General features: G+C 37.0%; 1 protein-coding gene and 2 long non-coding RNA genes across 5 annotated transcripts; 2 read left to right on the top strand and 1 right to left on the bottom strand.

Annotated features, from left to right (window-relative positions):
* Window positions 1–39,921: 39,921 nt before the first annotated feature.
* LOC136266514 (uncharacterized) lies at window positions 39,922–42,111 on the bottom strand. Its single transcript, XR_010706144.1, has 3 exons — window positions 42,023–42,111; window positions 40,677–40,748; window positions 39,922–40,162 (listed from the first exon to the last, which is right to left on the bottom strand). It is a non-coding gene; the product is annotated as an uncharacterized lncRNA (long non-coding RNA).
* A 10,284-nt stretch (window positions 42,112–52,395) lies between these two features.
* On the top strand, window positions 52,396–61,405 carry LOC136267097 (laminin subunit beta-1-like). Of its 3 annotated transcripts, XM_066062160.1 has the most exons (22): window positions 52,435–52,538; window positions 52,671–53,182; window positions 53,295–53,522; window positions 53,577–53,697; window positions 53,751–53,909; window positions 53,956–54,120; window positions 54,173–54,279; window positions 54,329–54,538; window positions 54,593–54,730; window positions 54,787–55,032; window positions 55,087–55,261; window positions 55,313–55,459; window positions 55,522–55,686; window positions 55,776–55,882; window positions 55,932–56,138; window positions 56,187–56,342; window positions 56,391–56,639; window positions 56,687–56,855; window positions 56,910–57,065; window positions 59,859–59,999; window positions 60,781–60,912; window positions 61,023–61,404. In XM_066062160.1, exons 2-22 carry the CDS (start codon window positions 52,814–52,816, stop codon window positions 61,286–61,288), a joined length of 3,813 nt encoding a protein of 1,270 aa, XP_065918232.1. In that variant the 5' UTR covers window positions 52,435–52,538; window positions 52,671–52,813; the 3' UTR covers window positions 61,289–61,404. The 3 variants fall into 3 exon arrangements, 2 of the variants coding, with proteins under 2 accessions (XP_065918231.1, XP_065918232.1); XR_010706520.1 differs by having other exon boundaries at window positions 52,396–53,182; window positions 59,859–59,995; window positions 61,023–61,163; XM_066062159.1 differs by having other exon boundaries at window positions 52,396–53,182; window positions 61,023–61,405.
* A 7,415-nt stretch (window positions 61,406–68,820) lies between these two features.
* Window positions 68,821–69,414, top strand: LOC136267802 (uncharacterized). The gene is made up of 2 exons (XR_010706761.1): window positions 68,821–68,933; window positions 69,120–69,414. It is a non-coding gene; the product is annotated as an uncharacterized lncRNA (long non-coding RNA).
* The last annotated feature ends 2,675 nt before the right edge of the window (window positions 69,415–72,089 follow it).

The raw sequence follows: 72,089 nt of genomic DNA, 5'->3' as shown, positions 1-72,089 counted from the left end.
CTAGCTGAACTCTCTACGGGTGACTTGTTTCTAGCTGATCTCTCTACAGGGTGACTTGTTTCTAGCTGAACTATCTACGGGGTGATTTGTTTGTAGCTGAACTCTCTACAAAGTGACTTCTTCTAGCTGATCTATCTACAGGATGACTTGTTTCTAACTGAACTCTCTACAGTGTGATCTGTTCATAGCGGAACTTTTTACTGGGTGATTTGTTTGCAGCTAAACTCTTTGCATGATTGTTTCTTTGTAACTGAACACTCTACAATGTGACTTCTTCTAGCTGATCTCTCTACAGGATGACTTGTTTCTAACTGAACTCTCTATAGTGTGATCTGTTTATAGCGGAACTTTCTGAGTACTGGGTGATTTGTTTGCATCTAAACTCTTTGCATGATTGTTTCTTTGTAACTGAACTCTCTACAAGGTAACTTCTTCTAGCTGATCTCTCTACAGGGCAATTTGTTTGTAGCTGAATTCTCTACAGGGTGATTTATTTCAGCTGAACTCTCTACATGATGGCTTCTTTGTAGCTGAACTCTCTATTAGGTACCTTCTTCTAGCTGATCTGACTACAGGGTGACTTGTTTGTAGCTGAATTCCCTACAGAATAACTTGCAATGTAATATAACTGAGTAAATTATACATGCAGCTGAATGCTTTATTAGGGTGACTGTTCTATTAGAGTATCTCGATCTCGCATTTGCTGCACATAGTTTCCTTTCGAATCATAACTCAGTGATTTGTAATCCGATTCTTCTGTACTACTGCAAGAACTTTCCATGATGATTATTCCAGCTACATACTGATTTTCAGCTCGTTGCTCTAAGCGGTTTGCCTGGTAGACACGAAAACTAATAGTTTTTTTATTCATAAAAATCGATCGCGTAATTTTGACACAGGTTGGGTTTTGTGTCATATCTCCATGGTTTTTATCGCGATTCCTTTCAAACCACAAAAAGGCACTCCTACGATGGTTGCTCCATCTACATATCAATTTGCAACTGATTCCTCCAAGGGGTTTACCCTGTAGGCGTGACAGACCTTCGACCTTATTTTACGCAAATAATCGGTCATAACTCCGTGAATGTTCATCGGATTCCTACCACAGTTGGTACACAGATCCGCCTTAATGAGCCCTTTAAGTGTGCCAAATTGCAGCCCGATCCGAGCACGCATTCATGTTTTATGGCGGATTTTGCGAAGTGTGCGAAATGAAGAAGAAGTAGAAGAAGAAGAAGAAAACGAAGAAATTAAAACGAAATTTTGTTCGCTCGTATCTCGGAAATGGCTGGAGCGATTTTCTTCAAATTTGGTATGTAGACTCCCCTAACTGGGCGGCACGTCTCTAGCAAATTTGGTGCCAATCGGATAAGGGATCACAGAGCTACATAGGTGTGAAAATTGCGTTTTCTTTCTTCCTGTTAATATACTCACGGTGTGGCGCGCCGGCTTCTTGGGCCGCACGATACACTATCGTGTGTCTTGATCTGCTTTTCAGATGGAAAAACCACAGCAAAAGTAAAAGTATTAAAATTCGTACAATAATCTACATATTTGCAAGTACACAAAATTGTATATTTTGAACTAACTATCCTTCAGTACTACAAGGTTTACATCAGGAGGTAACACTTGTTTACCAAGCCATTGCTCAGCCTTTATGATAACCAACTCTAACTCCTCCATCATTGAAGAATATTTCTTCAGGAATTCAATTACAATCAATGTGGCCCAAATGTTGGTTACTGTAGTAAGGAAATTGGGACAACATTTCTTAAATGCCTTAACTGACGTGGACACACTGAGCCATAAATCATTGGCCTGTTGTATATAAACAAGCAATAAAGCTGGTGTCTGACTGTTTTGTAGGGGATTGAGCTGGTGCAGATGAAGCAGATGACTGCATGGTGGCACTTTTAACTTTGTCCATAGGAGATCGAGAAGACATCACAGTTATTTACAAGTGAATACATATGATTTTTCACACATTGTTGTGAAAGCTGACCACTTCTGTTATGAGATGCCACTGGATTTCTTGAAGAGTAACTTCTTTCCAATCCAAGACTATTCTGAAATCTGTTAATTTATATATTTTGTGCACTGGTAGTTAATAATATGTAGCTCTGCATGCTTCCTGATACTGGCTTGTTCTGGGCTTCATTTACTGCAACATAAGAAATATACCTGGACACTACACTTGCATCACAGCTCAATGCTATATGATTTGTTTGTGTTTAATCTGATGTGGCTTTCCATCATCCTGCCACTCCTGGATCATCCTCTTTGCTGCTAGCTGGTGAGTTACTGATATACCGTCCTCTTCTGTTTGTCTTGCTGGTAGCTCAAATGGTATGTCAAATTTAAACTCATTCCCGACAATGTCACCAGTATTGCATTTCACTTCATCTGTTTTGATCAGATTTCTCCATCAGTAGACCATAAATGACAGTCTCATCACCATTGTAGATCCTGGGAATCTTATCTGTTACTACCTTCTCCTCATACTAGGAAGATCATGCATGACAGTGACATTATTAGGTGATGGTTGTAGAGCCTTCATGAGACTGTGAATTACTTAAGATTGAAAACAAGCTTTTCACTATCATTTAAGCAGCAATTATTAACTGTTGGTTTTTATGTAGCTATACAACAGAAAGCCAAATAGCAAACAGCATGTTTATTATTTAGTGGTTCATGCAATATGAATATAGGCATTTTATTTATAACAGTAACAGGTTTGCATTGGTATAAGGCACCAACTGATGCTTGTGATATGTTTTAACTGCTTTTCATGGAAGTGGATACAGCATGCATATGAGTGCATGCACTAGTCAATTGAACTACACAACATCCAGTAATCTATACTGGCAGCCCTAAAACAATTGGAGGGAGGGTGCTTAAAGTATCACTTTAAATCTAATTATAAGAATGATAATCATCTTCATGCTATATACAATGGTCTTGCAATTTGTTATGATATATTCTCAATAATTTAGTGTCTTGTACAAGACTTTATACTTGATCCTATACTACTGTACAGAAAGGGTAATTATTTTTTAGTTAATAACCAGATACTGCATGCCTGGAGTTACTGTAATTACAGGAAACGTTTTCAGGCACATCCCTTTGTAAACTTATTTGGTCAATAGGCACTACTTTTATACATGTGACACACCCTTACTAATATAAATAGTTCTATAGTAGTTTGATTCAGTGATGAGTCAGTTCAAAAACTGTACGCTACTCACAAAGTCATTTTGTGTCAAGTGGTCTGATTCATGCATAACATACAGGATAGCTATAGTGTGATGAAAATACATAACTGCAACTGTGAATAAAGGATACATGTGCTAACAATTCACAAGTGCACATTTGACTGCATACATTCATTGTCAGCAATAAATTCAGCTGATCCATTTCCAGCATGAGCAATTCCTCTCACCAGAACAGTTGATGCTCCTGATGCAATACAAAATGTGAAGTTACCAACTTGCTAATACAGAAGTAACTATGACAATACATTAACTATCTCTGAAAATGATAATCGTAAAACCATAGAATAAAGCCACGCAAAAGTACATACCCCCAAAAGTAAATACAATTTTACATAAACAGATGACCTCCAGGTATGTGTGAATTTCTCCTCACTTTACTGAACACACTATTAGTGTTGTTAACAGAACCATCTGTTAAAATGAACACCTGCAGTGGAAGACCTGAAGAATGTGTGGGTTGTTTAAAAATGTATTGCAATGGAGCAAGAAGCTGTGTACCATCTAATTAATCAGCTCTCATTACCTTTGCAAATTCACCGACCTTCTTCACTGTTTCTTGGTTGTGAGGTTGGAAAGAATGACTCATATGTATACCTTGAGCCAAAGCTGATAATGTTGAAGTAGCAGCCTTCTGGAATAATCTTCAGAAACAGAATGAGTGTTCCAGGGACAGATCTAGGATTTATAAAAGGGGGGGGGGGGGGGGCTAACTCAAGGTACTAATCTCTTAGGTAGAGATGTGTGAAGCACACTTCCCAGCATGCTTTGAGGGGGCCTGAGGACATGCCCCCCCCCCCAGGAGAACTTTGAAAAATAGATGCTAAAATACTGCAATTTGGAGACATTTCCACATAAAATTCATAATATTTTTTACCTGTAGATATTTTATATACTGCCTTTAGATTTTAGGTATGGCTCTCTGAAGCATTTTGCTAATGGAAAAGTTTGGGTAGGTACAGACAACCAAGTACATGATGCACCCCTCTCACAATTGCACAACACTGAATAGGTGCATGTTAGAATAATAATGTTGAAAGTGGAAAATTTTGAAATTTGAACAATACAAGATTGAATCTGAGAGCATTTTCAGTGAAAATTGTGTACCTGAATTAAGTATTGCCTTACATATCAGGGACGGATCCAGGAGCTGGCAAGGGGAGGGGCACAAACAGGCTAAGTTGTAGGTGGTTGGGGAGAGCTAGATTCTCTTGTTAGTTGCTGAAATTTTAAAGCAGCAAATGAGCACCTCTTAGTAGTGTCTCACTGTTATTTTTTGCCATTTGGCGTTTGCAGATGGTTGTGAAGTCTTAAAAGTTGATTTAAAGACCCTGAATGTCTTATACAACAGCAACACGATAATTATTTTTAGAGGCGCTTAGTACGCACGAAGGTGCTGTGTGACTGTTTCACAGTTAGTTTGACTTAGGTTTCCTTTGTTTTCAATCGAATTTGTAATAAATGTTAGTAAAATGTGCATATTTTCATGAGTTGTATAAAATGATCTTGTCCTGACATAAAGTTTAGTATTTTAATTAGAACTAGCTAGCTAGCTATAGTTGGCTCCTCCATAAGTTGGGGGGGGGGGGGGGGCATTTGCCCTAAATGCCCCATCCTGGATCCGCCATTGCATATAAACTGCACAAGTAGATGAATGAAGCCCTTTAAACAGACCAATGCACTTCATTGTATATATAGGTGCAGGCAGATTTGGAAAAATTCCTTAACAGAACCAAAGACATATTTCCAGTGAATGTTCTATTAGAGTAGTTAGCTGACTGCTCTATTAGAGTATCTCGATCTTGTAAACCTCTAATACAGATCCGGGTCCTTGTTGCATAAACTTTAGCATAAATCCACTGTTAATACCTTGGAAAGATGTCTATAAGGTAGTTTTATGAATATTTGTATTATTAGTATCATATAATTATGCTTAGACAAATTTCATTATAATACTCAGCATATTGATCAACTAAAGCCTAAATATGAAGGGGGGGGGGGGGGGGGGGGGGGGCTTCAGCCCCCAAAGCCCCCCCCCCCCCCCCCCCTGGATCCGCCCCTGTGTTCTGCTACACTCTTGATGTAAGGACCATCCGTACTACCACTGTATACACTGTGAAAAAGGTGGGATATAAGATGGTATTTCCAGTGGCTTATTGAATACAAATAAGCCTTAATATAAATACTCATTTTATACTTTAGTATAATGCATACTATACTATACCGTGTATGGTTTCAGTTTATTTACCACATTACCTGAAATAGCTTATATCTAATATAATGCCCACATTATACCATCACAAAATAATATTATGTCGTTTCAGTATGTTTAACACATTAACTAAAGCCTTACGTAAGATTGTTAATATAACACAGGTTATACCAAGCTTTTTTTGCATTCAGTAAGCCACGGGAAATACCATCTAATATTCCTCCTTTTCACAGTGATACGATCCACTACTCACAAGTTACTTTTATACTTAAGAAGTTCAGCATAACTACATTGCTCTTCATTTCTTTTGTCTTACTCCCTTCTATCGGTGCTTCTACAATAGCCATTGGCTTATGAGGAATTGAGGATTTTTGTATGCAATTAATATTGTGACATCTCCTCTTATAGGACCCTTCTCTGCTACATGAACATTCATACTATCTGCAACGTGCTCTGTCTTTAGCTGATGAGTTGGTGAAGATACTTCTGCAACTCTACTAGCTCTTTCTATTGTCATCTTAAACTGGAATACTCCAGCAACAGATGCATGTTTTACAGTTGGGGCAGGTGATAATAAAGAAATTAGACACTTAATGAATTAATAGATCAGCTGATCCTCGGACAACACTTGCAAGAAAAGAGTGAGATACCCTAATAAAGCAGGTAACTACTCTAATAAAACAGTCACTTTTACATTTCTTTTAAATACTGCAAATATAGCCATTTGCAATAACATAGTGAATACTCTCTCAGAACTTCTACAGATCCCACGAATAACATCCACATCTGTTGTATATACTTCAAACTCCACTGTGTAAAATTTACTGCCGAAGGTTGTCTTTTAATTCTCTCTTTGGCCTGATCCACCCTAAGGATCCATAGTGATCCAGTGCTTAATATTATGTATCTGTCACCATATTGGGTAACTTAGCTGATGCAGTGGCGGATTTAGGGGAATTTCAAGGTTTCCACGGAAATCCCTTTGAAAAATGATTGCGTAACAATTAAATGTTTTAACTATTGCGGCGTGCGCCTCGATCGAGATACTCTAATAGAGCAGTCACAGTAGCTATTAAAGCAGTGTGTAGCAAGTTATTTAAGGTATTTTATGTACTATCAATAGGCTATGACCTTTTTTTTTCCCTCACCTTACGACTGAAACCAGACAATGTAGTGCAAACTTTTGCGTATCTCATGTCAGTATATATCTCCACCTTCTAAACTGGAAATCCCCTTTATAAATTCCTAGATCCGCCACTGTGATGGTATTATAATTTGTCCTGCTAACAATCAGAAATCTGTTACTGTTCAATTGACTACTGTTTAATCACCTTACTCATCATGTACCAGGGGCGGATCCAGGGGGGGGGGGGGGGGGGGCTTTGGGGGCTGAAGCCCCCCCTTCATATTTAGGCTTTACTTGATCAATATGCTGAGTATTATAATGAAATTTTGTCTTAGCATAATTAGCGCCAATTTCTACCAATTTTAACAAACTCTAGCTATCTATTGTAATTATAAGTAACTAACAGTTGTAATTATTAGTTATTGCTCTGTATTGTATGTATGTTTCTTTGGCAGTGGGTATCTATTACCCACTGACCTTTAATGCAGTCCTGAACTGCATTAAAAAGTATTAAAATAAATAAATAAATAAATAAATATGATCACTAATAATACAAATACTCATAAAACCACCTTATAAACATCTTTCCAAGGTATTATCAGTGGATTTATACTAAAGTTTATGCAACAAGGACCCGGATCAGCACAGGGGCGGATCTAGGATTTATAAAAGGGGGGCTAACTCAAGGTACTAATCTCTTAGGTAGAGGTGTGCGAAGCACACTTCCCAGCATGCAAAGCATGCTGGAACTAGGGGGGTCTGGGGGCATGCCCCCCAGGAAAATTTTGAAAAATAGATGCTAAAATACTGCAATTTGGAGACATTTCCACATAAAATTCATACCTGTAGATATTTTATATACTGCCTTTAGATTATAGGTATGGCTCTCTGAAGCATTTTGCTAATGGAAAAGTTTGGGTAGGTACAGACAACCAAGTACATGATGCACCCCTTTCACAATAGCAAAACACTGAATAGGTTCATGTTAGAATAAGAATGTTGAAAGTGGAAAATTTTGAAATTTGAACAATACAAGATTGAATCTGAGAGCATTTTCAATGGAAATTGTGTACCTGAATTAAGTATTGCCATACATATTAACTACACAAGTAGATGCATGAATGAAGTCCTTTAAACAGACCAATGCACTTCATTGTATGTATAAGTGCAGGCAGATTTGGAAAAATTCCATAACAGAACCAACTACATGTTTCCAGTGAATGTTCTATTAGAATAGTTAGCTGACTGCTCTATTAGAGTATCTCGATCTTGTACACCTCCACTGTTGATCCGGGTCCTTGATGCATAAACTTTAGCATAAATCTACTGATGATACCTTGAAAAGATGTTTATAAGGTAGTTTTATGAGTATTTGTATTATTAGTGATCATATAATTATGCTAAAACAAAATTTCATTATAATACTCAGCATATTGATCAAGTAAAGCCTAAATATGAAGGGGAGGGCTTCAGCCCCCAAAGCCCCCCCTAGATCCGCCCCTGCAGCATTGGAGGTGTACAAGATCGAGATACTCTAATAGAGCAGTCAGCTAACTACTCTAATAGAACATTCACTAGAAACATGTAGTTGGTTCTTTTATGGAATTTTTCCAAATCTGCCTGCACCTATACATACAATGAAGTACATTGGTCTGTTTAAAGGGCTTCATTCATCTACTTGTGTAGTTAATATGTATGGCAATACTTAATTCAGGTACACAATTTCCATTGAAAATGCTCTCAGATTCAATCTTGTATTGTTCAAATTTCAAAATTTTCCACTTTCAACATTCTTATTCTAACATGCACCTATTCAGTGTTGTGCAATTGTGAGAGGGGTGCATCATGTACTTGGTTGTCTGTACCTACCCAAACTTTTCCATTAGCAAAATGCTTCAGAGAGCCATACCTATAATCTAAAGGCAGTATATAAAATATCTACAGGTATGAATTTTATGTGGAAATGTCTCCAAATTGCAGTATTTTAGCATCTAATTTTCAAAATTCTCCTGGGGGGCATGCCCCCAGACCACCCTAGTTCCAGCATGCTTCTCATGCTGGGAAGTGTGCTTCACACACCTCTACCCAAGAGATTAGTACCTTGAGTTAGCCCCCCCCCCCCCCCCCTTTTATAAATCCTAGATCCGCCCCTGTGTACGTACTTGCAGTGTCAGTTAACAGGTCTGGTATGTTATGTGGACATTGTCAACAAGGTCTCAGTTCTGCAGTAAGTGCGAGATCGAGATACTCTAATAGAGCAGTCATCCTAATAGAGCAGTCACTCTGAAGAGAATTCAAGAGATCAGCTAGAAACAAGTAGCCTGTATAGAGATCAGCTACAAACAAGTCACCCTGTAGAGAGATCAGCTACAAACAATTCACCATGTAGAGAGATCAGTTAGAAGAAGTTACCTTGTAGGGAGTTCATGCAACTATGGAAAGAGATAGTTCAGCTATAAGAAATCACCTTGTAGAGTTCAGCTACAAAGAAGCCACCATGTAGAGAGTTCAGCTACAAACAAATCGCCCTGTAGAGAGATCAATAGAAGAAGTTACCTTGCAGAGAGCTCAGCTACAAAGAAACCATCATGTAGAGAGTTCAGCTACAAACAAATCTCCCTGTAGAGAAATCAGCTAGAAGAAGTTTCCTTGTAGAGAGTTCAGCTACAAAGAAACTATCATGTAGAGAGTTCAGCTGCAAACAAATCACCTGTAGAGAGTTCAGCTACAAACAAATCTCCCTGTAGAGAGATCGGCTAGAAGAAGTTTCTTTGTAGAGTTCAGCTACAAACAAATCACTCTGTAGAAAGATCAGCTAGAAGAAGTCACCTTGTAGAGAGTTCAGTTACAAAGAAACCATCATGTAGAGAGTTCAGCTGCAAACAAATCACCTGTAGAGAGTTCAGCTACAAACAAATCTCCCTGTAGAGAGATCAGCTAGAAGAAGTTTCCTTGTAGAGAGTTCAGCTACAAACAAATCACCCTGTAGAAAGATCAGCTAGAAGAAGTCACCTTGTAGAGAGTTCAGTTACAAAGAAACCTTGTAGAGAGTTCAGCTACAAAGAAACCATTCTGTAAAGGGCTCAGCTGCAAACAAATCACCTGTACAGAATTCAGCTACAAATAAATCACCTGTACAGAATTCAGCTACAAACAAATCACCTGTACAGAATTCAGCTACAAACAAATCACCCTGTAGAAAGATCAGCCAGAAGAATTTACCTTGTAGAGAGTTCAGTTACAAAGAAACTACCATGTAGAGAATTCAGCTACAAACTAGTGACCCTGTAAGGACATCAGCTAGAAGAAGTTACCTTGTAGAGAGTTCAGCTACAAAGAAACCATTCTGTAAAGAGCTCAGCTGCTAAAAAATCACCTAAACAGAATTCAGCTACAAATAAATCGCCCTGTAGAGAGATCAGCTAGAAGAAGTTATCTTGTGGATAGTTCAGCCACAAACAAATCACCCTGTAGAGAGATCAGCTGGAAGAAGTTAACTTGTAGATAGTTCAGCTACAAACAAATCACCCTGTAAAAAGATCAGCTAGAAGAAGTCATCTTGTAGAGAGTTCAGTTACAAAGAAACCACCATGTAGAGAGTTCAGCTGCAAACAAATCACCCTGTAAAAAAATCAGCTACAAACAAATCACCCTGTAGTAAGATCAGCTAGAAGAAGTCACCTTGTAGAGAGTTCAGCTACAAAGAAACCACCATGTAGAGAGTTCAGCTAGAAGAAGTTACCTTGTAGAGAATTCAGCTACAAAGAAACCATCATGTAAAGAGATCAGCTGCAAACAAATCACCTGTACTACAGGTGATTTGTTTGCAGCTGATCTCTTTACAGAATGGTTTCTTCGTAGCTGAACTCTCTACAAGGTAACTTCTTCTAACTGATCTCTCTACAGGGAGATTTGTTTGTAGCTGAACTCTCTACAGGTGATTTGTTTGCAGTTGAACTCTCTACATGATGGTTTCTTTGTAGCTGAATTCTCTACAAGGTAACTTCTTCTAGCTGAACTCTCTACATGGTGGTTTCTTTGTAGCTGAACTCTCTACAAGGTGACTTCTTCTAGCTGATCTTTCTACAGGGTGATTTGTTTGTAGCTGAACTATCTACAAGGTAATTTCTTCTAGCTGATCCCTCTACAGGGTGATTTATTTGTAGCTGAATTCTGTACCTACCTTGTAGAGCTACAAAGAAATCATCATGCAGAGAGTTCAGCTACAAACAAATCGCCTGTAGAGTGTTCAGCTACAAACAAATCTCCCTGTAGGGAGATCAGCTAGAGGAAATCACCTTGTAGAGTGTTCAGCTACAAAGAGACCACCATGTAGAGAGTTCAGCTTCAAAGAAATCACCCTGTAGAAAATTCAGCCACAAACAAATTGCCCTGTAGAAAGATCAGTTAGAAGAAGTTACCTTGTAGAGAGTTTAGCTACAAAGAAACCATTTTGTAAAGAACTCAGCTGAAAATAAATCACCTGTACAGAATTCAGCTACAAGCAAATCACCCTGTAGAGAGATCTAGAAGAAGTTACCTTGTAGAGAGTTCAGCTACAAAGAAACCATTCTGTAAAGAGCTCAGCTGCAAACAAATCACCATGTAAAAAATCAGCTACAAACAAATTACCCTGTAGTAAGATCAGCTAGAAGAAGTCACCTTGTAGAGAGTTCAGCTACAAAGAAACCACCATGTAGAGAGTTCAGCTAGAAGAAGTTTCCTTGTAGAGAGTTCAGCTACAAAGATAACATCATGTAGAGAGTTCAGCTACAAACAAATCTCCCTATAGAGAGATCAGCTAGAAGAAATCACCTCGTAGAGAGTTCAGCTAGAAGAAGTTACCTTGTAGATAGTTCAGCTACAAATAAATCACCCTGTAGAGAGATCAGCTAGAAGAAGTTACCTTGTAGATCGTTCAGCTACAAACAATTAACCCTGTAGAGAGAGCAGCTAGAAGAAGTCACCTTGTAGAGTGTTCAGTTACAAAGAAACCACCATGGAGAGTTCTGTAATAAATATATGTATTATATATATATATAATTTGTACATTTACTGATAAAATCAGAAATATTTAAAGTACATCTGCGTCATCTGTTCTTCTTCCTGTGGTAAAGAAAAAAAGATAGGTTAAAAAAGTCCCAAAGCTGGCCATGGCCTGCTTTGGGGTATACAAATACAAACAGAAATGAAATCTAATCCAAAACAGCCAAGCTGTAAAAAAAGAATGCGACACTCAGAAAGGCTATGGTGAAAAAAGATGTGAAATCCAAGGTGGCAGCCAAGAAATGGCTGTGATGGTAGGTCATAAAAATTTATAATGACAATTCAGGTGAATTTTGTGCCAAGACTAAGCGGCACCAAATTCACCTGAATTGTCATTATTAATTTTTTTACCATTAACCTACCATCACAGCCATTTCTTGGCCGCCACCTTGGATTTCACATCTTTTTTCACCGTAGCCTTTCTGAGGGCTGCACTCTTTTTTTTTACAGCTTGGCTGTTTTGGATTAGATATATTTTTGTTAGCACTATACCACTGATTTCATTAACTTCAGCACTAAATGATGTGATTCAGTGCTTTATTCACTTTCTGTATCTTGAGAACGGGTTGTTAAAATGTAACAAGATGAAGTTTTACTGAGGGAGGAGGAGAAATCTAAATACAAAAGAATTTTAATATTTAAAACAGTGTTATCATTCAGGAGTTAATGGGAAGGTGTGTTGTGGTGTGCACTCCAGGAAATAATTGATAGTAATGACAAATAGCCTACTACTATGCAATTGTCATCAACGGTAAGAGTTAATACTATTAGCAAGGATTCCTTCACACAATCATTTCCTTGCATGCGTAGGAATTTATGAACGTACCTTTCTATATGTTCTCTGAATGTGATCTGCAACAGATATGAAACTAACAAGTTTGTGTCCTAACTAAGGTTTCAGATGTAAACTTTGTACATAGTTTCTATCACCTGTATGGTCAGGTTATGCTGCCTGTTCTCTGCATTTCATTAATACCATATTTGATAGTGCGTTATCAGACTGGGAATTCAAGTTGTATAAGAACCAACAGGATATTTTCTGCAAATCTGTGATAATTATGTGTATTTTCTTGTGGAATGGCTTCTGTAGACTCTGTCATATTGTACACCTGACGATATGTGACTGGATCTACAAGAACCCTACATGTTAGTGTATTTTTTGAATTACATTTTCTTTATCTGGAAAGCCAAAGGAATGGTCTACCAAAGTTTCAATTCTAGAAGCCAAAAACTTACAAAGTTACCTGACAATATGTGACTGGATCTACAAGAACCCTACATGTTAGTGCATTTTTTGAATTATATTTTCTTTATCTGAAAAGCCAAAGGAATGGTCTACCAAAGTTTCAACTCTAGAAGCCAAAAACATACAAAGTTACCTGACAATATGTGACCAGATCTACAAGAACCCTACATGTTAGTGCATTTTTTGAATTACATTTTCTTTATCTGGAAAGCCAAAGGAATGGTCAACCAAAGATTCAACTCTAGAAGCCAAGAACTTACAAAGTTACAACACTACAAAGTGGTAACATCAGAAAATTGATTTGTACAGTGACAATACAGAAAATAAACTACAGGCACTTTATTAAATGGTCATAACTTACAAATGCAGTCCTCTACTGAGATACAACTTATGCCAACAGGTTCTCCATGAACAGGCAAATCATTGTTGGGTAAGTTTTATCTCCCAGATCCTTCCTACAACCAAGGCAAAGGTAAAAACATGAGAAAAAACAGTAGTGAACCGCTCATCTAATACGAGGCAGACTCACACTCATATCTTCCGTCTCCTTGGGAGTACTGACATGAAACAAAGATTTTCGAACTTCTCTTGTTTGGGGATCACAATACTGTCAAGGTTTTTGTCATTAGCACCTTCTTTCATTGTACGCTCAACAAGTTACAGAATTTTTCAGTAATTATGTAAACATTTTACCCTTTGTATTTATTGCATTCAATTAGATTGTGCTAACATGTGGGATTCTTGCAGATCTGGTCACACATTCTGTAGCTTTTAACTTTAACTGGCTGAGCAGAAACCTCATGCATTCTTCAAGTTCCATTTTAGTACTTCTCTGTTATTTATAGTAACAGAGTAGTGGCCTTCAGCTATTTATGTTGAACAGTCAGAGTTACACCACCAGACATTTGGAGCAGCAAGAAATTTGATTTGTACAGCAAATAAATTACAGGCACTTAATTAATCAATCATAACTCACAACTGAAACCAGCCATGAGGATGGGACTTTGTGCTCAATTAGTGTTTATTATGATCTGGCTAATCCATTAATGTATGGTGCTTTCCCTACATTCCTCTAAGTGCACAAGAAGAAGGCCATTACAACAAAGAAATGGCTATAGTAACCTTAATTTCTACTGCTTTGTAAATAGGTGCCCATTACCCATGTGCCATTTACTGTTTCAATATGAAACAAAGATTTTCTCACTCTTCATGAACAGACAAATTTGATGTTGTGTAGGTTTCGTTGATTTGAACTTTGTTTCACTACATACTGAAAAGTTTCACTACATACTGAAAAGTTTCACTACATACTGAAAAGTTTCACTACATACTGAAAAGTTTCACTACATACTGAAGCAATTAAAATGTGCACATTTTTTATGTGGCAATGTATTTTTACTCAATAGCAAAATAAAATTTTGAGAAAACGACGAGTTTTCACCCAGAAAGTCGCAATTCATAGTATGTACACAGCTCCAAATACTATCTACTGTACCCTGACAACTCATCTTAGCTGCCACATTACATCATTTACTGATGCAGTTTTAAAGACAAAGTAATCTTTCCTTAGCTTTTAAACCAGACATACACCCACTGAGTCCACGCCTGAATTCCTGAAATCGTTTTCACAGAATCGTGTGACTGTGTACCTATTTGTCTGTTTGTCTATATGTGTTTGTCCATGTGAGTCAATCCATTTAGTGGGACAAACCAGCATATGTGATAATTAAACACTAAATGAAGCTTGTATTAAACGTCTGCACAAGTAAACTCTTCTCTGAGGTGGTTTCTTTTCAGTGGTTTGAAATACAGGTGTAGCAACCCTCTACAGACTTTGTGAACAACCTTCTCATTGGGCTCTTCAGGCATTTAACAACTAAAAGCACCATAGCAAGCCTTGTAGGGCTTGCATCTCTTTGAGTTGAAAAGGGACATTTTCCTTCCATAAATGAATGAAAATGAAGGAAGAAACAAGCATATTCGTGTGTATATACAGTGTTTTTCATAAGCACAATTTGGGAAAGTACCTTGGTTTACAGAGAAATAATGAATGGGTTGCTCAATTTGTCTAACTTGTTCTAAAAGGTTTTTTTACATATGTAGATGTTTAGCTGACCTGTGGCTACATGTAGGTATAGATTTACATTATAAATTAATCTGTGAATATCATATAACACGATAGCACTATATATTAGGGATCATGAAGGTTTTGGCCTTTACTGGCTAATTATATCACCCTACAACCAGCCTCACAATACCTTCATGGTGCCTTGGCATTATTGGTTAGGTATACCCAAGCCCAAAAGTGCCTTCAGTACAACCTGAAATGCTTCCAAAAAGTTGCTATAATTTTTTTTTTTACTTAGTGGAATTTTCTACTGACTGACTACCTGACTGATTGCCTGACTGACTGAAGCCTTCAGACAAGCATAACTCAATAACAGCCAAGGCTGCAAGCTTGATTTTTTCACTGTTCGGCATTGCTTCAGCCTGACATGTACCTTTTTGGCATACTGCAGTATGTACAAAGTACGCATCATGGACTTACCTGTGTCCTCCTTTGTGTCCCATTCATCTTTGCTGACAGAGCAAAGCGTCTATTTGTGGTAGCACCTCATGATGGCTTCCCTACGTTTGACAGGAATTGTCCAAGATTTTCATTGTGATTGGGTTGATTGCGGAGGTCCTTTCATTTGTAATGCTGCGTAATGGGCTGAACATAGCTGAAAATGAAGCATAATGGTAACTTTGATATTTCAGTAATTAATAGTTGAGGCGCATGTTCAAATGAGCACAATAAGCCTGTCACCATTCTTTCTGTTCTAATGCGGTGTGCATGCATGAGTTCACCAGTCATAACAATGTTTCAAAAATGTAAACAAACAAGTAATAGGAACAATTAAGAATCATAGAAATAAAAGTAAGTCACCTACACCTGAGTTCAGTCTATTCACAACTGAATTAGGGATTAAATAAATATTCACTAGTATATCTTCAGCTGTATAGGTGACCTCTCTTGTTTCACTGCAGGACAGTAATATCCTGTTGATATTTCAATAATGGAAGAACATGATATACATTCAATAAAGCAAATTCAGTGATGGCTGATGAAGAATATTACTACATACATATGTATATATGCATATAGAGAATTGTATAGTTTGTATTGCAAGCAAATTCCTTCAGATATGCATATCTAATGGAATAAAATCTGTTACACAGTGCTTAGTGTTTTCATTATTGTTCACCACAAAAACCATACAAATTCTTCCTAGTATTCAGGTGGAAGTGTATAGGAAACCCATCTAATGGGAAGCCATATGAAAAGAAGCGATGTCACCACAGAAAAAATTGGTACACTGCTTGTCAAAGTGTGGCTTTGTTGTAAGAAGAAATTTGTGGGTAATAGTACAAAAGACGTTCGCAAAAGTAAGTAGAGTAGTGTAAGAACTTGGTATAAGAAGATTCATGTCTTTTGCACCTGGGTGCTAGCTAGCAACCTATACTATTATATGACAGACCTGTAGGTGTTTCCTACATCACAATTTGATACCAAGTAGTTATTTTGAAGGTGCATCCAACCTGTGGTGTACGTAACTCAGCAAGTAAAGATCCCACTTCTCTGAACTTGTAGCTATGCATACAAAGCACATTACTTCTTCAATTACAATCTGACTTTTGTGTAACCTCTAGAGTTTGTGTGCTAGAACTGCATTTTAAAAGGTATGTGTTTTTGGAATTTCCAATGGTTTTCAGTATACTGCCACCTTAATCATCAACATATAGCCTTATTTTTGTGCATCATTGAGTGGTCAAGTACCTGTGATATGTTTTGCATAATGGATTTCTATTAGGGCAGTCACTCCATAGTAGTAATACCATGCTACCTTTGTGTACAATTTATGAAATGACGACTGTGTTTCTATTTACCTTTGTAAAATTGATACTTCCCCTTTACTGCACTATTGAATAAGGGGTGGAAGTTCACAACATTTAGGAGGAAATTAAATCTGGTCTTTGTAAACAGTGGTTATAACAAAAGGAAACCAAGAGGAAACTTTGATAAAGACAGTGCTTTAGTGCGTGGATGTAGTCCAGTAGTCATAATTTTTCTTGATAGCTTCATCCCTCGTATTCTTAGGTACTCTAGAATGCATAAGTTTTACAGGATAACTTGTTTGGGTGTACATATGCATAAAGAGAAGAACATATATAAAACATGCCTTCTCGAAGATACATACAGCTACCTATCAATACTTTGCCACTCTGATTTGCAACCTTACATAGTATTGTACTGGCAGAAGGTTGTCACATAGATTTGGATCCTCAGTGAACAATTATGCATATACATATATGTACCTGCAAATCTGTCCTTGGTACAGTGACTATACGGTATATAAAAGTCATGAATTTGTACTGTTGCTAGCAAATGCATTTGCTTTTATTGTGTTACTTGGTTTATAAAAGGTTTTGCAATTAGAGTATGTGAAAGGTTGTAGTTTTCTTTTGATTGATGTCAGCAGATGTAATCACAGCTATTTTGTAAATACTTTTGGGTGATTACATCTATTCTTCAAGGAAGCTATAGTACTTTTCAAATTGTATATATGTGCACATATGATTATCATTAAATGCTTCATAATTTCTATGCAATCACTTTAAGCTTGATACGAATCAATTTTCATTAACATATGCATCTTTAAAAATACGATTGCATTGCAGTTACAATGGCAGACATTCACAACATGTGTACACAATTATGTATCTATTTAAAGTGTACATTTTTTTATTGATACTATTCTTATAGTTTATATCAGTATCAAAAATAATGTTGCTAAAGACCAGGATACAATATTTACAATCACACAAACTTGATTGAAAGCCTTTTGTTTGAAGTAGTTACTTCTAATCAATCTGTATCCTATGATTCCAATAGTGAAGTAGTATCTTATAGTACACATGATACATCATCCTGTATCCATTTGCTGATAATCTTACGTACCAACGGTTGCTTTGCTGTCTGGATTGGATTTTATCCTTCACATTAGCCAAAAAATAGTAGTGATTATAGTTTCTCAATCTGCTGAGAAGTTACAGATGAATTACACTGCTCTCCCTTGTTACTGCACCTCTTGAACAACTTAATCTTTCACTGCACCTCCCCCATTACTCTGGCTTGGGTGACTGGTTGTACCAGCACTCGCCATGGGCTTTTTGCCTGCATATAGGCATAGCACACATTAGTGTCACATGTCTCAAACCACAGGTGAGTGAGTGTACTTACCTAACCACAGGTGAGTATATATATACTATCTATTAAAATTTTATTCCCCAGCCATTCTTTATGTACTATAATCACAATAAGCTGCAAGTACAGTGGGTTATAAATTTTCTGAGTAATTTCAATGTGGTGTTCTATATCTCTATGTAGGTGACCATTATGTCTATTTTTCACTGTATACTTCTAATCTGCTTGTACTTACATCACTCTATTTGCTTGTCTTGTAGCAACCTCTTTGGAGCTTTGATCTATGTTTTCATTGACGTAATTGCTAAATGTGATAGTGCTAGTGTGCAGGAATGGGCATATACACGAGGAATACACATGCAATGCTACTACAGAAGGTAAAAGTACATGTATACATATATAGTATGATTACATTGCATTTGGGAGATGCTGTAAGACAGTACAACCATTGAGATAATATGGAACATGAGTGACAACAAATGCAAAGATCATGAACTGATTTTGGTGCTACAGGAACTTTTCTTCCTGTGGAAATGCATTCATCGGCTATATATGTGCTGTTCAGTCATACAGATTTGTACATAGAAACAGTTTGTTTAAGATATGCAACTATGCAGTGTTCCTGATTTCATATGTACTCTCCAGTATGCTTCTGTTGTAGACAATGCACTTTGGCAGGTGTTAAATGTTTTTATTATATAAATATGTACGTATGTATATATGTACTTTCCTATTAATTTTGCATTAGTAAAGAAGCCATTGTTTTCAGTTTAACTGTTCAAATTACAAGCATCGACGTATCAGTTTTCATACATGCTTTTGTCTAAATTTGATAACCATCAACCTTCACTACCGCTGCATTACTCTTCACTACTCTCCACCATTTAGTGTTGTATGAAATTTATCATTGTGTATAAAACAAGCTTTCATATTGTGCATATGGATTACCGGTTGTGGAGTAATAGAAAAAATGATGCTCTATGTATACCGTGCACTTGCTCATTCTTCCACACTTGCTCATTCTTCCATACTCAATTTTTTTTTGTGACTTGCTTGCATGTCATAAATCATAAATACATCATAAATAGTGGGTTATGTAATTTCCCATTATTTATGTAGTAAGTGGATTTGACAGAAAAGTTTTTGTACATAAATACTTATGCATGTACGTAGCTACAAGTTATGTCTTTATGGAGTAAATGAATATTCAGATATGTTTTAAAAACCCATTGACAGCCAAATTCTCAGGGATCATTGACCGAATTGCCAAATCATATCATATTAACCATCCAATACACAGAACTAGTTAGTAACCATATAGCTACTCTATAAACTAAGGAGTTCGACTATGTTATTTTTGTTTACATACATTAACCACAGAAAGTTATCACACAGCAAAGGCTAAACTTTGGTAAAGACCAACCCTAACAAACAGCATAATCCTTCACAAAGATGTCTTACACTCCAAAGAACTACTCTATACAATTTACTTACGATGTGATCCATTCCTTAGCTAGTTTCTTCATGATATGTTTCATTTTTGCTGTAATAATATTTGTGTCCACTATGCCATGTCTGGGATAAAGCAGCCAACTGTCAACTCTACTTGTCTCTATTGCACTTTATTTATTATCAGATAATACTTTTCAATTAGAAGAACAACTATAACTCACCTATTGTGAAAAGGAAACACTTTGCACTATTACATAATGAACACACACTAGTCACCGAAGGACTGGTTTTTTCAGAAAAAGGGCCTCTATAAGCATGTCTGCTTTAGTACTAGTGCATCTTGTTATGAAATGTATGATACAGGTTAGCTATAGAGAGATGAAATTAATTTTTATTCTATAGTGAATTATGATGCCATTCTGCCATATGGCAGCAGTGGTCATTAATGGTAGGTTAGGGGTGCACTGGTACCACTTTTTACCAACCAATCCGACACAAATAAATCTTTAGTGGAAAATTGGCTGACACCTGGCCAATACCAATACTTTGCCATAGTGCCATGTGCAGTGTGGCAACAAGAATTATGCTTGGAACACCTTCTCTAGAGACGCTACGTTCTTGACGCTTTCACACTTGTTCATCAACGCACGCATGAGGCATGGCACTAAATGGAGCTTAAAAGATTTCTGCTTAAAACACCTTCCCTAGGGAACTTATGGTTCTACACGCTTTTACAGTTTCTTTATCAGACATTAGGGCTTGTGTCCACATCGTGTCTTTAAAAGTTATTGTAGGGATTAGAGGTTTGATCGAAGAAAATATGCGTATGAACAAACCAGGATTAGATAATGTCAGTGCTAGATGGACTGTACAAACGTGGGTAAGTTGACTGGTATGAGGTGACGCTAGGTGTAACACACTTGACAAATAAAGCGAAATATGTCTAAATACGCGCTTAATACTGGCCGCAAGAAGACTACTGCTACTACTATGAAAAAATGATTTTTTTTTTTATTACGTGATGCAATACAAACCTATTGAGAGATGTTGCGTAATCCAGGGCTAATATTGCGAAACCGTCCCTACACGTAAATAACTCACAGTAGTGGCCGCGCGTCTTTTAATTGGGCGTGCGCTTTGTAGTTTCTTGGCCGTGCGCCTCACTACCGTGAGTCTTGATTCATTACTCACTTGCAGGGCCGCCCACGGGGGGGGGGGGGGGCAACTGGGGCATTTTGCCCCGGGCCCCAGCCTGAAAGGGGCCCCAGGAGGCCCCATGAAGGGCCCCCTGAATACCTGTTTAAAAGATCGATATACTCTAGAGCAGTCAGATCTAAATACTCTAATAGAGCAGTCACAGTATTCTTCAGAGGAGCAGTGTAGCAAGCTTATAGATAAGGAGATATGGTTGGTGATGGGTAGTTATTGTCATTGCCAGCAGGTTGTGACCTTTTTTTTTTTTTTTGGTCTTCACCTTACAACTTGGGTCAAGGGCCCCACTTTAACTCTTTGCCCTGGGCCCCTTAATTTCTCTGGGCGGCCCTGCTCACTTGTGCCTCTACTGTTAGCTAGTTGTATTTCTGTATATGTTTGGGTTCATTTCCACAATATTAATCACTAGAAAATGGCAGCTGGAGTTTCTAACGTAGACAAGGATGCTAGTTAACAATGAGGTGGAAGATCTGATCAACATTACAGTGTTGGAAATTTCTCATAGTACACCATGAAGAGTGGTTTGGGGTGTGTCATTTTGCTACCAGGCTGTAACTAAAAGTGCTCCTTCACAGCAATCCAATATCACCGCTGTATTAAAATTTATGCTGCACTCATTGTTATTCTTAATTTTTCGTTACAAACTTTGTGCTATTGTGCAGCCTGTATCAAAGTTATGTCCCCCTAAATCATACTTTAAAAAGAAATAATCTAACACTATATACATTTAACATGTCTTTTTTTTTTAATTATTCATGTTCTTTTAAGTAACTTTCAGTGAAGCGAGAGATAGCTAAAGTAGTTGCTACGCATATGTACTATACAGCCAATGCAATTCAGAAAAATGATACTTTTAAAAACCTACGTATATTAACAATAAAGTTAGTGACATTCACACAAACACCATCAATAAAAATTAATGATAATGAATGAGATATTCAGTGAATTCTCTTATGACTGCAAGAATTTCACCTTAGCCATATCACTTGAACATCACATGTAGAATTATTTGTTCAAGTAGCACAATAACTTTTCAGAAGATTGAAAGCTTTTTACCAATACTGACTTAATTTGCCAATGTTTTGAGTAAAATCCAATTCAGACAGCAAAGCAGCAGCCAGTGTGTAAGATCATCATCAGATGGATACAGGATTATGTATCTGTACAATATGGTACCCCACTTCCCTATTTAGCTCAGGATAAAAACTGAAATATCATGTGGTCATGAAGTATAGTATGCCTCACATTGTTACATTGTTTAGCAAAAACAAAAATATATTTTATAAAATGTAACAAATGTTTTACATTTAGCATGTACATAGTTTATTGTGTGTAACTACATATATATGTACATACGTGTGTAGGTACATGGCCAATATAATTGTAGGAAGTTGTATGTACATTTAAGTGCTAAAGCTACATAAATTATCAGAGAACTTTTTGAAATGTAACCCTGAACACCACAACATAGATCGAGTGTGCTTGTAACATGATTAAACTATGATAGTAGAATTATCAAGTTCATTATTAAACATAATTATATGATTACAGTATTTTACATCACAACTAGACTGTAAGGAAGTATCATAAGTGCCAGAAAAATTACAGGAATGCGGATATAATTTTAAAGACAAATTACAATTTACTAAGCACACTGAGAAAGGAAACACTGGCCACAGGTATCTAAACGTTTGTTCTGCAACAAATTTTGTAAAACCTTTCAACAGACCAGACTTACCAGACCACACTTCAGATTACACTACCAGAATTGTCATAATAATGCATGAACACATTGACAAGCAGCCAAGACAAGAAATCCTAATACAGTAAAGTCTACTTACAATGTGTGGTACCATGCAACCGTGCATCATGTTCCATGCAGCCATGTTGTGTTTGCCATGCATCCATGTCACATCAGGCAATATGCCATGTGTGTGTTGTAAACTACTTGTGGTAGCACTGCAAAACTGGCCACGCATGTTCCTAAGACCAGAGTCATGTTGTCCAGATGATATAATGCTATAAGTACAGATATATGTTCACCCAACCTGTTGTTATTTGTTTTTAAAGCTATACACTTTGTCACTCCCTTCCTTCATCCAGCCAGGCATGGCTGCCATACTGTGGAGGATACTTCAAATCATCAAACTGTTTTCTTTTTTGTTGCATACTATTTACTGTGTTATTGTTTAGTTATACTATATAACTATTGAATTAAGCAAAAGCCAACTGCTACACTTGAAAGAAGATACCATAAAGTGGAATTTTTTGAGGACATTTTTCATGGATTGCTAACAATCCAAAATTTTGAAGGGGAGAAATTTTCACTTCTTCAGGATCTTTTATGCATTTATAATACTCAAACAATGTCATTTTGATCAAGCTGTAAATTTTGAGGAGGAAACTTTTTTTTGTGGATAGCAGCCAATCTGCAAAAATCGTGAAAATTCCCCCTCTGAAAAAACTTGCTATACGGTATTTCATTTGACCTATGCTCTTTAATCCAGTGCAGCTCTCATGGCTACAGCACCTCATGGTAGTAAGGGCTATTGTTGAAAAGACTTCTGGCATCAATTCAGGTTGCTGGAAAGTGTATAGCTATTTGAGTTGTTAGTGTGCCTAGACAATTTTATGGCATGGCCAAGACATTGCTGCTACCAGTCATATTGTAGACTAGTGTTGGTTTTAAGCTGGCCTGCATTGAGAAAATTCAGCCCTAATGGTTTAACCATACGTACATAAGTAGCTAACACTGTTCTTCACTAGAGTAGTGCATCACAGGCTTAGTAATCACACCATGGCATGCATGGGGCCATAGCATTCCTGTGCATGACTTTAGGTACATCCATGCTTGGCTTTAGCTTTATCCATGCATGCAGAAAAACTTGTGGCACCAAACACAAAAATTACTGTGAAGTTATAAATGAACTGTACTGTGTGTAGTGAACATTATGCTACATACATTGACTTGTATGTACTTATTAGGCATTTAAGAGCAAAGCATCATTGGCACTTGTTTGCTGTTGTGTATAGATCATACTTCATAAACACATGATTACATTTGATCATTAACGTGATAATGCATATGTCACGATTCTCCTATATTGTGTATCAAACAGTTGCATTAATGCTAGCAAGAGTAAATTTACTCTTAAATAAGGAGATATACCCCACTAGTTATGAACCCTCATAACACAAAAATATTTTATTCAAATACGTACATATATGGAAATCATTGCAATTGCTCATGTTAGATATCTGTTTATTCTTGTGAATCCTTTGTGAGTCCTCCTTAGGAATTATTTGTGAAAATTGTTATGCTGTATTTCCTTTAAAAACTACTGTTGCTAGGATATTAGCCTTCCATTGATGATTATTGTATAATACCTCCAAACATTTGTAGTATATAAATAGCTGATCAATCCTTGTTTCATCAGATAAGTTGTTCAAGTATTACCTACTAAGTGTGTGGATAGCAACTAACTTTTATTACTGAAACATGTTCCTCCTGAATTTATTTATTGTTCTTCTTTTCAGCTGCTTGGTGCAGAGTTCTGACCCTTGTGATAACAGTAGTGATTCTATACTTAATACTGCTCAGTATAGAACAGTTGATCAGAACAAAACAGTCATAGTATACTGTGCAGCTAATGCAATACAGACAATTGCTCAGCATTTGAACAATTTAACTCTTTCAGTTGCTGCAGAAAATCCAGTTACTAGTGTTATACTAAACACAATATTTCAACAGTTTTCTAGCGAATGCAAGGATTTCACTTTAGCCATGTCACTAAAGCATCAGCTGCAGAATTATTTGTTCACACAGAACAATTCAGATCTAACCAATCACACTAGCCAACTATCTTCAATACTGATCTACCTACAGACAATAGCTAACAGTCTGGATGACATACACTCCAGACAGCAAAGCAGCTATTGTGTAAGATTATCAACACATGGTTACAGGATGATGTATCATGTACTATATGACACTACTTCACTATTGACTGAAATAGAAACTCAAGGTAGAAGTTGGGTTCACAATGAAAACTACAAGAAAGAAGCTGGCTCCTGCATTTGTAAAGTACTATACCCTACCTGGGTTGCAGAGTAGCTACTGAAACATTTTTATAATATTTTCAATGCAATGCAGCACAGTTACATATTCTTTGTTAAATTGTCACTTTAATTAGAGTTTTAAGTATTAATATTTTATTTTTGATATATGCACTTACATGCTTGTATATTCATATCCATGTCTTGTAGTACTTTCAACTAACATTTTATTTATTAAACTTTCTTTAATGCCTACAATGGCTATACATATAGACAATTAATTCTTCTGTGCAAGTCACTAACTAATGGTAGTTATACAGTATCATAAAGTACTACCTCCTACAGTATGGTACACTGTATTGCTGCACTTTATTGTAGGAATCCCCCCAAAGTGATGCAAGCCCCCCAAACTGCCACCCATAAAAACCATCATAAAATATTTTACACAATGAGAAGCACCTTTATAGAAGAGTCAAATATGTGTCACACGTGAGACATCCATCCTCACATGTCTTCTGTAATGTACATGCACTTAAAGTTAACCAATGCTACAGTAAGATTGGTTCTCATATTTTGCTGCCAAGTGTTACCAGAACGTTTTAGTAGTGTCAGTACTATAGCTGTTGCAGCTTTTGTTCTGAGTTCTGACTGGGAGCATACATCACGTTTCAATATCTCAGACTTAGTATGCATTCATACCTTACCCTTACAGCACAGATACATGCAGCCAGTAGTAAAAAGTGTTCACTTTATTAACCTGTTAACATGCTACCTTCATGACACATCACGGCACATTATGGCCTGCCCTACACAAACCACCCTTCCACTGCACCGAGCTCTAAACACATTACTTCACATGATAACTACACAGAAACATCACTTCACATACATGTATACACATACATACATACAACTCTTTGGGGGAAGTAGGGCAACTGAGGTGAGGCGCATTTGCTTGAAGGGGAATCATGTGTTATCACTGTTCCATCCAGTTGTGCCATGCTTAATGCTATCTTTGATGATGTAACTTACAAGACATTAATAACGTCCAACAGTACATACACCTAACAGTGCCTACGCCCAGCAGTACTTACGCCCAACAGTGCCCATGCCCAATTGTATCTTCACCCAATAGTGCCTACACCCAACAGTACTCACAGCGCACAGTATCTACACCCAACATAACAACACTCTAGGATTACCAACATTCAGTGACAGCCCACATTACAAACATCTAGTCGCAACAAACATTAAGGCGCAACAAACATTACAACATTTAGTCGCAACAAACATTACGAACATTCAGTCGCAATAAACATTGCAAACATTCAGTTGCAACAAACGTTACGCACATTGCAACAAATAACCACATGTAATTGCAACACATAACCACATTCAGTCGCAACAAATATCGCACATATAATCGCAACACATAAGCACATATAATCACAACACATAACACATTAGCTACAACAAACATAGGCATATTTAGTCGCAACAAATGTAACCAGTTTGAATATAGCATTTATTGGTAAGTCACATTAGTGATAACACACGCATCTTTGGACTGAATTACTTTTAACTAACTATAAGTTCAGCAATTTGCACCCAATTTCCCCCAAAATAGTTGTTAACAGTGATATAAAACATACACATGATGATGTATATTTTTGCAGAACTTGTGTGGTATCTATTTGTCATAATTGAATTAATGTTCCAGTACTATTACCGTATACATACAATATCAAAACTCACAATGAATACAACATCATGAGTGACAAAATCCAATTCTTCCATTGACTGTAACTCTGATTTACTATAGCACTCATTACTGTTACATTATGACTATGTAATACTGCCACAGATGGTAATTAACCCTTAATGACATCAGAATCTATGAATGATGTAATGTATATAGTAGTAGTAAAATCAATATGTATCTGTATATTTTTATCTAAACCAAAACAGCCAAGCTGTAAAAACCGCCGAAAGATTGCAGCCCCCCAAAAGGCCAGGATGAAAAAAGATGTGAAATCCAAGGTGGCGGCCAAGAAATGGCTGTGATGGTAGGTTATTGGCAAAAATTTTAATTACGACAATTCAGGTGAATTTGCGTTGCCTCCTCCACTAGGATTCGGCACCAAATTCACCTGAATTGTCGTAATTAAAATTTTTGCCATTAACCTACCATCACAGCCATTTCTTGGCCGCCACCTTGGATTTCACATCTTTTTTCATCCTGGCACTTTTGGGGGGCCGCACTCTTTTTTTACAACTTGGCTGTTTTGGTTTAGATAATAATTCCATAGGTGATTGTGGAGCTGAAGCAATTGCTATGAACATTGGTAATAGCAAGAAACTTCAGTTGCTTACACTTTGTGATGATAATACAATAAATGAAGAGTCAGCTGCGAAGATAGTTAAGAATTTACACTGTAACAGCACTATTACCGGATTAAAACTTCCTATTGGTGTATGTAATAGCTAGCTACAATGTTAGGGTCCGCAACGCGAAAAATCGATATCCTCCAATCAACTACCTAACTATTGTCATGTGTTAGGCTAAGTGTAACTTGAATAACACCAGCGTGGCAGCCAAGTTTGTCACTTTCTTCTGGTAGAAAACGATACAAATGTCTTAAAATCACGTGCCCGGCTATGATTTTTTGTTGCAGCAGTTTGTAGGGCGGATTCTAGACTATATCAAAACTTTCATAGTTAAGGCGTTTCGGTTAAACGATTACATTTCGCCTAAAAGTCCTTTTGTTAAAAGCAAAAATGCTACTCGGTGAATACATGTCGAGTTAGCTAGAACGTTTCATTCAAACCCATATATTTGGCTAAGATAACAGGAATTCGCACCACGTTTAAACAAAAGGCATTTCAATTGCAGGGATCCCAGCAGTTGCTGCAGCTACTAAGTATTTTGCTACTTAAATGCCTGTCATTCACTGAGATCTTGGCGACCTGCATTTCGTTTAGTCAAAGGAAATCCTATTCGCTGAGATCATGGCGACCTGCATTTCTTTTATTCAAAGGAAATGCTATTCGCTGAGATCATGGCGACCTTTATTTCTTACAAATCTCCTTTAAACTAAACTATTTGCTATAATATTTTGTTTGTTATATATATTCCCTTTGTAGGGTCCGTTCTTCGTATGCCACGATATTCACTCTCAACATTTTTCAAGTAGTCTATCATCAACTCAAAGTATTGGTGGTTTGATTTTATTGGTCAGTTTCCGGCAAGGCTTCCGGTGGCAGCACGATCTGTGCAGCTTTTTGGCGACAGACAAAACGTTTCTTGCTCTGGAGCACAGGACAAGCAGAGCAGCAACTGCGCCGGCCGTGGATCAGCAATGACCAGTACTAGGTAAAGTACCTGCATGCGGAGTATGGTTATAATTGAAGCTTGTTAGCCATCTGGCTGAGCCATCTATATGCTGAAATTCGGCCAAAATGACGCGACTTTTGCAAACAAATACCAGAATGGTTGATACATCAGTGAGACAGTCTCCAACAGCAATGATACGAAGCTTATAAATACCTAACAATATGGCTATCTCGCCCAGTAAACGCATAGAGCAATCCAATGCATGAAACAGGCACTCACGTGATCGAAATTCAAATCGCGGGAATACCCATGAAACCACTTTCATTTCTGAATAGGAACCATGCAGTATGCTCCTTTTGTAAATATTTGTGTTAATTGTTCACTCAGGCGTGGTCTGGGCCAGTGAAGGTGTGTTTTATGCTGTGATGGCATCATAGGAAGAGTCTCAGACTACTGGGCTAATCGAGATGTTGAACCTAATGCACACAAACTGATTGTCACTTGATTCCAAGTGATTTTAATGTCATCGGAATAGATTATGGTTGTATTTTCCGAGATTTGAATGTCGATCACGTGAGTGCTTATTTCATGCATTGGATTGCTCTATGCGTTTACTGGGCGAGATAGCCGTATTGTTAGGTGTTTATAAGCTTCGTATCCTTGCTGTTGGAGACTGTCTCGCTGATTTATCAACCATTCTGGTATTTGTTTGCAAAAGTCGCGTCATTTTGGCCGAATTTCAGCATATAGATGGCTCAGCCAGATGGCTAACAAGCTTCAATTATAACCATACTCCGCATGCAGGTACTTTACCTAGTACTGGTCATTTCTGACCCACGGCGCAGTTGCTGCTCTGCTTGTCCTGTGCTCCAGAGCAAGAAACATTTTGTCTGTCGCCAAAAAGCTGCACAGATCGTGCTGCCACCGGAAACTGACCAATAAAATCAAACCACCAATACTTTGAGTTGATGATAGACTACTTGAACAATGCTGAGAGTGAATATCGTGGCATACGAAGAACTCTACAAACTGCTGCAACAAAAAATCACGTGATTTTAAGACATTTGTATCGTTTTCTACCAGAAGAAAGTGACAAACGTGGCTGCCACGCTGGTGTTATTCAAGTTACACTTAACCTAACACATGAAAATAGTTAGGTAGTTGATTGGAAGATATCGATTTTTCTCGTTGCGGACCCTAACATTGTGCAAAGCATAGGCGGCGGAAAGGGGGGGAGGCTAGGGGGCTGAAACCCCCCTCGGTCTGCTGAGGGGAGCTTAGCTCCCCCTCAGAATGATATCACGCCTAAATTATCCTTGGACTGGGGCTGAAAACCGCCGTAAATATCGAGATACTCTAATAGAGCAGTCACTTCAATAAACCAGTCACAGTCTTAGAGCAGTGTGCAGCGAGCTATAAGGATTTTATGTAGTTTATCAGCTATAAATGCGTAGCTCAGGTGAGGTGGGGAGCTATTGTCAGCTGGTTGTGGCTCTTTTATTTTTTGGTCTCACCTTACCAAACCAGAGACAATGTAGATCATTTCCATAAGTCTGGGTTAGCCCAGCCCCTCCTCATATCATCTACTTCCTCCGCCCCTGGTGCAAAGAGAAGTTGAAAGTTTTAATGATGGATTAAATCTAATGCTAAAAAATTAAAAGTTTACTGCATTCCATGAATTGTCCATAATCATGCGTGCATGCCTTGTATTTACTGAATATTCAATTAAATGAATAATCAAATAGCTTATAATTTATTTGTAAATATTTTTGCTGAAAATTTGTTTGCTAGTTATATCATTTATTGCTGATGAATTGTACCCTGTGTGTGTGTGGAGGGGATGGTTGGTTTTTAAATTGTACTCAGTACTCACAGTGGCCACTGAGCAATAAAAGGCTATTAGCCTGATGACAATCACAAGGTTGGATTTTAATTGTGTACCAAACTGAGGTTGTTACTGGATGCATCAACCTGGAAAGTTTGCAAGCCTCTTAGAGCATTATTTTGGGAATCAGGAGGCATATATAGTTAGCTTTCAGGATTTCCTGGGCGTGCACAAGGTCTGACTGTCCTTATGCAAACTATTTAACAATTGAGAAACACAAACCCATTTCTGTGGACTCTTTATTACAGGCTTGCTTTTAAAAGCTGTTTAAAAATGCATGTATCACTGCAGCTTATTAGCTATTGCTGCATGAATAATATAGAATAAACAATGACGGACTGACTTATAACCTCCAGCCCCAATATCATACTTATTTTTCACTCTTCTGTCTTTTCTACTTCCACACAGTGCTTTAATTAGGCACACTTCATAACAACTCCAGCCAAGGACAGATTTAGAGGGGTTCTTGGCACCCCCCCCCCCCCCACCAATTTTTTTTTCTATGTGCAAGCTACTGAAGCTAGGAAGCTTCTAGAAGTTGCAGTACATGCATCTTATACGTTTGCATGGGCAATGAAAAGGTGGAAAGAGAAAGGTGAATGGCTAATCATAGAATTACTGAGAGGGGTTTCAAATTATACTTTTGGTGTAAGACATAACCTAAAAGCTGCTAAAAATCTAATAGAACAGTCAACTACTCTAATAAAACATCTATCATGAAATTATAATGATTTTCAAAAAGTTACCAGTTAGTCACACACTGGCAACTTCTTGAAAAACACTATCTTCTTGATCGACCTGTGCACTGCTATTTTACCATTGCTCCAAACATCCTGACATATACTAATCACTTTCTGAGAACAGCTGTCAAATTGTGTAATATCATAATAGTGAGTATTTTCACTTTTTCAGTTGTTGCTACAAACTTGCTTGGGTTGAGATGTTTAAGTAAAACAATGAATTTCTTAGCATGCATAAAGTTAACAAGGGTTTAGCATCTGAGAACTGTTTGCTTTTGCATTATCAGTACTAAAGTTTCATGCTACATTCATCTGATGAATCTCCCTATATTTTTAGCATCAATTGAAGGTAATAAAATTTAAGAGTTTGTACTGTCGAACCCCTTGAAGCTCAACTTTATACGTTCAAATGATACTGCAGCATTTATGCTGTCAGTGCGCCCAGGGGGTTGATTGTGGCCAAAACCTAGCTGTATTTCGTAGGATTTTTGGTGACTAGTTTCTGATAAAGTAGATTTTTGGTGAAGACCAAAAAAAATAGAAAATAAATAAAAAAGGTCACTGCCTGCTGAGAATAACTACCCTTGCACTAAATCATTAATATCACTGATAAAGTACATAAAAATCCTTATTAGCTACATAGCTTCCTACACTGCTGAATACTGTGACTGCTTTATTAGAGTGATTGACTGCTCTATTAGAGTATCTCAATCTGAATGTGACCGGTTTCCGGAAACCTCAGAAACCCCCCTGGAGCCACCCCTGTATTTATGTAAGTAACTTTGGACTCCAGTTGTAAAATATGGTGATGGGGCCATAGTTGTAAAAAATCAGATTGAAATAGCAACAGAACAGTCTGTGACCATAATAAAAAGTTGAAGTTATTTTTGTGTAAGTTTTTTAAATCTCTACATGCGACTAAATGACCTCAATTGGCTTTAACAATGCACTATTATGTATTGCCTTATAATCCAATAACAATTATTTTAAAAGTATAGATCTGTTTTTTGTTTACAACTGAACTCATCCATCTTGTACCCACAATCTTTCAGTATTTGGTTAAAAATAGCTTCCAGATTCAATCTTGTGATAACTATATTCCAAAAATTTCCTGAGGGAGCATCACCCCCAGATCCCCCTAGCCATAAAATTCTACATTTATGTACTTTACACACTGGCAAGTCTATACTTTTTTTCTCAAGCCCTCTCTTCATTGTTACTGCATTTTGGACATTATAATTTGAGCCAGCACACTAGCTATACCTTAAGCCAAGCAATACACTAAATTAAATTAGTGATCATATAATTTATTATATTGATGAATTTAGCATATACAAAATTTAGTAATTTGTGAAATCATGTAATCAATTAGCAAAAAACCAAAGCTCTAAAATTGCTAAATTTAATGTACCGCTAAATTAGGGTATTTCAAATACAAAATTAATGACAAGTATTGATCATGTATAGCTGATATTCATGCCTTTCCCTTCCTGTTCTTTAAGATGTAAAGAATAAAGTTTTAGTTACTGGCTGTACCCTTTATATGACAGCTGTACCCTTTATATGACAGCTAGTATTGCAACTGTTTGGGAATAATGGTGTCATTTCATCATTATTACACTTAGATGACTCATAATGCTTTACAAACGTTGTGAGTAACTTAAACAAAGTGGCATCATTTTTAGTCAAAAATATTACCAAATTTAATACTGAATATGGTAAATTTGCAAATTTTTTCTGTGGGAGTATGTCCCCAGACCCCCCTAGATAGGGCATGCTAAGTGTGCTACACAAATTACATTACTGTAGCTAGTTGTATCAACCAGTTGTTGCTTTTTTTTAGCAAACCAGCCATTATAAAATACCTCTGTTAGCACCCCCCTCCCCCTTCTGAAATCCAAGATCCGTTCCTGCCAGCCCCAGTATCAACTTCTGTCTTCTCTACTTTGCAAACACTGAACACTTTAGGAATACTTCATAACCAACATTGAGAAAGCAGTGATCCTCCTTAGTTCCGCCTCCAGTAGTATGGGCACCACAACCAGCTCCTCTCATCTCTATCTATGATTGTACTGTGGTAGGAATTGGTATTTGTCTGTCTTTCATCAGTATACCATTAGATGCATCCAGCACTGTTGTCCACTGAACAGTTTCACCGATTGCAAATTGCAGCACATGTTTGACTCTCAATCCACCGCTCAAATCTTATTATCACATGATACTGGGCATTACATAAAAGTTTACGGAAGAATCTTGGGAAATATACGTGATTTTTGATACTGATGTTACTTTTATAGTAACTGTTAGAAAGCATAAGAAGTTATGCTGACACTGCATTTTAATTACCAACATTGCATATTTGTGACCGAATAAAACAATGCTTCTAAATAAAGTAACTATAATAATATTACATACTTTGTGTCCACAGCCTTAAGCTTTCATGTGTAAGTACCACCTTATCACATGACATGATTGCATTGTATGACAATGTGTAAATCTTGGCTATAATTGTATTCAAGAGAAAGTAAGCTTCATTCATTAATTCAAGGTGGGTTTTGTTACTTCCTAGTAGCTAGACATTACTCTGTGTATTAGTAACAAGATTAGTAACTTTGTTACTTGTAGTAATAAAATTACGAGTTGTTACAGTAACTTCATTACTTATAGGCAACATGTTACATTTGTAAGTAAAGTAACTTGAGTTATATTACTAGCTTTTATAGCATATTTCGTTATATTACTTAGTTATATACCACAAAAGTAATAATATTATGTTACATAAGTAATGCATTACCCCCCAACACTGACCATATTAATGGAGAGAATAAACATTTGCTGTAATTTATACACAGGAACAAACAGACGTACATATGCAACATACAATCCAACCAAGTGAAGTACTTGCACATAATTAATATAATATGACAACTTAGGTGAATTGTCATTATTAAACCTACCATCATAGCCATTTCTTGGCCAACACCTTTGAACATTAGCTTTACTAAGGGGCTACACCTTTTACAGCTTGGCTGTTTTGGTATAGATTGTTTAATATCTTGTGCAGAAGTATACTAATCCTTAACAAAAAGGAATGATTTTTAAAGTATTTTATCTGCTAAGTTGCATGAAAGTGCATATACCTAGTCTGTATGTCCTTGCCCCAGCTTATTCAGCACCTTATATGTACTTTCTCACCATAGTTGTTAGAGGTGCATAGCCATGCATAATTTTGTGTAAAAATAATATTATGACTCCAAAGTACAAAGTATACACTTCATGTATCTGCCAACCACATGCAGGAAGTAATATTTTGGGCACATACATTATGTTAAAAATAAAATAACTAGTGGTTAACTGAACTGCTTTGTGTTGCTATGTGAACTGTACACATACATGGGTTTGGCCAATGCCTGTAGCATGACTGGCTACTGGGGGCATGTTAAGATAATTATATATAATGCATAAACCATGGCCACAAGGTGAATTGCACTTATATACACCCTGACTCTAACATCAGAGGAAGTTTACTGTTGACAACCAAGAGGCAAAGCCAATGAGTTTATTAAAAGTAAATTTCTCGACATATGCATTTTGTTTTTGGCTTTGCTGATTTTCGTTTGATGAATTTAGTAAACAACCACCAGCGAGACCTTAGGTTACTAACTATTTAATATCCCTGCTACAGGTTTCCATTGGATTTAGTAATTTCAGACATCAAAAGAAATATTACGTTAAATTTTCTAAGTTCAGTTAGGGATCATATAAATCATGCATGCAGATTCCCAGGAATAAAAGTTAAACCCCAGTAGAAGGTTAAATTCCAGCTAACATTGTTTATGAATAGAAACATAGAAGCTAGTTAAACCACACCTGCACTCATCACCTCAACCTCAGCTTCATCTTGGCCTCAGGTTAATTGATAACAATGATATCCTACTCATGGTGCATTTAGCTGTATCATATTCAAAGGGTACTTTTTGTGTTTAATGTTACCCACGTAAAGTTCTCTGAACAATAATCAAAATCCAGAAACACACTTTTTATTTGAATGTTAATCTTGGACTGTTCAGCCCAACTTTTATGTTGTTAATTGGGGTCCAACAGTTTTATGATTCTGAATTATTATGAAGATGTTTATGTAAACATTACATTATTAAACAGAGTAAAAGAAGCCTGTCTTCTTCAAATTAGAAGGAGACATACTGTATAAATACAAGGATTAGGAAAATTATATGTAAATTAAGCTAGCTTGTGAAAGGTTGTTCTAGAAGCAAAAGTAAAAGAATGTACTAAATTTTATTAAAGAGCTTCCTATTATGTATTACTATATAGCTACTTGGCATACACAAAGTGCAAAGATCCATCGTCTGAGATCTTGACAGCATCAAATGAAATAAATTAACATTAGCCTGACAATTGAACTGTGAATTAAAGTAGCTGAAATGCACATGTCTCCATGTTTTCTGATGCACAAACTTAACTTGCAAAGACATGTTTAGTCCTGCCTGATTGTTCTCATAATATAACATTGCTGTAATCTGAAACATATTCATTTAGAATGAACTTGGTAGAAATGCATGACCTCTACCATTGACTTATATTGGTCTCTATTATTATGTCATGATTTAGGTATAGTCACAAGTAATCCAAGTATATATGCATTCAAAAATGATTGTGCTGCATGTATTTCAATTTCATGTAGCTATATACAACTGTACACCACTTTCACACCTTACTTCAAAGGAGGCAGAAGGTGCATAAACGTCATATAGCACTGCTATCAGTGCTCAGGAATGCACTAAAGAGAAACACATACAAAACAATAAAGCAGAGGTACAGTGAAACCACTATAATTTGATGCTAATTAGAAATTGTGTAGGATGTCATCAGTTACATAGAAAAGGTGCTTTGGTACATAGAACAATGTCAGACATATTCTGGATTACAGGTATTAGTGGTTTCACTGTAGCATATCAAAAATATATCCCTCCCAAGAGGGAGTATATTTTTTATATGTACCACTCTGCGGGGGCAGTTCAAAGGCACCGCCAGTGCCATAATTTGTATATTGCACTGCTGCAGACTGCAGCGAGTGCATTATAACTTATAGCGCACTGGTTGCGGTTTTGTAGACCACAACGAGTGCATTATAAGTTATAATGCACCGACCGTAGTGCAATATACAGATATTGCACTGGCTGCGGTTTTATGCAGCATAGCACAAGTGCCGGTGGCGAAGACCACTACGACACCTCACCTAATAGGTGGAAGGACACTTCACAGATCACTCGAATTCTTTTATAGCCTGACATATAAAGGTCGATTGTGGGCCATAACGTCACCAATACGTATAATGTTTACAAGCAGCCAATGGCGATCGAAAAAGCCAACACGGGTGGCCACAACTCTAGTCTACATATATATATATATATAAACGTACTTATACACCTTACTAGTCTGGTGCCATCTTAGCCCAGATTAAACTGTAGTCCACTTCGACAATGACTCAATAAAACAAATATATTCTAAATAATACTAACCTTTACGTTCGATTGTGGTAACCAGTTTTGTCATGCCACCAGATTCGAGTTTAGCCAGTGTGAATAGTAAGAATTAGACTAGTATCGTTTAGTAGTTGGGTTTTGTTTACTTAAAACGTCTATTTAGCTACTTTTTTTTCGCTCGAGGGAATCACTATGGCGATTAGTCTGGCGCTTAGTCTATATGGCGATTGAGTGATCACGCTGGCATGTTGAGCACTACATAATGAGAGGAGAGTCGAACAGCGAATGCAGGTTAGTGATATAACCCATAGCGTACTAGCTTTCAATATCTCAGGTGGCTGCAGTACTGCAGGGGGAACGTCATCGCAACGTCCGGCTTGGTTACCCACAATCGAAGTTAGAAACCTGGCCTTTATAAGTGTTACAGCTGTCTTGTGAGACTCTCCCCACCTATTAGGTGAGTGGTACATAACAGTTATACAACGTGTCGTGCTCTGCCTGTATAAACGCACTTGCCTTCGGGCCTAACGGCCCTCAGGCTCGTGCGTTTATATCAGGCAGAGCACTCGTGGCCGTTGTATAACTATATAAAATATCACCTTGTTGTTGTTCTTATGTCAGTTATATATCCATGATCAAAATTCACACCAAGCTGCAGTTATATACCTACACTCACAGATGAGTCACCCAAGTGGAACATATTAATGACCACATGGATGAATTGATTATGGAGGCTGTGCCTTATATAATGAGGCATTGACTTGCATAAGCTATGTGATTTGGTAGTCATTAACTACTTTATCCGCACAAATTCATATTTCCATGAAATTGCCAATATTATATATATAATGTGACCGGATTTGACAAAACAAGGTTTCCACACATCTAAATTTGTGACTTTAGACTATGCACTATTACTTCAAATTTTGATCTATCATATACTGCATAACGCAGAGAAAGACTTGTGTGAAAAGTTGTAGATCAATAGCATACTGAGTGGTAAGTTATAAGTAGTTAAAATCGAAGAATTGGCTCTGCATGTATGCCAGGTTTTGTCAATATGCAAAACAATAATTATTAAATACCATATTCACTTGGTTAAATACCACAGCATTTATTACCATGGCTCCAAAATTTGATACAGCAACTGTTTAAAATTGATCACCACGCAATGCTCAAAAATGATGTTTAATCCCTTATTTTCAAAATCAATTGTGCACCACTCAAGTGTGGCTACTATTGAAGGTGCAGCATTTAACCAAGGAAATGCAGTTTGCATATCAAAATATGATTTTGACAGGACTAAAGACTCAGTAATCACAGATCACGTTCTTTTGAATTAAGCTGATATTGTATTATACATCATCAACTACAGTGTAATACAATATACATTACAAACTGTGATAGCCATGTATACTAAAGGTTTCCATCTAATAGGAAACTTTATGTGATTTTTAGAGGGGTACTGTGACATATGTACCGTTCAGTTATGGCTTTGTTGTAAAACCTGTTAAATAACTATTATATGCATGCACCCTTGTATCTATAATAGTAATATAGATGCAGCATTAATTATATCCAATTGTGGAACAAAATCAAGACTCACGGTAGTGAGTCGCGCGGCCAGTAAAGCAGAAACGCGCGCCGCAGACAATAAATGACGCGACCACTACGTGAGGATTTTACATGAACGAACGTTGTCAAATTCGGCCTTCCTGTAATCCACCCGTCACTTACGCTATCCCTCTGAAACTCTGGAGTTGAACTCATTGTGTCACTAGTAACTACCACACAGGCAGTGAAGCAAATCCATGCCGATTGTTTCGTGATCGAGGTTGCCGACATCTAAGGGTGGGGAAGTTTCATTTTTTTTTTTTTTAATTTTTTTTTATCGCATGCGGTTAGACGCAACCGCAGGTGTATGCCTTGCGTTCCTTTGTGCATTCCGAACATTGATCGCCCTGTTATCGCTTCAGTATTCACTCAATCACCTCAAGATTCACATCATCGATTTCACCATACATGATTACCCTACAGTAGGCATTCCAGTATCCGAGATTTTTTAAATAAAAAAATTCTCCGTATATTCCCCAATAGAACCCTGGCACAAAATGACAACTCGTGTTTAACTTGGGATTGCTCCGTCATCTGAGCTCCAATGAGGATGAAAATCGCTGTGGGGTTTGTCCACACGCTGATCATCATGAAAATCTTAGTTTTATCGTGTGCGTTACATATAAGTACATTTTGTGTTGTTTTGTAATCTTTTCAAGCCTTGTAATATATGTAGAATACTTTAAAACTTAAAAAAACGTACTGTCGGGTGGAAGGTAGTCACTGGTGCTTACTTTAAAGTGCGTAGTTACTTCACTAGGGTTAGCGATTTTCAGCTCCAGAGCAATTTTCTGATGGCTGAGTCATCAGCTCAAAAGTATGAACCACTTCAAAGTCGGCATAACAATGCCATAATTGAACCACAACTCCACCTTAGGTATTGTTGCATCATTGTGGCACCTCCACTTTAGTTGTTTACCTTTATAAGTTGTTAACTTGATGTTTTTACCAACTTGAGATAGCCACTTGCCTATATGGGTATACACCATTGTATTGAGAAGTGTGCAATAGGTGAAGCATATTTGCTCACCACAAAGTATACAAAGATCGTTGAGATCCAATAAGACCTGAAGTTACTCTCATTACATGTACAAACTTGCAGCTAGAAGCAACTGCAGTTTCAAGATAGTCCAGATTGCTAGATGGCTTCCTGATTCAATTGTGCCATTTTTCCCTTTAAAATGTATGGGGAGCCCTGGAGAAAAAATGTACCTTTTTTTAGTTTTTAAGCACTGTGCATGCCAAAGTAACTAATTCCAACCCAACAAACTATATATTTCTGAGATCGGCAATCAATACTCTATCTATTGAGCATATAAAAAGCCTGTTTTTCCAAAATTTAAAAATCGGGCTGGAATGCCTACCTACAGTCGTGATTTCAGCACCAAACGAAGTTTCAGTCGTCCTCAGTCGACCTAGAGGCCAAATACAAATCCCAGATTGTTTTTTTCCGCAATACTCGCTTGGCATGTAGGGCAATGTGTCTTTAAACTGTTCTGAAAGTTTCGTTCAGATTGAAACATTTGTTTTCGAGAATGGCTAGTTTGAAATTTGAATTTAGTCGCCCCCACGTCATTTGCTCTCTAAGAATTTTACTCGGAATTTAAAGAATGACGCAGAGCACAACTGCGGTCACTGGGTATTGATGAACTGGCGCTCTATGTAGTTAATCAGTACATATAGCCACCAAGAAGTGTGCTGCCATAGATTATAGTCCATAGATATAATCTATGGTGCTGCATACCATCCTTCGTTTTGAAATTAGTCGCCCCCACATAATTTGTCCCTCTAAGGGCGCGGCTTAAAGACTAACACAAGATTACAACTGTGGTTACCAGTTGTTGACACAAGCTGTGAGTAATTAGCACATGTAGCTAACTTAAAAGGAAGTGTGCAAAATCGCCTAATACAATTGTCACCATGCATTATTGCATTTTATAGCACCCCCACACAAAACTACACATGTAATTACAACATATACAGAGGAGACACATGAATACCAAACACTTTTCACAACAATAATGTAAGAATTGTACAATAATGACTGTAATATAACTGCTATGCAAATGTTTTCCAGTGGCCCGCCATGGTAGCAAGTCTCACATGACGGCATGTATATTCATCCAAACACAATGGGAGTAATGAGTAAGTATGATGACAACAAGTTGGTATGACTCCATTTGTAGAATCCAGATGAGTGGGTGTGGCTCCAGTATGTCTAAACAGTTAACAAACATTCCTGTTATAAATACGTGCTAGAGTTGCAATATAATAGTATAGTATTTAAATGCAATAATACATAGTCTCCATTGCATCATTATCAAACGACACTAAGTGGAGGATATTGTTGCATCTCTAGTATGTACACTCTATCAGTACAACCTATCTTAATGGCCACTAGTATAGAAAGACAACCACTCTTGAAAAGCCAATTCCAATTGAGAATTTATACACTGTTACCTGCTGAATGAGTGAAGGTGGCAATAAACAAGTTCCACCGTAATTTATACACGTGATCTGATCCTGTATATTCTGTCAGTGGATGAGATCCACTTGGCCAGGACAAAATGTGACTCAAGTGCCCTGGATGATCCATACTCAACCAACTTATGACCCAGTGGCACAATGGAACTGACTATTTATAGAGAATACAATTATATTTATTTCTAAGATGTGTGGATGTGTGGACACATTACAACACATTACATGTACATACAAGACATGCGATGTACTGTTTTAGCATTTCAAGTCACCACATTATACACGTACCAGTCAACAATGCTTCATAGTGCCCATCAGTAAACCTGAAGAAAAGTTATGAAAAATAAAAATTCACATAAGTACAATGAAACCTCATTAATATGGCAGGCTGTGGGACCAAAAAAGTTGGCCTGAATAACAAGGTGGCCTTATTAATGAGGTCATAAGTAATGCTTAGCTATATTTGGGACCTACTGGAGGTGGCCAATATAATGAGGTGGTCTTATTAAAGAGGTGGCCACTAAGTGAGGTTTCACTGTACATATAGTTCACAATATTGTTAATGGTTAACAATATACACTGAAACCTGCAGGTCACTTCTTGTGGAAGATTGCTCTCTACACAAAATGACACATTCAGAGATTGTATTTAGATGGATGATACAGTAACGCATTGTGACTTCAATACTCGTGATGTGTCACTGCTAGGCAGCAACCATATACACGGCACTGCCACATCGCACACACAATTTTGCTAAAGATTTTACAAATTGATAATTAAGGGGTGTGGCAACTAGCTGTTTCGCTCGCAAGACTGTGTGGCAGCTGGTTCCCTTCTGTACAAGTGGCCACCAAGACAGGTCCACTGTGGATGAAAGCCAGGCATTAGATATTTGGTATTTCATGTGTTGAAGACATTCCAGGGCTTCTGGTAGTCTCAAATCTCACCACAGTTTAACTCAGGCAGTGTTGTGGTCACCACTAAACTACTGGAATGCTGTGTTATGTTCATCTTATGCTTGGCTACTATATTGTAGAACTGAAATGGATACTCTGAAAAATATATCCTATGGATAATGACTTCATCACTTTCTTCATCAGGAGCTTATAAGGACCAATAGTGAAACTTTTTACACTTGGGGCTGACAGTCAACTGCCTATGTCTGAAGCAGTGCTTTTGGTGCTCTAACAGATTGGCTGCCCCCTTGCTGCCAGCACTCACTGTCTCATATGCTGTCATACACTAAATCCATCTCTATAGCCAGTTAGAACAGCATGCTTCTTACCTTTTTTTAAGGCCGCATAATGCAGCCACCTCTTTAAAAGGCAAGGTTAGAAAATTTTGTCCCTGCGGCCTGAATAATGACCAGTTTTCACTGTACTATTAGTGATTAGTGATCATGGGGGATTATTTATTAAGATACTAAGATATACAAACGCTATAACCTCTAAATATAGCAGTAAATTTTTTACCCTGGTCCAATGTCTAATAATCGTGAGAGACTCTACTGTGACAAATACATGTTTATCATGATATGTGCTAATCGCCTTTTTACAATTAAGTTTTACAACACAAATACATGTATAGTTAAACTCACCAATTGCGACTAAATCCCTTCAACACGAAAAGACAAGTAATGAGACAACCTTGGAGACAACAGCCACACAAGCCTATTCTGGTGCGTTTATTTAGGCCACACCAAGTCAAACCTTAGTTTCTGGTCACCCGCCCGCATGGTAAACCTGGAACCCTAGTTTATGAGGACTATTATTAATATTACAGGTGCTTAAGTGCATGTGACCCAGAAAGACACTTATTTTTTACTGTAAAAGATCGAGATACTCTAATAGAGCAGTCAGGGATTCCAATAGAGCAGTCACACTACTCTTAACTCTAATATTAGGTATATATGCCACACTAATAAAATGTTTCTAACTATAGCTAGTTTTGTCCTTGATTATATAGCTGTTCAGATTATAACTGTTACTAATGCTTAGTAATTTCAGTAGCATTAACCACTAGCCCATGCAGATGGGTCATAGCTTTAACTTTATAATTCAAATGTAGTCCTCTAATGATTAGTCTAGTAACTTCAAATTCCTTATCACTGAACACTACAGGGGTATGGAAAGCCAGCAACATTCGGTGGGCTTAAACTTAAACTTTTCCATAACTAAAATTAGATTGGCAAGTAGAAACCCTTATAGTTTAAACATTCCCAGATCATCACTGAAAAACACTAGTCTGGAGCACTCAATGACTCAAAACTTTGACAGTTACTTTTCTCAAGGTTACTGAATAGAAGGCTGGAAACGCATAGCTAGTGGGCTAAGACTTCACATTTGAATGAAGAATTTCTGAATTCTGATGCAAAAATAGAAGTTAAATTTTATTTTGGATCATGATCATTTGAACAACTTAGCTATAAGTCATAGTAATACTTTCCTGACATAGCTAATGAGACATTTATTTCACTTGGAAAGCATAAGTAGCTACATGAGCAAAACATTTCCTATAGTATATTCTAAATAAATAAATAAATATACTTAAATGCTATACATCAGTGTAATGCTATACATCAGTGTATAGCTAGCCATGATCCATCAACAATTTTCCTAGTGCATTTTTTGCCGAAGCACAACTACTTATGTTGTTGGTTAAGTTTGACTAAAAACAAAATCAACATGAATTTGCTAAATTGAGCAAATAGTAATACCATACAGTATATTGTCACAGTAGAGTCTATAGTCCTGAAGTCCTGATCATCCGCCCGCCCGCATCCATTTGTAGGCTTGGGAGTGACCAGAAACTAAGGTATGACTTGGAGTGGCCTTAGTAGTAATATAAATTTTAAAGGCGTTTATTTACAACAGGGCATAATTACGCGCCCCTCTATTGTCTCTGTACATACTTGCCTTTTCTTTACTATTCTCATTTCATTTCACAAGATCTCTTGGCAGGGGCGTAGCTTCTTCACTTGAATTAGTCAATGCTTGAAGTAGATCGAGATACTCTAATAGAACAGTCACATTTCTACAAGTGCCATATTTTTATATTGTAAAGTCTGTAAGTAGCTAGTAATTTAAACTATACAATCCGATGCTAAGCAGAAGTTGTAACTATGCTAAATATTGATTGCTGTGTTACAGCTGTTTTGTGACTGCTCTAATAGAGTATTTTGATCGTTTCAATGCAGTACAAGATGAAAGGCAAAGTGTTGTTAAAGGTTTACTAGTTAAAATGGGTGTTAGTTGACTGCAGTTGCATGCCACTAACAGGGCCGTCCAGAGAAATTAGAGAGCCCAGGGAAAAGAGTTAAAGAGGGGCCCAGGGGCAAGGAAGGGTCTAGATCCTGACTGCTCTATTAGAGTATATCGATCTTTCTTTAAACAGGTATTCAAGTGGCCCCTTTCGGGCTGTGGTAGGGGGCAAAATACCCCAGCTACCCCCAATGTGGGCGGCCCTGGCCACTAAAATTACAGTTATATTTTAATATTCTGTCACTGTAATCTGGGGTTTCTGTCAAAACCATGGAAACTCACCTACTGTTATCAACAGTGCATTGCTTATTCTAACAAAAAGTATTGAAATCCCATCCAAAAACAGCTTATAGCTGTAAAAAAAGTGCGCGTCCAAGTAAAGCAGAGTTAACTGCGACAAAAAGTAATGATATCATAATGCGGCCATGTGCGAGGTGTGCAAGTTGTAAAATTAATATTAGCTAATCAGATAATACAATAAATATTGTTAAAGTGTTAATGAGAACTATGTGATGCTGCTAGTTTTTAATTGTGTGAGCATCTTCATAAATGCCACATAAATTTAATTCTCAATAAAGCAATGTGTATAGATTCTCTGATAGTAATAAATAGTTTGAGTTTGGCCACCTTTCCTTTGTTCGTAGCATTGCTGTATACAGGAAAGGCGGCCAAACTCAAACTATTTATTACTATCAGAGAATCTATACACATTGCTTTATTGAGAATTAAATTTATGTGGCATTTATGAAGATGCTCACACACTTAAAAACTAGCAGCATCACATAGTTCTCATTAACACTTTAACAATAACATTGTATTATCTGATTAGCTAATATTAATTTTACAACTTGCACACCTCGCACATGGCCGCATTATGATATCATTACTTTTTGTCGCAGTTAACTCTGCTTTACTTGGACGCGCACTTTTTTTACAGCTATAAGCTGTTTTTGGATGGGATTTATATTACATGTACGACTACGTATAGTATTTCATTATTTTTACTACATTGGGTCTTATTGTAGCAGTCAATACATCACTATCCCAAATGTGGAATTAGCCCTGATCCTGGAAATAGGCGGTAACATTTAATGAGTATACGGATACCAAGCTCAATTATTTTCCAGCAGAGACAAATGCCTACTCTAGCTGCAGAACTCTTTCTCCTTGACCCATCAGTGCTTTCAGTGATAACATGGCTAACATACTCTTTATCGTTGTCATCAAAAAGCTCTGGCAATATCTCTTCAAATTTTTGCACAACATATTCAGCTTCTTCAGCATTAGACATGCACATTCACTGTGTATGACACATGCATTTCTGTTCTCCTATCTTTGTTGATGTAGTTCCGATGTTTACTAATTCCAATAGCTTCCAAGGCAATTTCTACTTCTGGATCATCTCTAGCTCTCAACTGGTAAACTGGATTTGTCTCATTTCCTATTTTAATAGTGTATGTAGTAAATCCATCCTCTTCTTCTTCAGTTACAGCAATCGGATGACTGTGACTGCTCAGTATCATGAATGCTATGTGCAGCGGCGGAGGAAGTAGTTGATATGAGGGGGGGCTCCGCTGGGCTGACCCAGACTTATTTCTATAGTTTGGTAAGGTGAGACCAAAAAAAAAAAAAAAAAAAAAAAAAGGTCACAACCAACTGACAAGAGTTTTCCACCTCACCAGCTACCATTTCTAGCTGATAAACTACATAAAAATCCTTACATAGCTCGCTACACACTGACTACTTTATTAGAGTGACTGCTCTATTAGAGTATCTCGATCTTTATCACGGTCTTCAAGAAAGATAATTTCGGTGTGATATCATTCTGAGGGGGGGCTAAGCCCCCCCTCAGCAGACCGAAGGGGGCTTTAGCCCCCTAGCCTCCCCCTTTCCGCCGCCTATGGCTATGTGTATACATACAAATAATTATTTTTAAATAACGTAGACACATATTATTATCTTATCTTATGAACGTAAATCTATACACAAGCACATTAGCTGATGTAAGCCAGTAACATACATTAATCTATCTATGACACATTCATGATAATTGTTACATACTGCATCTTAATACTTTAAACATTATAGAGTTGTGGGATGTAAAGATATTAACCACAAATGTTATAATGACCAGTGTACATGTACCAATGTAAATTTAACCATGTCATCTAAACCTTACCATACTAGACTTAACAATACACACTGAAATTATCAAAATATGTTAATTCAACTCCTTAAGTGAACAGTTATGTTGACCTTCTCTAGTTATTTTGACTGGTTTAGTTCAAATGCCTACCCCGGTTACAACCACCTCTAGATGGTCATTTTAATCAAAATTTCAATTTACCCATGGAGGTTGAATAATTATTGATTCATTTGAATTTACTGTGTACCTTTTCCACACATTTTACATGGCAGCAAATAAAATGATATACACTTGACTCCTTATACTGATTAGCTTAAATTGCTCTTATAGTTTCAAAATGCAGCCAGATAATTTAGCTGCACACATGGAAAAATTTTATGTAATGATAAAAAAACTTATAAAGCATCAAAGTTCAAAAAATGGGTAAAATGTTGTGTGTGAAAAGGTACCTTTTTGCAAATCCGTCACATGTTTTAAGCTATCATTCAATATATTATAAGCGTATCGTAGTCATGATCATTATCACATCACTAAAGTTATAATACACCTGTTATAGTGAACCCAATAGCAAGCACTGTAGTCTTCTTCATGATCAACATGAGCATTGGCAGAATGTGTGTATTTGTTCATTCAATCTACTGATAAATCCAATCTATTATTGAATGATATTTAATGAGTAGACTATACTCTATAAACCCTTGTAAGTTGGTGCATGCATTCTTTGGTCTTCTATTTATACTCAGACTAGACCATTTAAACTTTAAAGTAACAAAGTTCAGATCAGTTCACCTCACCAGATTGAGTATATAGTGCTCCTACACTAAGTTTAATGTTAGAAACCAGCCATAAAGATCTTTGTGATTTTAAAACTTGAGGCAAAGCCAAGGATTATGGAGACCATTTTCTAATACATGCAGTTTAACAAAGCAATGAGAAATTTACCTGATTCTATAGAAATAATTCTAATTGTATCAACACTTACTAATGATTCACAATTCCGTACAGAGAACAATGAATACAGATGTATTCGATAAATTTTGTATACTGAGGCATGATGATAATTGTTGAATGGTAAATAGCAATAGATTACTATACAATTATACCAAGAGTACATAATAAAAATACTTTTATATGTACTCTTGATTATACCTTTTATCCTTCTGTGACTTGCGATAATGCACTATGTTTTTTTCCTTAGGAGGTAGCAATTCTTTGAATTGTGACTTCCACCAGGCAGTTCTAAGATTATAAAGTGTTTGACATCTTGGGAACTGCTAGCTATTGACTATAGTAAATTTCTTATTAGAAGTGTAATGCAGAATTCCTCTACACATGTAGATTACAGTACACAGTCTGCACCTAGTCAGGACAAGTGCACAGATATTTTGTCAGGCCATCCATAGGTTACAGTGGAGGTCAGTCATACACACTTTGTATGATTTTATGTATGTATTATCTGTTTTCATGTAATAGCTACACATGCAACAGACACTAAAAAAGGGACTAGTTGTTAGTTGTGAATGACTTTTGGTTAGTTGTAAATGATGATTGTGCTAGTTGTAGCAAAAAGTCTATCAATAGCAAGCTGCACCACACAAATTATAGTCAAAATTACATTTGTGCATGAAAGGGAAACCTTTTAAAATGGCTATCTTGAGGTTGGATTTTCAGGTACTTTTAGTCAAATCCCTGTAAAAGAGAGTTAAGATGCCCACATGCAGCACATTGCGGTCCACTAAAATTACCTTACAATCCAACTTATATACAATTGAGTACTTTTGACTGGTTTATTAGAGTATCTTGATCTTCAGTTACAGTATGTTCTTCTTACAGTCCACTACAAAAATCTAATAAACATTTGGCTTGTATTTACTGTATATATTTTGAATTTGTTCCTATTTCCTACTTCCAGGTCTCAATCATTTCATCATTTGCACTTCCAAATTCAATCTAACAATGTTTCAAAATTTCCAAGGTATGTATACCCCCCTCCACCCCAGTTAGTAAGAAATCTTAACTGTCAGTTAATCAACCATAAACATATATTTGGTTATGGTTAACACAATGAAGAGAAAATTTTGTGGAGAATGTTATAGAGGAAAGACTGACAGAGATAATTCAATGAGTTTCCAAGGTGGTACATAGGAGACCATATTACTTTATACGAAAGGAGACCCAACCTCTCCCAAGAACTTCCGTCCCATTACCCTGACCTCAATTTTTGGGAAGTTCTTTCATCATATACTGTCTATTCGTTTAGAGAAGTTTGCTTTGAACAACAGATTGTTAAATCCTTCATTTCTAAAGGGTTTTTCTCTACAAAGTGAATGGCATAATGGAACATATTTTCAGTATCGATTCACTATTAGATAATTCAAGAACTACTAAGAACCCCATTGTCATGTCACTTCTTGACCTGAAAAATGCTTTCGGGTCAGTATGTCATCAATACCTCTTTGATATTTTGCAGTACATCAAGTAACCTTCTCCTGTTGTTTCTTACATTACCAGCAGTTATTCTAAACTGACAGCGTATGTCTCTACCAAGACATGTAAAACACTGAACTGTATTTTCTATTTACCGTGGAGTTTTCCAAGGTGATACTCTATTACCACTGTTATTCAACTTAGCCATTAATCTGTTACCAGCTTATCTCTTCACCTCAGAGGATTGTGGTTACTCTGCTCAACTACTGGCTGCTAACTCCATTGAGCCCCCCTGTGGGGGTTCCAATATATGTGTTACAGTCAGACTCTTCTGATGATTCACCATCCGGATGGTATAGAGCAAAAGTGACTTCCTATCATTGTGATGGCTCCTGTGATCTTGCCTATGATAATGGTGATAGTGAACAGTCTATGGATCTTTACGTTGTGGAATGGTGCTATGAAAGTAGATATCACAAAGTATACCACTCTTCCACCCAACCATCAGCCCCCATTAGTGTTACTGCTGCCCTTCCAAAGATTTGCTATTCATCACTGCATAATGAAGCAAAGGGATTTGACTTAACTGTCATGTCATCTCAGTCCAATGATGTCAAGTCAGCACATCAGCAGGTTTTTATCATCACTAAAAAGGAGGCAATTGGCATATGTCTAGAATTCCAACCACCAAAATGTATCTCCCTTAACTTTAATGGTCACCGTATGGTTTCCTCTAGTGTTTCAATGGCAGATGGGAATCCTATGAGTATCCGGCTCAATGGCGGATCCAGGATGGGGCATTTGGGGCAAATGCCTACTAAACTTTACATCAGGCCTTATAGCTCATGAAAATATGCACATTTTAATAGCATGTATTATTACAAATTCACCTAAAACCAAAGCGAATCCTCAAATTGTCACCTAGTACCTTCCTGCGTACTAAACGCCTCTAAAAATAACTATCGTGTTGCAAGACATTTATAATAGCATTTTAAGGCTTCACAACCATCTGCAAAGGCAAAATCAGCAGTGAGACACTACAAAGAGGTGATCATTTGCTGTTTCAAAATACAGCAACTAATAAGAGAATCCAACTTTGTGCCCCTCCCCTTGCCAGCTCCTGGATGCTGTAACATGAATTGTCACCAAGTTTCTGGGTCGCACTATTGGTATATCCGCAGCTATTAGTATTACTTGAAAGACGGCTTCTGCCAACATGAAACAACAAATCATAGACTACAATTCTTACAGCGAATCGATAATTATTATTTTATTATTATTAAAGCTATTCTCTATGTTATTCGTACTGACATTCAGTTGGCTGCCGGTGCATTACAGACTTGTGCTGGCCATGATGCAGGGGCAGAAGCTGCCATCCATGCCATGAGAGAAATATTTGCACATGAGAATACTGATGCTGTTTTACTGGTTGATGCCAGTAATGCCTTCAACCAGGTTAATCGCCAAAGTGCTCTGCATAACATTTCAATTCTGTGTCCATCTTTTGCAACTATTCTTAAGAACACCTATGGGGTGCCTATTAGACTATTCATTACTGGAGAGGGAGAGATAGCTTCGACAGAAGGCACAACTCAAGGTGATCCTCTTGCTATGGCCATGTATGCTCTGGTCGTTACCCCCTTAATACGTTCTCTTCGTCAGTCTCAGCCGGATGCTTCACAGGTGTGGTATGCTGATGATGCCACTGCGGGAGGACAACTTGCTTCTTTATTGCATTGGTGGAACCATCTTTTGGCTTATGGCCCTATGTATGGCTACTTTCCAAATGCTGCTAAAACATGCCTCATAGTGAAGCCAGATCAACTCAATTTTGCTCAAACACTGTTTAATGGCACTAATATACAGATTTCTTGCGAGGGACAACGTCACTTGGGTGCTGCTATTGGAACTAGATCATTTACAGAAAGCTATGTCTCTAACAAAGTAAAAATGTGGTCTGAGGAGATTTTATCTTTATCAAACATTGCTGAAACTCATTCTCATAGTGCGTACAGTGCTTTTACCCACAGTATCAAGCATCGCTGGAATTATGTAATGCGTACCATCGAATCAGTGGGTGCATTCTTTCAACCACTTGAAGAAGCTATTCACCAACACTTTCTTCCTGCTTTAACAGGTCGAATTCCCAGTTCTGAGGTGGAGAGGGAACTACTTTCACTCCCTTGTCGCTTTGGTGGACTGAACATTACTAACCCCACCGGCCTGCTGTAGTGATTCCCAGTTTTCATCATCTAGGCTGCTGAGTGCTAGTTTAGTTGCTATGATACAACAGCATACTGAGAACTTTCATATCCTTTGCCTTCAACAGGCTCGCTCTACCATCCGTCAGTCCAGACAACAAATAATGACTTCTAGCTTAGCCAATATCAAGTCTCGTGTAGATCCTCCACTTCAACGAACCATTGAATTAATCAGTGTTAAATGCTCTTCACTTTGGTTAACTGCTTTTCCACTTCAAGAGCAGAGGTTTCATTAGAACAAACAAGAATTTAGAGATGCACTGTGTCTGAGGTATGGCTGGCAACTAGCAAATATTCCAAGTCACTGTGTTTGTGGAACTTCATTTAGTGTTGATCATGCCATGATTTGTCGACATGGTGGCTTGACTTTCATCCGCCATAATGAACTTCGAGACTTAACAGCAGAATGGTTACAAGAAGTGTGTCATGATGTTACTTTTGAACCTCCATTACTGCCACTTAATGGGGAACTAATTACACCATCTTCAGCTAACTGCAGTAATACCGCAAGAGCTGACATCCATGCAAGGAGCTTCTGGGGCAGACGACAAGGTGCATTGTTTGACGTCAGGATTTTCGATCCCAATGCACCAAGTTATCGTCAGACCCGGGTTGCTTTCCTTTTTCGTCGACATGAGCTCGAGAAGAAGCGAGAATATGGGGATCGTATACACAGTGTTGACTGTGAATCTTTCACCCCGCTAGTTTTTTCAACTTTTGGTGGTTTGGGCAAGGAGGCTACTATTTTCTACAACCGTTTGGCAGATCTTTTATCACAGAAGCACAATACGTCTTACAACCAGACACTCTCCTGGATGCGCTGTGCTTTATCATTTTCCCTATTACGTTCCGCTGTACTGGCCATTCGTGGGAGCAGAAAGCTGCAGTCAACCGAGCTCCCCGCTGTCTCCACTGAGCTGCGCTTAGTGGAGAGCCGTATTCTTACTGATTAGAACAATTGTTTTTATGTGTTGTTAAAATGTGTTCATTAATAATGAAAAAAAAATTAATACTTTACAATACAGTAAACGTATTGAGGGTCAACCAACAACCCGTGTTGGCAGCCCAAAAAAGTTAAAACTTAATTTACTTAATTACAAAACTAAAGTACAGAGAAATTGCTACGTTATAACAATTACTACATCTGCAACAAAAATGATACGTACAAGGATTGTCAGCTGAAAAATGAAGTGTGAAGTGTTGATGTAGATACTTGTAGATGTTGACTTTAATGACTGATAGTGGCTGGCTTAGATCGATGGATGGTAATTTATTCCACAGTCTTGATATTCTGTTGAAATAGAAGTTCCTGGTGTAATTGTTAGAAGTGTAGACATGGTTGAGTTTATTATTAGAGGATGATCTGGTGTTTGCAGAAACATGATCATATATATTAAAATGGTTGGAAGGCTGCTTTAGAGCTTTGATGAAAAACATGATGTCATAGAAATCCAGTGTATACATTAAAGGCAATAGATCTAGTTTGAGGAGACGAGTCTGATAGTTAGATTCATAGTCTTTAAGGATGAATTTAGTTGCTTGTCGCTGAATCGTTCTATCCGCGGGGAATACAAGATATGGATTTTGAAAAACTTTGTGACTTCTCACGATTCTGCATTTTCATTTACTTTTAGCTGTTAAGAGGCTTACTGTATGGTACGTAAGTCGTAACATCTATTACTTCAGTCTGCACAGTCGCGTCAGTGTTGAAGTTTGTGAAGACGAGTCTCCCCCGTAATTGTTGTACTCCTGGAACTATTTTTCACCCAGATGATCATGTACACTAGGAAGTACATGTGTTGGATCATGTACACTCGGATGCCGTACATGTGTTGGATCTTCCCTACTTTGCTTGATCACGTGATACACGCTTTAAAATAGGGAGGATCTGGAAGAAATGCTAAGACGTCTAGTGTCACTGGAGTGTAAATGCAGTTTATTGTTTACTTGGAAGGCTCAATCGTATATAGTTGATACCTTTGTGGACAGGCCACTTATAGTTTGCGGCCCACTTTAACGGTAAACCAGTTTTGAAGATATACACCGCCACTGCATGGGTACACTAAGCTTCAGTGTTTTTACCAGAAGACTTGTAACTATTAGAGATGAAGTTTATCGAGTTGACTATTGTTACTTTGCTGTTTTTACTAGTAAGAATACTCGGACAGTGCGACAACAGTGCCGGGTGTTTTCCACCTACTAGCAACATTGCATTATTCCGAAACATCTCGACTAGCTCAACATGTGGAGAAAATGGGACCACGTTTTTTACACCAGCACTTGCAGGCAATGGCATGCAGATTTGTTCAGCTGATGATCCTGCAGTAGCCTACCCAGCTAGCAACATCAATGACAATGACACAACTACAGCTTGGCAATCAGATACTGGAGTAACTAATGTTACAGTTCAGCTTGTTTTAGAAGGACCAATGTTATTTGAAAGTCTAACAATTGTTTGGAGTACTCCTCGACCAAGTGCAATGATTATTGAGAGGTCATCAGATATTGGGAACACTTGGGTACCATACAGGTTTTACTCTACAAACTGCGTAGATTTTTTTATGATCAATTCCACATTAATCACGCGTGATACAATACTGGTCTCTACTGAAGCTGTCTGCACAGATACGGAAAGCACGGTTTTCCCTACTTCAGGCAGTGAGGCACGTAGTAGTTGAAGTGTCATCCATAACTCTGTTCACAAATATGTGACCCATGGCCATTTGTGTAAATTTTTTACAGTTGACATGTTTACTGTGATTCTTTTCCATATAGATCACATTTGATGTTTCCTCACATTTATTTCCTGGGATTACAGAAGATGAACAGTGGCAATACCAGACTATCACAAACTTGAGACTACAACTATTAGGGACACATGCTGTTGAAGAAACAGAACAATACTATGGAATATTTGAATGGTCTGTGTATGGAAGTTGTCTCTGTAACGGACATGCTGATGAATGTATACCACTACCAGGAGAGATAGAAGATGATGGAAAGGTATGAACAATCCATCATGTATAGCACAATCTTTACTGCTTCATTGTCTTCAAGATATTTGCTGGGTGTAACTGCCAACATCGTACAGATGGTCCCAACTGTGAAATATGCCAGCCTCTTTATAACAATGCTGAGTACATGAGAGGCACTACCACTAATGCCAGTGTTTGTCAAAGTTAGTGTAGCACAGAATTATCATGTAAAAGTATTCACAGTATTTCTTTACAGTGTGTCAGTGTTTCAGTCATGCACACAGTTGTGTATACAATGACACTCTCGGGTTTGGCCAGTGTATGTGTACCAATAACACACAGGGTGTTATGTGTGAACAATGTGTGGCTGGATTCTACCGGGATCCTGCAATGCTCTTCTCAGATCCTTGCATAGGTAAACTGCATTGTCATATCTGCTTAGTTAAGTTGCTATATTTTAGATTGTGGGTGCTTTTTACCTGGAGTATCTAATCCCATGATATGTGATTCTTCAACTGGAGTGTGTTCTTGTAAATCCAACATTGATACCACTTCTAATACAATTTGTGATACCTGCATGGATGGATTTTGGAATATCAGTGATAGCAACCCTGATGGTTGCCAAGGTAAATATTTCATCAAACACGTGAACAGTAACATTGTCTTTTTTTTCTTCAGCATGCTCATGTAACTCAGTTGGAAGTACTAGTCAAGTTTGTGATAAGACACTTGGTGACTGCACATGTACAAGCATGTATCTCCCTCCGCTCTGCTCAGACTGCACGGTAATAAACTTTCATAAAGTTCTACCATACAAAGATGTGTTTTATACAGGATGGATTTTTCCTCAATAATGATGACAGGTGTATAGGATGTGATTGTAACCCAGCTGGAGCCATCAATGACTCTTGTACTGCCCTTGATGGTGCTTGTTTCTGTATGGATAATATTATGAGTATCAAGTGTGATGCTCCAGCTAATGGCTTCTATACTAGACCATTAGATTTCTTCATATTTGAAGCTGAAGATACTACATTTAGTAATGTAAGCAATTGTATGTTTTATTAGAGTAATTTGCAAGTCCTTTGTTACTTTTAGGATTTTACGGAAGTGTTTCCTGTTGTTAGTCAGCCAACTAATTTTACTGGTCAAGGATTTTTAATGTTTGGCTCAATCTTGACAATCACATTTTCAGTGCCAACAACTTATGAGTATGAGCTAGTACTACGATACAGTGTAAGTAACTTAACTATTGTTACTACGTGAACAAATTAAAGTGATTATTTACACAGGCAATGGGTGACACTGTCCCTGTAATATTTGACATAACAAGTTTGGAAGAGGTTAATGTAACTCTTGAATGTGAGAACACAAGTGGTATAGCCATCAGACAAGGTATATTTGCTTCACTGAATGAGACCGTAACGCCAAATCACGGTGCTGAGGCTGTACTCAGAATATGTTTGGAAGCTGGAGCAATGTATAATGTGACAATCAATCATCTACCATTTACTACAGCAACATTTCTCTTAGATTCTGTAAGAGTTGTGCTTTATCTGTACTTGATATATTTCTGCAATTTTTAAAATTAGGTTTTGCTTTTGCCATTGTTTGCTACAAGAAGTGCCTATTTGAATTCACAAGAAGGGATGGACTTATATGCAGACACTTTGGATAGTTGTCTCCCTAGGGAAGTAGGCCCAACTCCTGTATTTTGTAATCCATTAACATTCATACTGTCTGTTGAATTCTTTGGACAAGTCTATCGTGAGTGTACACAATTTCATAAATTATTTTTATCTTTATTAAATTTGGCAGCTTGTGATTGTGACCCTATTGGAACACTTACAGTTGATGAATGTTCTGTAGATGGTGGAGTGTGTGTTTGTAAGCCAGGTGTTGGTGGGAGGCAATGTGACCGAGGTATCCCTTCATTCTATAACTTCAGTAATGATGGTTGCACTGGTATGTAGCTACATAGAAATTTAATATCTCCAATATTTTTTTTGATTATTGCTTTGTTTCAGCTTTTAATTGTAACCCAGCTGGAGTAGTAGACATTACAGATTGTGATCCTGATAATGGTACATGTATGTGTAAGGCTAACGTGGACACCGAAGTAAACAGTGTATGTGATACATGCCAAGATGGGTTCTGGAATATATCCACTGAAAACCTTGATGGATGTCAGGGTATGTACAAAGACCATGCAGTTACACATCACTGCCATTCAAAAATATTTTAATGCACTGGAAATTAATATAATTTTTGCTATTTTTAGAATGCATGTGTGATCCAGTTGGCAGTAGTGATTCAGTGTGTGACAAAGTATTTGGTAATTGTTCGTGTAATGCTAACTTCATTGGACGAACATGTTCAGAATGTGCAGTAAGTATACAATGTAATCCAAGCTATCATAACCCAACATCCTCTATAGGTTGACTATTATGTTTCAAACAACCAGTGTGTTCCATGTGATTGTCATCCAGTTGGATCACTTGATACAGTCTGTGATGTGATGAGTGGTCAGTGTAGTTGCCTGCCCAATATCAATGGTAGAACTTGTAATGAAACAGTCCCTGGCTATTACTATAGAGCACTTGACTATATCAGGTTTGAAGCAGAAGATCTGTCTTACTCTGAGGTGTGCGGAGTGTATATTTAGGACTGATTATTATTATGTTTGGTTTAGGGATTTTCTGAGGTGCTCCCAATCACAAATAATCCAGTTTATGACAACAATTTTACTGGAAGAGGGTATATTGCCTTTCCCAGAGTTGGTGGAAGATTAGAATTCCTCATATCAGTTCCAGAGAGCTCCCGATATGAAGTGATCCTTCGATACAGGGTATTACATAACTGTTAACTTTATGATTTGATTATGTGTATATTACAGCTTTTTAATATGGATCAAACAATTATCAGTCTTAATGTTGACAGTTTAATGGAAACGAATAATTCTCTTGGCTGTGATCTAATGAATGCCAATGTATCACAAAACATATTTATGCCAATATCTAGTCAACAGACTTTTCACATGTTCCTCTATAATGCATGCTTTGACAGAGGCACCCAGTATTTAGTAACTGTGGACTTTGGTCAATTTCTTCTACCTGGCAGTGAGGCCATCCTTGAAGTAGACTCTGTAAGTATAGTACTCTTATTTAGACATCTACTTACATGTCTTCATAGGTTGTACTAATACCACGATTCGAAGAGACTAGCAGTTATTATAATACACAACCATCAGCTCAGATAGAAGATTGCATACCCAGAGCTGCAGGATCTGTACCACCAACTAACACAGCTTGTACTGAAACAACATTCTCTTTAGCAGTAGAGTTCTATGGACAAGTAGTTGGTAAGTGCAATACTTATCTATGAAGTTCCAAGCTGTATATATTGGGGATTACAGAATGTAACTGTGACTCTACTGGAGCTGTTAGTGATCCTCAGGAGAAACCTTGTGACTGCAACGGTGGCTACTGCCCATGCAAGGATGGTGTGGGAGGGGAAATATGTGACCGATGTTTAAATGGGTACTTCAACCTCTCAACAAATGGATGCGCAGGTAAAAATGACATTTGGCAGCTTGGCAGCTTTAAAAAATAAATTGCCCAACACTGCTTCAAAAAATAAATTGCCCAACACTGCTAATCTCGTTAGTTATCCTCTGAGTAACGTCTGGCCACAACGAAATAACGAGGCCTACTGAATGAAGCTTATTCACCAGCTTCTTACTTATATCCAAGATTTGCACATTGTCCAACAACGCAATCATTTCACGTGATAAAGTGGTAGTTTCACACATGACAGCTTAAAGTTGTGGACACAAAGTAATCAGTGTTGGGCAAGTTACTTTTTAAAAGTAACTAGTTACATATTACATATTAGGCCACTCCAAGTCATACCTTAGTTTCTGGTCACTCCCTAGCCAACAAAAGGATGCGGGCGGGCGGATGATCAGGACTTCAGGACTATCATAGACTCTTACATGTACACCAGTAATACTGTAATGTTATTAATTTTGCTCAATTTACCCATTTCATATTGAGTTTACAACCAAGCTTAACCAACATTCTTATAGCATAAGTAGTTAATTATGCTTCTGCAAAGTGCACCAGGAAAATTGTTGATGGCTAGCTACACTGCTGAGCACAACAATGTGTAGCTAACACTAAGGAAAGGTCTGCTCATGTAGCTACTTTTGCTTTACAAATGAAATGTTTCATTAGCTATGTCAGGAAATTATTATTTATTAGCTAGCTAATAATAATCCAAAACTATATTAACACATCAGAAACTCTTTCAAATGTGAAGTCTTAGTCAACTATATATGCATGTGTTTCCAGCCTTCTATACAGTAAACCTTCAGTAAAGTAGCTGTCAAAGTTTTGAGTTGAGTTTTTGGGTGCTCCAGGCTAGTGTTTTTCAGTGATCATGTGGGAAAGCAAAGTTAATGTTTTAACTAAGGGATGCCATGCACTTGTTAATTTAGGACCATACTTGCAATTATTTAATCATGGAAAAGTTGAAGTTTGAGCTCACCAAATGTTACCGGATTTCTAGTCAGTATATCAGTGATCAGTGATAAGGAAGTCCAAGTTTAGATCCACTAGAAGAGTTACTAGATTAATCATTAGAGGACCACATCTGAATTGTTAGGAAAGTTTAAGCTATGGTATATCTGATCATTAGGCTAGTGATCAATGCTACATACAAACTGTACTGAAGTTACTTACTGGCAACAGAAGCATTACTAATAGCTATATAGCTAATCAAGGACAAGTCAAAAACGTTATAGTAGTATCTGTCTATTCTAGTATTAAAGTTAAGGGTAGTGTGACTGCTCTATTAGAGTATCTCGATCTTTTGCAGTGTTTAAAAATCACTGTCCTTGGTCACGTACACTTAAGCGCCTGTAATATTAATAATAGTCCTCATAAACTGGGGTTCCAGTTTTCCATGCGGGCGGGTGACCAGAAACTAAGGTTTGACTTGGTGTGGCCTTATTTGCAACTGAACTATTTATTTACAGTTACATATTACCCATAAAATAAAGTAACTATAATAATATTACATATTATATTACTTTGTGTCCACAGCCTTAAGCTGTCACGTGTGAAACTATCACCTTATCACGTGACATGATTTCGTTGTTGGGCAATGTGCAAATCTTGGTTATAAGTATTAAAGAAGCTGGTTAATAAGCTTCATTCAGTAGGCTTCAATACTTCGTTGTGGCTAGGCGTTACTCAGTGGATTACTAACGAGATTAGTAACTTCGTTACTTGTAGTAATATATTATGTAATATTAGACTCGTTACAGTAACTATATTACTTAGGTAACGCGTTACATTTGTAAGTAAAGTAACTTGAGTTATATTACCTGTTTTTATGGCGTATTTCGTTATATTACTTAGGTACCACAAAAGTAATAATATTACATAATGCGTTACATAAGTAACGCGTTACTCCCAACACTGAAAGTAATATAATATGTAATATTATTACAGTCACTTTATTTTATGGGTAATATGTAACTGTAACTAAATAGTTCAGTTGCAAGTAGTATGTAATATACAACTAGTTACTTTTACAAGGTAACTTGCCCAACACTGAGTGTGTCAGTGTTTCAGTTCATGCAGACAGTCGTGTGTACAATGAGACTCTTAATTTGGTTTGGCCAGTGTATGTGTACCAATAACACACAAGGTGTTATGTGTGAAGAATGTGTGGCTGGATTCTATTGAGATCCTGCAATGCTCTTCTCAGATCCTTGAGTATACACTGGTGTTGGAACAAGTACAATGTATGGTATTGACACTGACAGTGTTAACATCACTGTACTACCTAAGTCCATAATAATATTATACTGTCTTCTGAAGTGTAACAGTAAAATAAATCATGGGAATATTAAGTAAAGAAACAAAGAGTCAAACAAGCCAGCATGTTAAGCACATAGAGATCTTTATTTGGACTCAATGTCTGCTAGTATATTAAAATTATAAATTTAAAAGTGAACTAGTGAAGTAGTGATCCAAGTGATAAAAAGTAGTGAAACAAGAGATGTAGCTATTACAGCCGGTATAGCTTGGTAGGAAATCCCTACTTCGGCATAGTATAGTGATTATTTTCTGTTTAATGCCAAAATAGGAATTTCCCACCGAGCTATGTTGTATTGGCTACCATCGTTCATCTCTTGTTTCACTACTTTTTATCACTTGGATCCCTACTTCATTTAAAATTTTTAATATACTAGTTTTTGCAGCTAGCTATAAAAATATGACTGTTCTATTAGGGTGACTGCTGTATTAGAGTATCTTGAGTCAGTCTGTAATAACTATCAAATATTGTCATATAGTTCCAATCCCTTCCACTTCTACAATACAACTTCCTGACTCTACCACTGTTGTGGTGGACGCATCTTCAACCACTGCAGCTACTACAGCCATTACAGTGACCACCACTCTTGTTGATTCTCCCACACCAACTACTACAGTGAGTAAGTGAATTAACACAGGCACTCATTATGTTGTTTGCATTTGTTTGTTTCACCCTCAGTTAAACAGTGGGCTATATTTAAAAAAAGCTCTTGCTTTAGTGTTTATTAGATTGGTCTAAAATTCTGTAAATTCTAGCACTTTGTATGACTCAAAGTATGTAAGTGTATTATGATTTTAGCTTACTAGGTTGCGGACTTCCTAACTAGTTGTATCAACCAATCAGATGGTTTTCACTTTTCCTACCCACCCATTATACAAGCCATTTTTACCGGTGTGATAGTTGCTACACGAAAGACTTCGAATACAATAATATATGTTACATGTTACATATGCGCATGCGTGTATTATAATATATGTTACATCTCCCTTGTTGTTTGAGTGTGCAATCATACAGTTACAATAAATATGTGCATTTAAAATGTGTGTGCATGTCAGAGTTCAATAGTTTGTGTCAGTGTACCTTGCTGGCTTCCGAATCGTTCTCTGTGATCTGCGGAGTTGTAAAGAGGGTGAAGGTACACTGTTATGTCCTGCTGGCATTTCAGTCTCAGTGGTGTCAGCTTCATCCTGAAAATGGAGCGTGAATATTAATACTACTATAGCTTGCAAAATTTGGGTCTCTGCAATTTGCATTTACTGACACCTATAGATTCACCTCTAACGTGATACAGTAACAAGTTTAAAATCTGACAAGTATTATAAAGAACTATTGGTCAACCTCCACACATACGTACAATTTTACACCTGTACATGTACAAATTTCATTGTATACAACTGTAGGTACACCTAGCAGTGATAGTGACAGTCCTGCAGCAAGTATCAGAATAGTTGTAGGAGCATGTGGAGCAGTGATTGTAATAGTCATTTTAGTCAGTGTTGTATGCTGTTTCACTTATTGGAAAACTAAAGCAAGTAGGTCATTTGTTGTGAACATTAAATATATTGAGTTTTAACTATTAATGTGCATAATGTAGTGTAGTAGCCTGATTTGTATGTACAATATTATATTAAAATAATTTCAGCTCATACAACAGCAAAGAGTAAACGTCCTCCAACCCACAATACTGTGCTTGATGAGGTGAAAATGGACACCAATCCAGCTTATGCAGCATCAACACCACCTGGTCAACAAAATATCAGCAACACATCATATATTATTATGACTGGAGGAGAGGGTACTGGTACTGATGACTATGATGTAATAAACGATGACTATTATACTGATATCCAGAATGATCGAAATGTGAAAATGACACAAAATCCTGCTTATATACTACAGGAATACTAAACAGTTTAGAGTTACTAATATTGACAATATTGATGTTTTATAATTACCTACGTATGTGCACATATGCAGTTTATACAGTACTGGTGTATACACTGTGATCAGAGAACAGCATGTAGTACTAGTTTTAAGGAGTCCCTGCTTAGAATCTGGAGCATGATCAAAGTTCTACTGGACGTTAATTGATCATTTATATAGGCCCCACATATTGTAATGTAACAGATAATACTATGCAGGATGCAAGTATTTCAAAGTGAGGTTGTTCCTATTTCCATGTTCAAGGAATTATGTCACAGTATTTATCCATAGAAATTAAGAATCAATATGACTATTACACATTGCTGAAAAGATGATGAAGAGAAAAGACAAGTCATACACAGATCAAAAATTGACTTTGAATGTCAATGTAGAATGGTAGAATACTATGTAATTATAAGTGGCAGTTGTCCTCTCTATAATCAGTTCATTTTAAAGGTCATTGGGTTTTAAAGGGTGCTGAAATACACAACCATAATGCAGATTGGACTGTGTACAAACATTTACTACAGTTTCTAATAATTATAGAAGCTTCAGTAGTACCTATCTCCTTACCATACAGTATGATATTGATAGTACTGTATAGGGATCATAAAGATCGGCCAAAAATGTCATCCATATTTCACAATACCTTAATGGCATCTTGACAGTATTGGTTAGGTAAAACCAAGTCCAAAACCTTTTTTGTATGACCTGAAATGTTTCCAATAACTTAATAACAAGTAATTTAAAATACACTGTAGATATTTAACTGGTCATTGCAATTCTAAAAAAAGAACTTGGAAAATATGCGAAAAGGTATAAGAAAGGGACAATACCGGGGCTCAAACCACTGAGTCCTACTATACCACCACTGCTTGCTGCACTGTTCCTAATCCTAAGAGTGCTGTTCTTCAACTTATATCATATATAAGGACAAATTCCTAATGTTCATACAACAAAAGACCGGATAAATCAATCTATACCGAAACTGTAGAAATTGGTGCATGGCCCCTAAAAAAGCCATAGTAAAAATGACACGAAATCCAAGGTGGTGGCCAAGAAATGACTGTGATTGTAGATTAAAGGCAAAAAAATTAAATTATGACAATTCAGGTGAATTTGTGTAGCTTTCTCCAATGATAATGTGACATGATGACTGTCCAAACCGTCTTGAATTGCTGCATTGTTTCATCAAGATTATAATTATAACAACTTATTGGCAGAAATTGGATATGGACATAACAAGACGCCATTGTGTACGCATAGTGTTTGAAGTACTTTTTATTCTGTATATTTCCATGATTGTCCAAACAGTTAAAGTAAAGATAGGATTCATGTGACAGTGCCAGTACAGAGGAAAACTGTAAGGATTTTTGACTAACTATATAGTGGGGTCCAGGCATAGGAAATTTTTGAAATTTAAGCATACCAAGATTAAATGTGGAAGCAATTTTATACAAACTATATTGAGATTTGGAAGCAATTAACAAGCTGAAGGGACAAAATTAAAAAAAAAAAAAGAATTAATGTATAATTATGTACATGCAGCTAAGCCTTGTTTATACATTTCTGTGGTACAGCTGGCTATTTTGTCTAAGTTTTTCAACTAGACCAATCACCATTTACAACTAGCCAAAGTTGACTGCTTTATTTATAGGGTATTTGAGTGTTCTATTAGAGTATACTATATTTTTCAGCCCCATTCCTATTTGTGTGTGTGTGTGTGTGCAGGGCCACCAAGATAGTGTAGGGGGGGGGGATTGAGGTATTTTGCCCCGAGCCCCAGCCTGAAAAGGGCCCCATCAAGGTCATTAATATACTCTAATAGAGCAGTCAGGAATATACTCTAATAGAGCAGTCAGGTGTACTCTAATAGAACATGCATGTAAACATCCATAGTCAAGGAACTTCATTAGTGGAGTTTTTCAAGCATTCTAACATCACAATTATGCATGACCTCATACTGCTATAGCTTTGGTGTGCAGTGTTTAAAGATATAGAACTCCAGTATCACTTGGGCATGCAAAATGAACCCATTGCTATGCATATCTATAATGTTTTGATTGTAAGTCATTCCATTTGTATCAGTGAATTCATGGTTCCTATACCAGTGGGATTTACAGATGTTTATATGTGTTATGCTGTCTGTTTCCACTAGGTAGCTTTATCTAGTTCTAACCTCATCCCAGGGGCACTTATAGTTATGCAATTATATTATTAATGTACTATTTTTACATAAAATATAGCAATTTGTTGAGTTTTGATATCGAAAGTCTCTCAGTGGCTGGGGATAGACCCCTGCTTCTGGTAACTCAATGCTGCTGTTGGAAACCTCCTTCAAAAAATCCTCGCTATGCATCCCCCTGTATACATACAGAATGTACTTAGGAGAGTGATTATTATAGCTACCTATAGCGCTGCATGATTTAATTTTGTGCAGATGCTGGCCTGGGGAAAAACAAATATACACTACATAAATCTAGTAGTTTGCACTTTAAAACAACATCCTAGTTACAAACATACATAGCTGTATAGCTGCAGTAATTAGCTACTAACATTTATAACTTTATGAATTTTCTTGAATATAAACAAATTGGGTCCCTGAAATACTCCTAAAATTCAATCTCATTTCACTGTATTTTTTCAAAAAAATTCTGGGGGTGTGCCCAGACCCCCTAAATAGAGCATGCTTTGCATGCTGAGTGTGCGTATGGAATGTTCAGACTTGCCAGTCATGTACATAAAATTAAAACATGATATGTGACCGGATTTGCGAAAAGGTACCTTTTTCACACACAAATTTTGACCCAATTTTTGAACTTTGAAATTTCGTAACTTCTTTATCATGGCATATAACTGTCTGAAATTTCTGTGAGAAAAGTCACAGCATCTGGTTATAGTTTGATATAAAAATCAGCTTAATTGGTGCGAGGAGTCAAAAGTTACAATGTTTTGTTTGCTGACATGTAAAATGTGTGGAAAAGGTACCTTTTCGCAAATCCGGTCACATATGTATATAGGGATCCCACTTAAACTCTTTGTCCTGGGCCCCTTAAATTCTCTGGGCAGCCCTGTGTGTGTGCATATGCATGTATGTGTGATTCACAACATATCTAAAATAGGCAAATGTCTCTACTAAAACTTCACCATAAATTGAATTACAAAATACCTAGAAACTACTGACATTACCTGCCATATATTTTAGTTGTATAGATACTCAAGCAGCATTTGCAATTGCATATATTATATGATCTAGCCTGTGAGACTGCATGCAAGTGGGCACAAACTACATCCCATCACAAAACAGATAATATCTTAGCATCTGAATATATAGGGTATTTGCAATCTGTGGCTTAACGCTTGCATGGCCAATGAAACATTAAAGGTTAAAAATTGCATACACGGCTATAGCATAATAGCATAAAAGGTTTTGAGTCAAGATAGCAGGTCAAATTTTTTTAGATCAAATTTATATATGCCTACAAGTCTGTGGCCTGTAGGGTCATGTTAGGAAAATTCTTCATGGTTACATTAAACTTAGTCTAAGAGCTAGAGCACTTCTACAACAATCTAAGGTTGGATGAAATAGTTTAGTGGGTAACTAAACTTTGTTACTTTGAGCTTTGAATTGACTATGGTGTAAACAACAACTAGGGTTTAAAAGTTAAATATATCACATTAACTACATTGCATATACAAGGTAGATATAGCAAAAACTAAAGAATTTATGATGACCACATATAGATTAATTTACGAACACGCACACGAAGACATACACAAAGACACACACACAAAGTCACACACAAAGACACACACAAAGATACACACTGTGTACAATTGCCAAATGCCTCAGCAACTTGCAGTGGCCTGAAGTAGTGTCTCATATAGTTCTGTGATGTCAGGGTGGTGGAAAGGGGTGCTGGTAACCATGGGAATGATATCTGTATATAATAAAAAATCAAAATAAAAACGTTTTCATGTATCCGTAGATAATTAACCATATCTGCAGTGAAAGCTCCCTCAGGGTAGGGGTAGGGCATCTCTAGTTTGAGTTGAACTATGATCTGCCCAGCTATCATTGGGGTATACGCAACTTCAAAATTCATCTTATTTCGGTTCTTCATATAGCCACGCAGTCTTTGATGATTTCTGTAGTAAAGGGGAAAGTTAAAAGGAATTATCAAGGTCAACCATAGGCTGGCTTTGGAACTTGCAATTACAAAAAGAAGTGATATCCACACAAAAATAGCCAAGCTGTGAAAAAAGGTGCGGTCTTAAAAAGCCTGGGTGAAAAAAGTTGTGAAATCAAAGGTGGTGGTCAACAAATGGCTGTAATAATGTTAATGCTAATAAATTTTAACAATGGTTGTGCATTGCTAAAATTTATTAGTATTAACATCATTGCAGCCAATTTTTGGCCGCCACCTTTGATTTCACAATTTTTTTTTTCACCCAGGCTTTTTAAGGCCGCAGCTTTATTTTTTCACAGCTTGGCTGTTTTTGTGTGGATAATATATCCAAAAAATGTGTATATACCACAGCTTCATTCCTTGGCATTATTACAATTATTTCTTGCACAGATATGTGCTTGAGCTTGATATAATATTATTGGTGTATGAGCTGCACAAAGGCGTACATACAGTGACATTGCATTCCATGGTCATAACCCTTAGTTGGGTTGCAACTGTTTTTGAAGCTCACTTGTCTTTTATTAGTAGCATAGGTCATTATTTATGAGTCAAATTTACCCTTACAAAGTACAGAATATAATCATAATTACATTGATATGCTTGTAATTACACTGACTTTAAATGATTAAATACTGAACTGAACTTGTGACTTTAAGGACTGTCAAATTCTAATTAAATTCTCAGTATCAATTACTACAGAACATAGACATGATGTTAATTCCCAATGTATATGTGACCGGATTTCACATAACAAGGCTTCCACACACACAAAACTATCAAACTTACGTTTTTACCAGAAATGGATTGCTAGCCTAATACACTATCATATTCCACACTGTACTTCCTTCAGGACTGGCAAGTCTGGTTTCTGTGGCAGCTTTCTTCCGACCCTGTCAAAGCCACGAGTGGGAGATTGGTGCCATTGAATGGCCATGGCTTTGTGATAATGATGTGTAGTGAGCTGGCGGGACTTCACAGAGAGCTCGCCAATAGTGTTCTCAGTCAATTTGGAGTGATTTGAGGGCCATGGAGAGCCCAAACTTGGCCTCTGGATTCCAATCGTCTTCTTGCTTCATTTTATACCCCTATTGGGCCCACCCACCCTCCCACCCTATTACTACCTCCCCCCACCCTCCCACCCTATTTAGGGACCCGCCGATTATGCTGGCATAATAATGAGCATGTTCTATACCATATGCGTATTTTGTACCATACGCGTATGGTACATACCATATGCGTATAGCTACGCGTACGGTACAACCATACGCGTATGGTACGGAAAATCGTACCATCTGAGTATAGGCTATAGCTAACCTGCTTTGCGTATAATATCAAGCAGAAGGTTTTTGCACTGCCGTACCTATTGACTATGCCGGATGGCACTCTGCTTTCATTTCTTTTCGGGGAAGAGGGAGGAAGAAGGGGCTAGTCTCGTTTAGCGGTTTCTGTTCAGTGAAGATCGAGCTAACTAGGAGCAATCATATTTTGGTCTGATTAGTTGCTGAGATGCATTTTGCTTTAGTGTAAAGTGTAATTAAGATATAATTTGCTTTACTGCATGATGCAAACCTACACTGTTAATACTGAGGTGGTCATAGCACACTTAACCAGCAACACACCCTTGGGGTGCAGGCACACTTTCAGGATATAATGTGTGAACCACACAAGACAAGCAGTGTGACCATATATTGGTGTACATGGCATCCTTTATTATTTAGAGGTAGTAGGATGTATAGAAAAGCATCAATTTTATTGAATTTATGTGCTATACTGAGCTAAATAAACTTATTTTGTGCTAAGCCATTACACAGACACACTACAATAAAGTGTGTATTTGTACATATGTAGGAGATGATTGTCCACATTTGTCCATTAGTTAGCAAGTGTGAACCCATTTGTCCATTAGTTAACTAATCTCGTCTCCTACACATCACATACTCCGCTGAAGTATGTGATGTGTGTGTGTGTGTGATATGCACAAAAACACATTTTATTGTAGTCACAGTTCAAGTCGGTGAACAAACCTGGTATTTTTGTATCAATAAAGTAACCAATTTGCATTAACTCATAGAATTTCCATTAGATTAATCCAGTCAACAGTAGAGAGATGAAAAAGATGATCAGTGGGGGCCCATGCATACATATCTTAAGGTAGCCTCAGTTGAGTGAAATTAAACCCACAATCAAACTCCAGCCTCGGTGATATAGGTTTTATATATGGTTTGAAACAATGTTTAAGTATAGATTTGAAAGCAGTAAGTTGCATGCTGACTGACTGATAGTGTTATGTACTGTTTGTAGATTGTTGACATTCCAGGAATGTTACACCAATTGTGAAACTGCAGATGATGTAATATTTCACAACAATACTATGATGAGTGGTTGACTTTGTAATAAAGCTGTCACATTCTACCTTTCCACTCTGGAATGCACAAGTGCTTTTTTTCTCCACAGAGGAAATGCTATTACTTTGAAAGTACACAAGCTGGTATACTAGTACTGTATGTTCTTTAGAATAGTCGAGTTAATTATCTAGCTGTTGCATAGTACACTGAAAACGTATTGTAAATTTTGATTTTTGTTTCTTCTTACACACAGGACATTGTGGCTGCAATTGCTACACATATATTACTTCCTATTGGATTCACGATCCATTGTTTAATTGATACACTGAAAATTCAAAAATCAGGCCATTATTACATAATGCTACTCCTCCTTCTTACCTGTAATAGGGTTTATGATGTAATGTAATGGTGTGACATGATGTAATATTTCATTATGCATACTTGTAATATTAATATTGTATACTGTAGTTGTAAGAGTTAGTTGTTATTGTGTGCTTTCAATTATTGATTAATAATATTATATACAGTGGTCTGTTCTGCTTATAAAAGATTTGCCCAAGAGCCTACACTTCCCTACAATTATAGAACAATATACCCACATGCACATATGTTATAGCAGCCATATTAATTAATTTGTATCCATTGGAAAATCGAGCCAATTTTTTTCAGTCACATATATGTATATTACTTCATTAAATATTTTATTCTATTGTTGCTACATAATCTATATTGTTTAGCTTTAATTTGTTAGTACACTAACTTCCACTTAAAAATGGATATTTATGTCTGATGGCACGTACTAAAGGAGTGTTGAGCAGACAATTTTAATCAGATGAGCTCGAGAAGTACAATGTAATGATTGCTCAAACAGAGGAAGACCTGGAGAATGCTGATACAATAACATTGAGTGTATAGAGAAAGCAATATTCCAGTTTGCAAATTAATGTAAATCTGGCTGTAGCATATAGCATTAATTTAGCATAATTAATTGCATGTGTAATAAATTCTTTTTAAACTGAATCTTTACTATTGAATGAGGCATGCACATTGCCTACTGAGATGAAGAGGAAAACATAACATGGCAGAGATTTTATGGTGAGTTTATGAGTTCTAATGAATATTTCAGTAACAAATGTATATTATCTAGCATTGTTTAATTGTTAAGTGTCTTGTAGCCACTCACTATACTTACTGTGGATGGGACAATGTGTTTAGCTATACTCTTACCTAAATGTATATACTCTTTAAAGTTAACAACGTCCACTTTAATTTGTGCTGTAGGTCCAGTGTGATGAATGTAAGTGGTGGTACTATTTATAGTATGTATAAACAAGAAAAGTACGCAAACAGGAAATTGGATCCTCAAAAGAAGAAGAGTGTATATAGTAGATAAAGATGCAAAGACAGTGAGGGGCCATGTTGCACAACTGGTAATACTTACAAAGTTCTTTTTTCAAGTTGTTAGCTTTGCACAAGCAGTGTATGTATAATTCAGTTAGAACTTACTAGCTACCATGCACGGTGACATTGTAATTGCTCTCCTTGCTTATTTTCCCAATTGTGTTGTAAATTTTCAGTTATCCACACTTATATAATTTGAGTATATAAGACCACCTGCATGCTTCTGATAGCTATAAAGTAGCATACACAGTACCATTCATGTGAAGCTCTGCAGACAACGTGAGATCATGTACATAAAATTTAGGTACATCAGTAGGACTATAGTGGGAAATGCATGGGCATGGCAAGGCCAAAAATGAATGCATGTGTGTGTGCTGATGAATAATTTTATAATTACAGCTAAGCAGATTATTATGTTGTGTTCTACGTTTACTCAGCTAGAAATGCTTCTAAAGGTAGCCCATTGTAGCTAGGTGGTGGCAAGGCTAGAAGACACTGAGAAAAGGCATAATACGCATATGGTACGTACCATACGCGTATGCCTATACCGTACGCGTATGGTACGGAAAATCGTACCATACGCGTATGGTATGTACCATACGCGTACGGTACAAAATACGTATATGGTATAGAACAAGCATAATAGGTGCCTGAAAGCATTGAGCATAATGCTAGCATAATAGGCAGAAAAGTTGTGCAATGCTATAAATCCTTGCTTATCAAAATACATAACCAACAAAAAGATCGATATACTCTAATAGAACAGTCAGTAACTCTAATAAAATTATCAGGTAGCTGACTGTTCTATTAGAGTATATCGATCTTTTCTGTGACATGTATTTTGACAAGCAAGGATTTACAGTCTGTGCTTCAACCACTTACTGCTTTTCCATAAAATGCAAAGTTATTAGAAAAACATGGGAACTGAGGTAAAAATATTGAGCATAATTTGAGCATAATAGGTAAATATTGAGCATTAATTTAAACATAATAGGTAAATTTTTGAGCAGTGCAGCATAGCATAATAGGTAAAATAATGAGCATAATCGGCGGGTCCCTAGAAATGGGACAGATCAAGTTTACCTGTTAAGAGCTAGAGATGACCCAGATGTTGAAGCTGCCTTAGAAGCTGCTGGAATTAGTAAACATAGGAGTTATGTCAATGTAAATGGAGAAATGGAAATGCATGTGTCCTACACAGTGGATGTGTTTTCTGTAGAAGGAGCTGAATACATGATGCAGAAGTTTGAAGAAATATTGCCAGAACGCTTTAATAATGAAGATAAGGAATATATTAACCATTTTATATTGGAAAGCATCAATAGACCAAGAAAAGAGAGGTCTGCAGATTTAATCAAAATTATTCGTGTTTGTTGGAGAGAGTTAGTTGATATCATGTTGAATTTGACTGTGAATGTAAATGTTGAAATTGAAATTATTCAATGTGGATCAGGATAATCTATATAGGTAGTAGCATGATAACTCTCTAAGGCATCAGCTTGTACATAATAGGACCTTATGCAATTGTATTACTATATGCAGTCATAAAAAATGTGCCGATGCAGTATTACAATTTTGTGCAAGGGCGGATTTAGGGGGGTGCTTGGAGTGCTGAAGCATCCCCCTTCCAAAATGTTATAATGAGCAAGCTAGGAAGCTTCTAGAAGCTGTACTACAGGTGCAGTTGCACTTTATACAATGTATGGGCAATGAAAAGATGAAAAGAGCAAAGGGAATAGCTAATCTTATCCCAAGAATTACTAAGAGGGGTTCAAAATTATACTTTTGGAGTAAGTCTTACCTTGGAAGTTGCTAAATCCGAAATACTCTAATAGAACAGTCAACTACTCTAATAGAACATCCATCATTAAAACTATAATTTTCAAGAAGTTACCAGAGTGTAAGTTTAAATTAAACCTATTCTTCTAGACCTGTGCACTGCTACCCTCACCATTATGCCAAACATCCTGCCATATACCAATCACTTTAGGTAAAAGATTTATACCTTTAATGTACTATAAATTGTATAAAACATTATTAATCAAAAGCCTATTCTGAAAATAACCTTTTCTGTCAAACAGTTTAAGTTTTTTTTAGGCTCTGCTACAAACTTGATTCTTGGATTGAAATACTTCTCTTGCAAGTAAAACAATAGTCTAATATAATAGTGAATTTCTTAGCTTTATAAAGTTCACAAGGCTGCAACATCTGAGAGCTGTTCATTTTTGTTTCCCTTACTTGATCAAATCCCATGCTATATTTGTCTAAATCTAGCAGCTTTGGAGTTTGCACTATCAAATCCCTTGACACTCAACTTTAAGCTTAAATGATACTGCAGCATTTATGTTGCTCATGATCATATATTGTGTGCTAAAAGGGGTTTGTTGTGGCCAAAATTAACTAGTTGTATTTGTAGACTATAGTTGTAAAACAATTATAATGATGGGTGGATCCATCATTTTAAAAAGTTAGATTGAAATAGCAACCTGCACTTCAGAGCAGTGGCTATATATGAAGTAGATCCAATTCTGTATTTTAAATATTCTCCTTGACCTTACATTCAATTAACTACATACTCTTTATTCTCTATGACGAGCCACTATTATACATTTTCTTAAAATCCAATAACAAGAAGCAGTGTATAGTTCTGTTTGTTTGAACTTGTACCCACATTTGGTTAAAAATAGCTTCAAGATTCAATCTTGTGATAGCCATTTTCCAAAAAATTTCCAGGGGGTCCGGGAGTATATATGCCACCAGATCTAGAGCCCCCCTAGCTGGAGAATTCTATACAGCTGAGTGTATACGTACATGCACTCCACACACTGGTGAGTCAGTCTACTTGCTCTT

The sequence above is a fragment of the Dysidea avara genome, chromosome 9, assembly GCF_963678975.1.
Source record: "Dysidea avara chromosome 9, odDysAvar1.4, whole genome shotgun sequence".
Taxonomy (NCBI): Eukaryota; Metazoa; Porifera; class Demospongiae; order Dictyoceratida; family Dysideidae; genus Dysidea; species Dysidea avara.
The sequence above is the reverse complement of the archived record's forward strand: the minus strand, read 5'-3'. Positions and strand labels throughout refer to the sequence as shown.

Coding starts and splice junctions, on each gene's coding strand:
- LOC136267097 (XM_066062159.1), top strand. CDS start 52,625: ATGAAGTTTATCGAGTTGACTATTGTTACTTTGCTGTTTTTACTAGTA. Junction 55,033..55,086: donor CAACATTTCTCTTAGATTCT/GTAAGAGTTGTG, acceptor TTTTAAAATTAG/GTTTTGCTTTTGCCATTGTT. Junction 60,000..60,780: donor CACACCAACTACTACAGTGA/GTAAGTGAATTA, acceptor ATACAACTGTAG/GTACACCTAGCAGTGATAGT.